At 56.1% G+C, this 69,613-nt stretch overlaps 2 protein-coding genes across 9 annotated transcripts; both read right to left on the bottom strand.

Moving 5' to 3' along the window:
• Positions 1-4,902: 4,902 nt before the first annotated feature.
• On the bottom strand, positions 4,903-15,820 carry LOC101041971 (phospholipid phosphatase 2). 4 transcript variants are annotated; one of them, XM_074384911.1, is made up of 6 exons: positions 15,658-15,818; positions 12,598-12,749; positions 11,766-12,043; positions 7,024-7,081; positions 6,611-6,787; positions 4,903-5,665 (listed from the first exon to the last, which is right to left on the bottom strand). In XM_074384911.1, the coding sequence occupies exons 1-6, from the start codon at positions 15,707-15,709 to the stop codon at positions 5,516-5,518; spliced, it is 867 nt and encodes a 288-aa protein (XP_074241012.1). In that variant the 5' UTR covers positions 15,710-15,818; the 3' UTR covers positions 4,903-5,515. The 4 variants fall into 4 exon arrangements, 3 of the variants coding, with proteins under 3 accessions (XP_074241012.1, XP_074241013.1, XP_074241014.1); XM_074384912.1 differs by having other exon boundaries at positions 15,699-15,817; XM_074384913.1 differs by lacking the exon at positions 15,658-15,818 and adding an exon at positions 13,074-15,646.
• Positions 15,821-24,201: 8,381 nt separating this feature from the next.
• Positions 24,202-63,864, bottom strand: MIER2 (MIER family member 2). 5 transcript variants are annotated; one of them, XM_074384906.1, is made up of 14 exons: positions 63,805-63,864; positions 54,795-54,885; positions 53,132-53,274; positions 47,881-48,006; positions 47,051-47,174; positions 46,407-46,498; positions 45,938-46,007; positions 34,766-34,917; positions 33,132-33,213; positions 32,961-33,055; positions 30,186-30,310; positions 29,969-30,057; positions 28,633-29,053; positions 24,202-27,789 (listed from the first exon to the last, which is right to left on the bottom strand). In XM_074384906.1, exons 1-14 carry the CDS (start codon positions 63,811-63,813, stop codon positions 27,768-27,770), a joined length of 1,641 nt encoding a protein of 546 aa, XP_074241007.1. In that variant the 5' UTR covers positions 63,814-63,864; the 3' UTR covers positions 24,202-27,767. The 5 variants fall into 5 exon arrangements, with proteins under 5 accessions (XP_074241007.1, XP_074241008.1, XP_074241006.1 ...); XM_074384907.1 differs by lacking the exon at positions 63,805-63,864 and adding an exon at positions 62,849-63,316 and having other exon boundaries at positions 30,207-30,310; XM_074384905.1 differs by lacking the exon at positions 63,805-63,864 and adding an exon at positions 62,849-63,308.
• Positions 63,865-69,613: the final 5,749 nt, after the last annotated feature.

Below are 69,613 nucleotides of genomic sequence, written 5' to 3'. Positions count from 1 at the left end.
TTAACTGCTCTTCTGCCTCACCCCAGCCGCCACTGTAACTGAACTTGTAGTCATGTACACTCTTTGCCCCTACCCCACCACTGTAACTGATCTTACTCTGTGACTTTCCACTGCCCGCCCCAAACCTGTAAAACCAACTCCCATCCCACTGCCCTTTGCTAACGCCCTTTGCGCACACAGCCGACCTGCACCCAGGTGAATGAACAGCCACGTTGCCCACACAAAGCCTGGGGGGGTCTCTTCATTCAAAGTGCGAATATTCAACACCCGGGAGGCGGAAGTTACATTGAGCCAAGATCCTTCCACTGCACTCCAGCCTGGGCAACAGAGCGAGATTCCATCTCAAAAACAAAAATAAAAGACAAAGATTATGAGGCTAGTGGAGGCTGTGACCAAGCACATGACCCAAGCTTGTTGGCAGTAGCTGATTTGGAACTAGGTTCTCACGTTCACAGGGTGCGATGACGGCCTCCTGATTACAAGATCCAAAGTGTGACTGGCACTTCCATTAACATGTGCATGTTTGTCTGCAATCTATGTATGAGCATTTTCATGCATCAAATTTTGCCAGGAGTCTCTCATATTATCTTTTATTATAGTCACAAAATTCTGTGCTCTTCAGTATAAATACTTGTCTTTTTATAGTTGAACGCTGGGGATGCAAGTGATTTTCCACACAGCCAGCAGCTAAAAGATTCCAAATGTGGCTTTCACTGTGCTTTGGGATTTACTCGGGGTGGCTGGCAAAATAGGAGGAAAACATTAGGGAAAGTTAGAAATGTATAGTCTCAAACCTTTGGGAAGGCTGAAAGGTTTTGTTTTGTTTTGTTTTGTTTTGAGATGGAGTTTCACTCTTGTTACCCAGGCTGGAGTGCAATGGCGCGATCTCGGCTCACCGCAACCTCCACTTCCTGGGTTCAGGCAATTCTCCTGCCTCAGTCTCCTGAGTAGCTGGGATAACAGGCACGTGCCACCATGCCCAGCTAATGTTTTGTATTTTTAGTAGAGACGGGGTTTCACCACGTTGACCAGGATGGTCTTGATCTCCTGACCTCGTGATCACCCACCTCGGCCTCCCAAAGTGCTGGGATTACAGGCTTGAGCCACCACGTCCGGCCTTTTTTTCTTTTTTTAGAGATGGAGTCTTGCTCTGTCACCCAGGCTGGAGTGCAGTGGCATGATCTCAGCTCAACGCTGCAACCTCCACCTCCTGGGCTCAAGCGATTCTCCTGCCTCAGCCTCCTGAGTAGCTGGGATTATAGGCACGTGCCACCATGCCCAGCTGATTTTTTGTATTTTTAGTAGAGACGGGGTTTCACCATGTTGACCAGGATGGTCTCGATCTCTTGACCTCGTGATCCACCCGCCTTGGCCTCCCAAAGTGCTGGGATTACAGGCGTGAGCCACCATGCCCAGCTGAGGTTGGGCATAGTGGCTCACACCTGTAATTCAAGTGATTCTCCTGCCTCAGCCTCCCAAGTAGCTGGGATCACAGGAATGTACCACCATGCCCAGCTAATTATATATATATATATATATATATATGTATATATATATATATATATATATATATATTTTTTTTTTTTTTTTTTTAGTAGAGATGGGGTTTCTCCACGTTGGTCAGGCTTGTCTCGAACTCCTGACCTCAGGTGCTCCACCCACCTGGGCCTCCCAAAGTGCTGGGATTACAGGTGTGAGTCACCGCACCCGGCCTCAGGTAAGTCTTCTTTACTCATTTATTCCACCTGCCATGCAATGCCCTCACCACACACCTTGCCTGGTCGGCTAATTCTTTCCAGGGATTTCCCATCCCTGTAATGCCATTAAAATGTCTAAACTAGGCTGCCTGCTTATAAACAGCAAGTCAGGGTAAAAACAAACTCGGCTTAGATCCAACGAATCACAACTGTCACAAAAGAGGCTCGGCAGGGTGCAGTGGCTCATACCTGTAATCCCAGCATTTTGGGAGGCTGATGCGGGTGGATCACTTGAGGTCAGGAGTTTGAAACCAGTCTTGCCAACATGGTGAAACCCTGTCCCTACTAAAAACACAAAAACCTTAGCTGGGCATGGTGGCAGGTGCCTGTGATCTCAGCTATTTGGGAGGCTGAGGCAAGAGAACTGCTTGAACCCGGAGGGCGGAGGTTGCAGTGAGCCGAGGTCGTGCCACTGCACTCCAGCCTGGGCAAGAAGAGTGAAACCCTATCTCAAAACAAACAAAGAACAACAAAACAGGCTAACAAAATGCTGCGGCAGGGTATGACTTGAGAAGTCATTTCTGAGACAGGGGGTGGGAGCTGGGAGCTGTCCAGCTCCTGAAAATATGCGGCAGGAGACAGAAGAACTAAGATTCTCTACACAGCAGGACAATGTGCCTCTCGCTGTTGAGGAGACTGGGGGTGGACAATCAGGCTTGGAGCTAAGAAGCCTCTGGGAAAAGGCTCCAACTGCACTGCTGAGCCAGCCCGGGGGCTCACCCCCCCCAAATTCCCACCCCCAATGCTGTCCAGAAGGCCGCAGGCCACACCACTGCCGGGTGAGGTTGAGGAAATGCTGCCTTCTCGAATCGGGTTCTATCAGCTAACGTAAAAAATGTAAATAATGTTATCAAAATTAGGATTTCATGTTGTTTCAATTCAAACAGAAATTCAGTTGAGGAATAAATAACCAGGTGTGGTGGCTCACACCTGTAATCCCAGCGCTTTGGGAGGCTGAGGCGGGTGGATCACCTGAGGTCAGGAGTTCGAAACCAGCCTGGCCAACATGGTGAAACGGCATCTCTACTAAAAATACAAAAATTAGCTGGGCATGGTGGAGGGCGCCTGTAATCCCAGTTACTTGGGAGGCTGAGGCAGGAGCATCGCTTGAGCCTGGGAGGTCGAGGCTGCAGTGAGCAGTAATTGCACCACTGCACTCCAGCCTGGGCGACAGAACGAGACCCTGTGTCTAAAAAACAAAGTATGTATGTTTTCCTACAAAACTAGAATGACATACGGTAGCTGACATGTTCAAAAAAATCCTGTATATCATCAAATACTCAGGAGTTTTCTTTTTTCCTTTTTTTTTTTTAGACCTAGTCTCGCTCTGTCGCCAGGCCGGAGAGCAGTGGCGCAATCTCAGCTCACTGCAACCTCTGCCTCCTGGGTTTGAGCGATTCTCCTGCCTCAGCCTCCCGAATAGCTGGGATTACAGGGGTCCACCACCATGTCCGGTTAAGTTTTGCATTTTTAGTAGAGATGGCGTTTCATCATGTTGACCAGGATGGTCTCGATCTCCTGACCTTGTGATCCACCCGCCTCGGCCTCCCAGTGTGCTGGGATTACAGGTGTGAGCCACTGTGCCCGGCCAGGAGGAGGTCTTCAGAAACCAATTAACCTCAGAAGGTGGGAGAAATGCCGGGCCACGAGGTCACAGCCATGGGAAATGATATTTACGAGGCTAAGAATCTGAGTTTCCTGTGAGAAACAACAGAAAAAAAATCCTCCTTGTACAACGAGAGAAAATACTATTTTTTTCCATGAAACCATAAGGGTGTGGGCAGTGTAAACCCAAAATTACGCATGAGAGCTTCCCCAGAGCTCCGTGTGGGTGGAGAGATGTGTCCTAACTGCCGCCCTGCCTGCCATCTTGGTACTGGGAACCTGTGAGAATTTCTGAGCCCGACACCCTGCATCCTGGCTTTTCCCAACTGATGCAGAGCAGTGCGTGCGTAGCCCAGCTGGGCAGCACCCAAACGGCGAGACAGGCCACCGGCTTGCAGAGCTGGGCTATCCTGGCTCCTGAGGACCTTCTGGGGATGGCTCTGGTCAGCACAGCCCTTTCTTTCTCCACTCTGATAGCCCTGGGGTGCACATGCTCTTTCAGAAGCACTGAGACTCCCCCAGCCAAGGCCAGCCACCAGACTCAGCCCCGTCCTTTCCCTCCCTCACTCCAAACTTCCTCTGCTCCTCAGTCTTCACCGCTCGTCCCAACATGGCCACCTGCCCCCAGCAGACCACACCGGAGTCCTGTGCACTGCAGCTGCTCCCACAGACTCGCCGACAACCCTCACTGTGGTCCTGGCTTTCAAGGCCATTGTGCCTGGGAGGAGACGGAGGTGTCGCTGCTGTCAGGGCACGTGGGTCATTCCCATTTGCTCCTGATGCAGTGACTCTCCCTGTGGGATCTGGCTGGGAACCTCTCTCCCACCCACTGCCAGAGACTCACATTCTGAGCCCAGACACAGCCTCCTCAGTCCTCGGGCGTCACTGCCTGCTGTGGCACCCTAGGAGACCTGGGAGGCTTCAGTGTGACTTTCCTGGCCAGGATCCCGTCTGACACCTGCATGGAGGTAAGTCCCTGACGTCCAGCTGGAGTTCTGCAGGGTCTGGGTCACCTTCCTTCCCGACCGCCAAGGGCAGGTCTTCATCGCAGCCCCTTGGGTGGGGCTCCCGGGCTGCACTTTTGCCCCCAGGGCTACACCACCCTTCCCGAAGGCTAAGGCCTGATAGGAACACCCTGCAGGGTGAGGGAATGAGAGAGGTTCCAGGGGCAAAGGAAACATCAGCAGACACTTAAGTTACTGCCCATACAAAAAACAAATGTACCCTTTACCCTCCTGTTGAAAAAATAAGCTCTGTGTGTTCTGCCATCACTTCAGGGAAACCAGCCCCTGAATTACCCATTTCAGAAGCGTGGCCCCCAGGTGCACGGGGTGGACATGAGCAGAGGGGAGGGGTGTGCTGACCCATCTGACCCTTGACCCCAGCACCCTGCAGGGAGAAACGCAAGGGGTGGGCTTGGCTGCTGCCCTCCACCGTCACAGCGGGTGAGTCAGCCTGACGCCTGAGCTCCGAGGAGCCCTCTGACGGGGGAACACCATCCCAGAACAGCCGTAAGGAACAGAGGCACTGAGACCACTCGTCAAACAAACCCCATTTTACTAAAAACCACATGTACATTACGTTTTACAAAACAGTCCCTTACTTAACCCCATAAAATAATGGGGATATGGGCCGGGCGCGGCGGCTCACGTCTATAATCCCAGCACTTTGGGAGGCCGAGGCGGGTGGATCACGAGGTCAAGAGATCGAGACCATCTTGGTCAGCAAGATGAAACCCCGTCTCTACTAAAAATACAAAAATTAGCCGGGCATGGTGGTGCACGCCTGTAGTCCCAGCTACTCGGGAGGCTGAGGCAGGAGAATTGCTTGAACCCAGGAGGTGGAGGTTGCAGTGAGCCGAGATTGTGCCATTGCACTCCAGCCTGGGTAACAAGAGCGAAACTCCGTCTCAAAAAAAAAAAAAGAATGGGGATATTTGGGGAGCTACAGAAACAGGTCCCCCTCCAAATGCTCAGGGCTACCTAGGCCTCCCCAGACCCCTGGTCCAGTGCAGGGCAGGGGGCAGCAGAGCCTACTCAGGGTTCCCGGAGCTTGTCTGGAGCCCTCAGTGCCTACCCAGGGCCAGAGGGACCACCTGGGGGGCTGGCCTCAGCTGGACTCATGGCCACCCCCTGCCTGGGCGGGGTCCAGTGTCAGGAGGAGGAGTGCGGGTACCCATAGTGGTTGTGGTCAGCCTCGCCCAGGGTCACTGTCAGTGACAGGCTGGGCTTCCGTTCCAGCTCCTCCTCCTTCGGGCAGTGCTGTGGGGGTCGGGCTTTGAAGAAGTCTGAGACGTATCGGACCTGGCAGAGTGGAGGAAGGTGAGACTGGGCAGGGGCTGGGCAGGCACCAGGGACATGGGCATGGGCAGGAGGGGGAGGAACAGGGTCCCAGGTGGGCAATGAGAGGAAGAGTGCCTGTGGGGGAAGAGAGCCCTCTTGGTGGAGGACCAGTGGAGAGCACTGGGGCGCTGACGGGCCCAGGGAAGGGCTGCGGTGTGCAGGCAGGAGACCCAGGGAAGGAACTGGGGGAAGAAGGCGTCCAGGGAAGGACTGGGTTTGGGGAGAGGGGTCCCAGGGGAGAAGTGGGAAGAAGGGAGGGGGCCCCCAGAAAGGATTGGGGTTGAGGGAAGGGGTCCCGGGGAGGAATCGGGGAAGGAGGGGTTCCAGGAATCGACTGGGCTTGGGACAAGGGGTCCCAGGGTAGGATGTGGGGAGGGGAAGGAGGGGTCCCAGGGATGGACTGGGGTTGGAGAAAAGGGTCCCGGGGAGGAATGGGGGGAAGGGAGGGGTCCAGGGAAGGACCGGGGTTGAGGGAAGGCGTCCTAGGGCAGGATGTGGGGGAGGAGGGAAGGGTCCTGGGATGGACTAGGGTTGGGGGGTCCCAGGGGAGAAATGGGGGGAAGAGGGGGTCCCAGGGAAGGACTGGGGTCGGGGGGAAGGGGTTCCAGAGGAGAATTGGGGGGAGGAGGTAACCCAGGTATGGACTGGGGTTGGGGGAAGGAGTCTCGGGAGGAATTGGGGCAAAGAGGGGTCCCAGGGAAGGAGGGGTCCAGGGATGGACTGGAGTTGGGGGTAGGGGTCCCAGGGGAGAAACAGGGGGAAGGAGGGGTCCCAGGGCAGGACCGGGATTGGAGGAAGGGCCCCAGGGGACGACTCCGTGGGGCAAGAGCGTGCAGGGCAGGACCAGGGTTGGGCAGGGAGCGGTCTCTGGACAGCACAGGGGGTGAGTCAGGGTCAGAAGCTCACAGTGAGGCCAGCCACCAGCGCCCCCTGCAGGAGGCCAGCGAGGACGTCGCTCCAGTGGTGTTTGTGATCAGACACGCGGGTGTAGCCCACATAGAGGGCAAAGGCCACCAGGAAGAACTGGACCGTGGGGCGCAGCAGCCGCGCCCACTTCCAGCAGAGACGCGCCTGCACGTAGAGCTGGGACAGGAAAGGGCGCCTCAGCCTGTGCCCTGCCAGGCCCTCCCACGCCCACCGCACAGATGGCGGCTCCGAGGCTGGGGGCACAAAACCGGCCAGCCCAGGGCCTCATGTCTTTACAAACAAGTCAGTGAGTGCGCCCATCACCACCACAACCCACCCATTCTACAGCTGGGAAAACCGAGGTCCAGGGAAGGGAGTGACTTGACGGGCGAGCCCCGGAAAAACGGACTCACTGCCAGGAACACCATGCAGTACATCCCAAAGGAGGCGTGTCCCGAGTAGAACGACAACCTGGAGAAGGAGAGGTAGCAGGTCAGAGGGCAGGCGGCTCAGTTGGCATCTTCCAACCTCCCCTCGCCCCCAACCCTCCCACAGAAGGGAGGGTTCAACACGGGAGCTGCCGACGTTACAGGCCACCAAATCCCAGGAGCAAAGGCTGCTCCCTCTGTCCTTTCCAGTTATCTGATGATGGATCAGAGTCTCCAGTTGGGGCTGTGGCATGAGATGCCTCCCCCGTGAAGACTCTGAGGCCTGAACCCAACACCCAGGGCGGATGGTAGTGTCCAGCAAGCAGGCAACACCGGTTTCGTTTTCACTGCGTCTCTTTTCAGGATTTTCTCCCATCTGTGGAACTGAGGGGAGATTTCTTTTTATATAAATTCGAGATTCCGTAAAGGACATGAATGAAACACAGCAAATAGGAAGCAAAAAACTGGCAAAAAAAAGTCACAATCAACTTTTTTTTTTTTTTTAAAGACAGGGTTTCGCCGGGCGCGGTGGCTCAAGCCTGTAATCCCAGCACTTTGGGAGGCCGAGGCGGGTGGATCACGAGGTCGAGAGATCGAGACCATCCTGGTCAACATGGTGAAACCCCGTCTCTACTAAAAATACAAAAAAAATTAGCTGGGCATGGTGGTGCGTGCCTATAATCCCAGCTACGCAGGAGGCTGAGGCAGGAGAATTGCCTGAACCCAGGAGGCAGAGGTTGCGGTGAGCCGAGATCGCGCCATTGCACTCCAGCCTGGGTAACAAGAGCGAAACTCCATCTCAAAAAAAAAAAAAAAAAAAAAAAAAAAGACAGGTGATCCGCCCACCTTGGCCTCCAAAGTGCTTGGATTACAGGCGTCAGCCACCACGCCCGGCCACAATCAACTTTTTTGGACCTAATCAAAAGCTTTCGGGAACCAGACGGAACACTTGATTAATATAATCCAGTTGAGGCCGGGCGCGGTGGCTCATGCCTGTAATCCCCGCACTTTCGGGGGGCCGAGGCCGGCAGATCGCAAGGTCAGGAGATCAAGACCAGCCTGACCAACATGGTGAAACCCCGTCTCTACTAAAAATACAAAAATTAGCCAGGCGTGGTGCCACATGCCGATAATCCCAGCTACTCAGGAGGCTGAGACAGGAGAATCACTTGAAAACCTGGGAGGTGGAGGTTGGGGTGAGCCAAGATCACGCCACTGCCTGGGCAACACAGCGAGACTCCATCAAAAAAAAAAAAAAAAAAAAAAAAAAAGATAATCCAGTTGGATCTCAGAACAAACAGCTTTGTGGCATTTTAACTCATCCTGGTCCCTCTTGCAGCGCCTAGACCGTGGTGGCCTGAGGGTAACAGACCACACGCCCAGCACAGGTTCAGAGAAGGGGCCTTATTTGCAACTGTGGACTAGGGTATGGCTCGAGGGCTGATCTTGATCTCCCCTGACCGGGCATTCTCCCAAACATTTACAACAAATTTGTTCGTCTCTGCTGCCTGGGGCCACGAGAGCAGAGAAGGCAAAAAACAGAGGTAGGGGCCGGGCGCGGTGGCTCAAGCCTGTAATCCCAGCACTTTGGGAGGCCTAGGCGGGTGGATCACGAGGTCAAGAGATCGAGACCATCCCGGTCAACATGGTGAAACCCCGTCTCTACTAAAAATACAAAAAAATTAGCTGGGCATGGTGGCACGTGCCTGTAATCCCAGCTACTCAGGAGGCTGAGGCAGGAGAACTGCCTGAACCCAGGAGGCGGAGGTTGCGGTGAGCCGAGATCGCGCCATTGCACTCCAGCCTGGGTAACGAGCGAAACTCCGTCTCAAAAAAAAAAAAAAAAAAAAAAAAGATATAGCAATTATAGGCCGGGCGCAGTGGCTCAAGCCTGTAATCCCAGCACTTTGGGAGGCCGAGGCGGGTGGATCACAAGGTCAAGAGATCGAGACCATCCCGGTCAACATGGTGAAACCCCGTCTCTACTAAAAATACAAAAAATTAGCTGGGTATGGTGGCGCGTGCCTGTAATCCCAGCTACTCAGGAGGCTGAGGCAGGGGAATTGCCTGAACCCAGGAGGCGGAGGTTGCGGTAAGCCGAGATCGCGCCATTGCACTCCAGCCTAGGTAACAAGAGCGAAACTCCATCTCAAAAAAAAAAAAGATATAGCAATTATAAAGGTAAATGTAGTAAACCACAGAACTCCAAACTACATAAAGCAAAAACGGACAGAACATTACAACATGAACTTCCAAAACACGAGAATGCACTAAACTGTGTTCAATCAGTAAAAACATACCAAAACAATTTTGTTTTTATTCTATTTACTTATCCTCTTTTTTCTTTTTATTTATCTTTTTCCTATAGTTTTGAGCAAAACAAAAACAATTTTTTTTCTTGAGACAGAGTCTCGTGTCTCCCGGGCTGGAGCACAGTCGGCTCACTGCAACCTCCACCTCCCGGGTTCCAGCAATTCTCCCGCCTCAGTCTCCTGAGTAGCTGGGATTACAGGCATCCGTCACCAAGACAGGCTAATTTCTGTATTTTTAGTAGAAATGGGATTTCTCCATGTTGATCAGGCTGGTCTCAAACTCCAGGCCTCAGGTGATCTGCCCACCTTGGCCTCCCAAAGTGCTGGGATTGCAAGTGTGAACCATCACATCTGGCCAAATTTTTTTTTTTTTTTTTTTTTTTTTTGAGATGGAGTTTCGCTCTTGTTACCCAGGCTGGAGTGCAATGGTGCAATTTCGGCTCACTGCGACCTCCGCCTCCTGGGTTCAGGCAATTCTCCTGCCTCAGCCTCCTGAGTAGCTGGGATTACAGGCACGTGCCACCCTGCCCAGCTAATGTTTTGTATTTTTAGTAGAGACGGGGTTTCACCATGTTCACCAGGATTGTCTCGATCTCTTGACCTCATGATCCACTCGCCTCGGCCTCCCAAAGTGCTGGGATTACAGGCTTGAGCCACCGCGCCTGGCCTTAATTTTTTTATTTTAAGTCAGAGTCTCACTCTCTCACTCAGACTTGAGTGCAATGGCACTGTCTTTGCTCACTGCAGTCTCTGCCTCCCAGATTCAACTGATTCTCTGCCTGGGCCTCCTGAGCATCTGGTATTATAGGCATGCACCACTACATCCAGCTAATTTTTGTATTTTAAGTAGAGATGGGTTTTCACCATGTTGGCTGGGCTGGTCTCGAACTCCTGACCTCAGGTGATCTGCCCACCTCAGCCTCCCAAAGTGCTGGGATTACAGGTGTGAGCCATCTTGCACAGCCCCCCAACATTTTTTTAATTAGAAAAAGAATCCGGGCACAGTCGCTCATGCCTGTAATCCCAGCACTTTGGGAGGCTAAGGTGGGCAGATCACCTGAGGTTAGTAGTTTGAGACCAGCCTGGCCAACATGGAGAAATCCCATCTCTAATAAAAAATACAAAATCAGCCAGGCGTGTTGATGGGTGCCTGTAGTCCCAGCTACTCAGGAGGCAGAGACAGGAGAATCGCTTGAACCCAGGAGGCGGAGGTTGCAGTAAGCCAAGATCACACCAGTGCACTCCAGTGTGGGCAACAAGAGCAAAACTGCATGTCAAAAAAAAAAAAAAAAAATTAGAAAAAGAGAAGGCAGATACCAAAGACCACATAGTGTATGATTCCATTTATATGAAACATTGGGAACACGCAAATCTACAGACAGAAAATAGGATAGTGGCGGCTGCCAGGGGCTGGGGAAGGAGTGACAGCTAATGGGTACAAAAGTTCTTTGTTTCCTTTCCTTTTTTTGAGACAGGGTCTCACTCTGTCACCCAGCCTGGGGTGGGCACAATCTTGGCTCACTGAAACCTCTACCTCCCGAGTTCAAGTGCCGCTCCCGCCTCAGCCTCCCCAGTAGCTGGGACTGCAGGTGCCCACCGCCAGGCCTGACTAATTTTTTTTTTTCTTTGAGATGGAGTTTCACTCTTGTTGCCCAGGCTGGACTGCAATGACACAATCTCAGCTCACCACAACCTCCGCCTCCCGGGTTCAAGCAATTCTCCTGCCTCAACCTCCCGAGTGGCTGGGATTACAAGCGTGTGCCACCATGCCTGGCTCATTTTGTATTTTTAGTAGAGACAGGATTTCTCCATGTTGGCCAGGCTGGTCTCGAACTCCCAACCTCAGGTCATCCGCCCACCTCATCCTCCCAAAGTGCGGGGATTATAGGCATGAGCCACCTCGCCCGGCCTAATTTTTTGATTTGTCGTAGAGACGGGGTTTTGCCATGTTACCCATGCTGCGGGGTTTCCTTCCGATGAGATGAAAATATTCTGGAATTAGGTAGAGGAGATGGCTGTACAGCAGTGTGAATGTACTAAAAATGAACTGTACACATTAAAATGGAAGAAATGGTGACTTATACAAATTTCATTTTGATTTTTTTTTTTTTGGTCTGACATGACCCTAGGCTTGTCAGTCAATATTTTGATTTTTTAAAAAGGACAACGATGAGTTGAAACGTTTAAGGACCTATCAGTAGAGATGGTAAGAAGACAGCGCAGAAGAGAGCAGGGCTGAGACTCGGGGAAGACAGAGCACCCTCCCCGCCGCCTCCTGCTGTCTGCGGGGCGCCTGGAGCCCTGAGGCCCCGCTCCCGCCTGACCCCCTGCCTGCCGGCTGCTAACCATCTGGCTTCTGCGGCTTCTTCAGCTCCCACTGCCCCCAGTCCACACCCACTGCTCGTCCACACCCACCTGGCCTCGGTGACGTCAGCAGCTTTTCCCCTGCACACGCTCTCCAGCTGTACGTAGACCGAGCAGTTGACCCGGCTCCACTCGGGGTCACAGACGGCCAGGAAGTTGGGGCGCAGGCGGCCGATTGTGTACTTGGCCAGGTCCGTCAGAGACTGGCTCACAGCCGCCCCGAAGAGGAAGGTCCCCAGCACCTTGTACACGGCAGCCACGTAGTTGTTGAAGTCGGAGCGGGAATAGAGCCGGTCCGTGTGCACCAGGTAGGCTTCTCCCGCCGAGACCTGCGTGTGGGGCAGCCGCAGCGACCAGCGGGGATCCTGGTCAGCCCATGGGCCCTTAGTGGGCCTCAGTCCTCCCCACGGGCCTCCCCAAGGCGGCTGCAGAGCTGGGGACTCTAAAGGTGCCCTAGCCGGGCTCGGTGGCTCACGCCTGCCAGCCCAGCACTGTGGGAGGCTGAGGCGGGAGGATCACCTGAGGTCGGGCGTTCAAGACCAGCCTGACCAACATGGTGAAACCTGTCTCTACTAAAAATACAAAAATTAGCATGCCTGTAGTCCCAGCTACTGGGGAGACTGAGGCAAGAGAATCACTTGAACCCAGGAGGCGGAGGTTACAGTGAGCGGAGATCCTGCCATTGCACTCCAGCCTGGGCAACAAGAGCAAAATTCCGTCTCAAAAAACAAAAGGGGGTTCCTATTACCCACAAGTACCACTCGGGGCAAGGCTGTGTCCCCAGCCCCCCACAGACCTCCAGGCCACCCCCATCAGGAACCCAGGGTTAGGCTGTACCCCATCCTGCCCCCCTCCCTGTCCCTCTGAACCCCTCCTGCCTTACAAGGATGACGGTGGTCGTGATGGTGACCCCAGCCATGAACCCATGGGTGATGGTGTCTGGACGGTAGGGGTACCGGATGGAGTCATCCCCGCAGTAAAATCCTCGCTTGTACGGGGCATTCACCAGTGACAGGACAGCGAAGGGCAGGGAGGCTGGAGGGGGAGAAGGGCCTGGGAGCTGTGAGGTTCTCAAACCAGCTGGGCCGTGGGGCCCCCACACATGCCCTGCCTCGAGGCCTCCCACCGACAGCAAGGAAGAGCTTTTCTCACAGCATGTGGGAGGCCCAAGGGACACCCCTCTCCCATCGTCCTCAGATGAGCACGAACTCCCCAGGCCCTCTCCCCCTCACACCCTCCCCTCTGCTCCTTGAACAAACCAGGCAAACGCTCACCTCAGGGCCTTTGCACAGGGACTTCTCTCTGCCCAAAATATCTTATTTTTATTTTTAAAAGTAGAGACAGGGGTCTGATGCTGACCTGGCCGGTCACAAACTCCCGGGCTGGAGCGACCCCCCAGCCTCAGCCTCCCAAAGTGCCGAGATTACAGGTGTGAGACAATGTGCCGGGCACCAAAGTGACTCTCACTTCCGCTCAGTTTCATCTCCCCTCCCGGCTGTCCACACCGGAGTCCCTCTCACAAAAGGAAAGTCTGCTTAGCCGGACGTGGAGGAGCGTGCCTGTAATCCAGCTACTCAGGAGGCTGAGGCAAGAAAATCGCTTGAAACCAGAAAATGGAAGTTGCAGTGAGCCAGGATCGTGCCACTGCACTCCAGCCTGGCAACAGGGTGAGACTCTGTCTCAATTTATAAAAAGAAAATAAATAAATAAAAATAAAAGGGAAGGTCTATTCTTTTTCCCTATTGCCCCATGTGGAATTATGCAGTCGCCTGTAGGACATTGGACTTAATCTCCCCACCTCCACCCGCCAGCACCAGGAGGGGCCTATTGTATTCAGGACAGAGACCCTGGAGGCTGCTCAGAGCCTGGCCAGGGCAGATGTTTAATAAACATCTGTTAAAACAGGCAGGACTTATGTCAACCTAAGAGCTGGCCAGAGAAGTCAGGAAAGTGCCAAAGCAGGGGCACAATGGAGGTGCCTTCATGCTCGCCCCTGCCCGTCACTGACCCTCATGCCAGGGCACATGCCAGCCACACTGTAACTCAGGGACGAAAGGCACATTCTTCTCAATTCCACACTTACAGAAGATGTCACAAGGCACTGGGGCTCCCGGGGCCCTGCTGAGCCGAGGGGCCAGGGAAGCCGGAGTCAGCTACAGAGGGCAGGGGCGGGGGCAGCTCCCTGTTCCACCCGGCAGGTGCACAGCGAAAGCATGGGGTGTCTACCCCAGAGAGAAAAGAAGACAGGGCGTCTTTGGCTCAGCAGGGCAAGGAAAAAAAGCATGGCTCTTCTGAATTCTGAGAGTCTGAGGAGGGACAGGGAGCCTCACACTCCTCCCTGCATGCCAGCTGCAAGGGTCCTAGGACACGGCACGCCTTCGATGCTGGCTGAGTCTGGGGAAATAAAGCAGTGAAGACAGCAGAGGTCTGCCTCACAGGGCAGAAAAGGCGGAGGGACTGCAGAACAGAACGGGCAGGGGTCCGGAGCCTAGACGGTGCCTGGAGAGCCGAGCGCTGGGGCAGAGCGGGATGCGCTGTAAGAGCCCGGCTTCTGCTGGGGCGCAGGGGCGGCTAGCGCCGCGGTTGAGGGCAGAGACCAGGGAGGAGGCTCCTGCAATTGCCCCGCGGTGGAAGGTCAGGGTCACAGGACTGCAGCCGCTCCCCGCAGCTCTCAGCAGGCGGAGGCTCACACCGGTTGGCCTCCGTTTCCGACCTCCCTGCCCCAGTAACTCCAGCTAGAGACTCAGACACCCCCATGACAACCGGCCTCGGGCTTCCCTCTGCCTGGAAAGCTCACCCTGGGGTCCCCGGAACAGGCACCTTCTCTTCCTTTGACCCCCGGGAGCCTTCCCGCCCTCACGCTGCCCCCACAACCCCGTCTGGAACCTGTGGACTGCACTGTGACGGGCCGCAGCTTCCAGATGGAGGTGACCTCGGCCTGGCCGCCACCCCTGGCATGCAGCAGCCACACCCAACCCCACCCCGGAGGCACCTCCCAGCTGTGCGGCCTCCAGCAGGCGACTCCCTCCGCGGCTGCCCCTCCCTCACAGGCCGTTTTCGGAACCGTTTCGGTTATCTGCATGCTGCTGAGCGCCTGGCTGCCAGAAAGTGCCACACACATGTTTAAGTAACTGACAGCACAGCTGCTCAGGACATGGCACCCAGGGCTGGCAGACACCCCACGGGGACCTCGTGCTGTCCCCTGGCCCCCCCTAACGAGGGTCTACTTCGGAGTTCAGAGGGCTTGGCCAGAGAACCAGGAAAGGCGCTGAGGAGGAGCGCACCCCCGCCCCCCGCGGGGACAGATCCGCGGGGCCATTGTCCCTTCAGCCACAGAGCAAACACTTGGCCTTTGTTCCCGGGACCCCGGGGGAGGGGGGGTGCTTCGGGCCGCTGCTTCCTCTACCTGGCCCGAAAACCCGCAGGACAGGTTTGTTTGGGTCTCCCGAGGCCCCGAAGCCTGGGACCCACCTTTTCTCTCCAAGTGTCTCCCCCGCCTGAGGCGCAGGGGTTCGAATCCCACCGACGCGCTGGGCGCCAGGGCCGGGTAGGCCCCTCCGCTAGCACCCAGAGCGCCCACCCGGGGGCGGAGGCGCGGACGTCCAGGGAGATCAGCGGCTGCTCCCACCCCCAGGGCCAGCGGCCCGCGTGAATCACCGCGAGGGAGGGAGCTGCGCGCGGCCCCTGCACCGCCACTTCCTGCTGCCGGGCGGGGAGGCAGCCCTGGAGTCCCGGGCGCTTCAAGACCCCCAATCCCCCCCGGGCCCAAGACGCAGGGACCCCGAGGCCTGGCAGGTGCGCGCGGCACGGTGCTGGAGGGAGGTGCGGCCTCCGGGGCCCGCGGAGGGACTAGGGCGCGCGGCCTCCCGGTCGCTGAACCTGCGTGGAGCGGGCCGTGTCCGTCCCGGGGGCGGTCCCCACACCCGGGCCCCGCAGCTCTTACCGACCAGCAAGCACAGCACGTCGAGCAGCACGAAGACCCACCTCCGCTGCATGCCCGCGGCCCCCCGACGCCGCTCCCTGCGCGTCCCAGCCTGGCCGCGCGTCACATGGCCGTGGAGCCCGCCCCGCGCGGAGGGAAAGGAGGGGGAGGAGAGGGGAGTGGAGGGGAGGGGAGGGGGGAACGGGAGGGGAGGGGAGGGACTGGAGGGAGAAGGAGGTGGGTGTAGAGGGAAGGGAAGGGGAGGGGAGGGGAGGGGACGGACGGGAAGGCGGAGGAGAGGGGAGGAGGGGGGAGTAGAGGGAAGAGGAGGGGAGCGGCCGGGCGGGTGCGGCGGGGCCGGGGAGGCGTGGACTCTGCCCCCGCCCGCGGCGCCGGGAGGAGCGGGTGGGGCGACCGTGCAGGCGCCGCGGGGACCGTCCGCCTGGAGTCCGGGGCCCTGACCCGAGCTGCGCTCGGTGGTGCCGGCTCGAGGGTCCCCACGTGGAGAAGGAAGGCGGCGAACGGCTGGGCCGCGGGGAGGTGCGCTCTGGCTCCGCGGGACGGGCCCCCCAACTTTCCTCCAGGGAAGCGGCCCCCGTGCTGCGCACCTTGACACCTCCGAAAGGCCCTGCGCGGCGGCTCACAGCTGCCGTCCCAGCACTTCGGGAGGCCGAGACGGGCCGGTCACGGGTGGTCAAGGGTTCCAGACCTGCCTGACCAACATGCTGAAACCCCGTCTGTGCTAAAAATACAAAAATTAGCTTGGCGGGGCGCGCCTGGGGTCCCAGCTACGCGGGAGGCTGAGGCAGGAGAATCGCTTGAGCCCGGGAGGCGGAGGTTGCGGTGAGCGGAGATCGTGCCATTGCCCTCCAGCCTGGGCAATGGAGCAAGACTGTCCCCCAAAAAATGATCAATTAAAAAAAAAAAAAAAAAAAAACCCTCTGAAAGCAGGAAGGGGCCCGTGGCTTCAATGACAGGGGCGTTTCTTTTCTCCTAATACTCAAAATTCTGGTGCAGCTTCGATCCCCAGCATGTCAGCAGCTCAGGTTCCTCAGCACCCACCCTGCGGATGGTGTTGGGTGTCCCGGGGGTACCCCATGCCCAGGCGCCGTTCCTGCCAGCACACTGGCGATCCCATTTCATGGAAGAGCACGGGGGTACGGGGAGGTGGGAACCCATGAAATGGCACCGGGGTCTGTGCCCCCACCAGGTCCTGGGGAGCGCTGAGCTGAGGGTGCCTGGGGGCTGAGGGCGTCCAAGCCAAGAAACGGAGCCCCAAAGGGCCCACACTGGGTCCTTTCAGCTGGGACCAGCCGGAGGCCTCAGGAGTGTCAGACCCAGCCCTCCCGAGTCCAGCCTTGACCTCTGCCACTCCCGGTCACTCAGTGGGGTGTGGCCAGGCTGAGCCCTGGGGTCCACCACCACCCTGAATCTTCAGCACCACCATCAGCCCCCTGCCCCAGCAACACCAACAACAGGGTGCGTCTCAGCAACTGGACTTGAGCTGGGAGCTCCTCAGCCCTGCTTCCTGGATGGTCAGACACCTGTACCTGGGGCACGGGGCTCCTGGGAGACAGCAGAGGCCACAGTGGTGCTGGGTGGGAGGAAACGGTGCAGGCTGCCCTGTGGCTTCGAGTTCCCCTGCTGCACTCACGGTGCGGCTGGGCTGGGCTGGGCTGGGCTGCGGCTCCCGCTCCCGTCGGGATTAGCGTGCTGGCCATAAATAAATGCCACATTAATGTCGCCTTCAGCGTCCCTGCTGCACTTTGCCCACTTCAGCCTGTCTGCAGAAGAGCGACCGCTGCTGTCCGTGTAGCCTTCACAGCCCATGCGCACTTTCTGCTACGATGGAGAGGGTGCAGCATCACCCTGGAGTCGAGGAAAGGCAGGGTTCTTTAGTGAGCACCTACTGTGTGCTGGGGGCAAGGGAGAGGTCACTTGGAGGGGCTTGCCACCGTGGGAGGGGGGAAGATGGTGGGGGCTGTGGGATTGGGCCAAGCCAGGAGGGAGACACCCAGGAGACGGGAGGAGGTAAACCTGAGGGGATAGAGGGTGGGGGTGAGGCTGGAAGCTGTTCCCCCTTCCATCCTTCCCCTTGCGTCAGGATTTGGGTCAGCCCTTAAAATCCCTGGGCAGGGCAAGGATTAAAATGTGGTTGGGGAAGCAAGAATTCGGATTAGGGTCAGGATTGGGGTCATCTCCTACATTTGCTGACTGCATCGACCACACTTCAGGGGACTTCTGTCAGAGCTTTCTCAGCTGCGTCTACAGCTGCCCCAGCCGCCTGATCCTCCCTTCAGGAAGAACGTGTGGCCAGGGCACCTCCCAGCAGAGACAGAGCTGGCCAGCCTCCTTCACCTGCACGTGGCAGAGCTGGAAGTGGGTGGCGGTACTTGGCCCCAAGCTGGGTCCTCTAGATGCAGGACCGCCCCTGGGGGCCCGGCTGCCACCCCCAGGCAAGCAAACTCCTCTCCACAGGCTCTGCCACCTCCGTGCCTCATTGCAACCTGGATGGCTCCAGGTCTGCTTCCAAATGGACACTTCGGAGACTGAAACACCTGGGAAGGGGACAGAAGGGGGCCTGGCACACAGTAGGTGCCACCTCAATGCAGCCAGCACGACATCTGCCCTCACTTTGTGCTTCTCTGTGACTTGACAGGTGAAGTACCTTGCCCAACGGTTTGTGGCGTGGGGCTCCTGGAGCCAAGCAGGTACCCATCGGTGGGTATGACGTGCAGGCGGTGGGCAGGGAAGGGGAGTGGGTGGATCCCTCAGTCTCTGTCTGCATAAAGGGGACAAGACAGTAGCTACCACCTGGGCTTGTGGAGAAGATTAAACAGTTGGTGAAATGCTTGACCCAGGGACAAACACTAGGAAACATCATTGAACAAAATATGGAGTGAGTGGGTATCACGTGTTTGCTGGGTCAAGATGTAAAAGGTACTTCTTCCCGGGGTGAAGACGAAAAAGCGTTGGAAACCACTGCCTTCAGGGTCAGAATCCAGGACCCCTGAATTCAGAAGCCCGCTAGGACTGTGCAGCCCCTGGTGGGGTGCCCCTTAATGCATCATCGGGTAACCTGACTGTCAGGGACAGGGCAGCCCTAGGGCTTCAGCACTGAGTCTGCTGTGCTCTGTCAGGAAGTTTGCACTGGGTCATACCAAAGAAAACCACACAGCAACAGCCCTGCATGCAGGGACACCCCCGACCGCACGGCCCCTCCCTGCCCCTCATCCGTAAGCGCTGCATGCCATCTCGGTGTGCCCAAGGGCTCACCGTCCCCGTCTCCGCGCCCGAGCCGGCACACAGTGGGTGCTCAGGGCATGCGTACTGGGATGACGTCACCCCCGGAGGATAGGAAAGCAGCAGGGAGCTCGCTGAGAAAGTTTTAAGTGGGTCACAGCAGGACACCCGAGCAACAGTGGAGGCAACGGTGTGTTCCCGAGGGGAGAGTGGGTTTCTGCCTGCTTTTTTTTTTTTTTTTTTTTTTTTTTGACGGAGTTTCATTCTTGTCACCCAAGATGGAGTGCAATGGCGCGATCTCAGCTCACCGCAACCTCCGCCTCCTGGGTTCAAGTGATTCTCCTGCCTCAGCCTCCTGAGTAGCTGGGATTACAGGCACGCGCCACCACGCCCAGCTAACTTTTGTATTTTAGTAGAGACGAGGGTTTCACCATGTTGACCAGGATGGTCTCGATCTCTTGACCTCGTGATCCACCCGCCTCGGCCTCCCAAAGTGCTGGGAATACAGGCGTGAGCCACCACGCCCGGCCTTCCACCTGCTTCTTGTACAGCACGAGGGTGGGGAGGCCGCAGGCGACCCCCTGTGAAACAATGAAATCCCCACTCAGAAGGCTTCCTGATGCAGGGCAGCCTCTACCCCTGCCCCCCAAACCAGGATCCGGTGAGGGCAAGCAGGGTCACCTGCAGACCTCGTATTGCCTGCAAAGCCGCTGGGCACCCACAGACCCAGAGGACTTACCATGCCTCTAGTGCCCACCGCAGCCCACCAGAGCCCACCACGGTCCACCAGCTCACTTCCCAGATGCTCAGCAGGGGCCCTGCTTTCGGCTCTCTCTTCAGAGACGGTGGGGCCTGGCTCCGGGTGAGGAAACATCCGCCCCCCAGCGACCACCACCCACCCCTCCCTGCGTGACCTCAAGCCAGAGGACTAGCGGGCGGGGCCGGGCTGCCTCCGGGAACATGGGCACCCTCTGCTGGGCACACGGAGGAGGCGCCCCATGCCAGGGTCTCCGCGCCCTCCTGAGAAAGCCCAGGAACGAGGCTGCCGGACAGACAGAGCAAAGAAACCTCAAGGACCCCCTGGCTGAGTCCTGATGCCTGTGACACAAACGGATGGGACACCCAGTTACATCTGATCCCAGAAGAGCAACAAGCCGGTTTTCAGTGTGTGTCCCAGATGCTGCCTGGGATATACTTACACGTTTGTGTTTTGTTTTCTGGGACGCAGTTTCCCTATTGTTACCCAGGCTGGAGTGCAATGGCACGATCTCGGCTCACCACAACTTTCGCCTCCCGGGTTCAGGCAATTCTCCTGCCTCAGCCTCCTGAGTAGCTGGGATTACAGGCACACACCACCATGCCTGGCTAATTTGTTGTATTTTTAGTAGGGACAGGGTTTCACCATGGTGGCCAGGATGGTCTTCATCTCCTGACCTCGTGATCCACCTGCCTCGGCCTCCCAAAGTGCTGGGATTACAGGCGTGAGCCACCATGCCCGGCCCACACATTTGTTTATCTGCAGTTTGAATCTAAGTGGACATCCTGTATTTTATCAGGCCACCCTACCCAGGAACCACAAGGCCCACCAGGGCGAGAGGAACAGCTGGGTCAGGTCAGTAGGGACCCAGACAGTCCCACTCCAGAGCCAGGGCATCCTCAGCACAGCCTGGGCCCGGGAGGCTGAGGCTCTGGGGACAGTAGCCAGGCCAGGACCATCAGCTCTGGGCAACTTTCTCCCACCAGTATTCCCCGCCACAGAAACTGTCTCAGGAGGTCCCATCTCCAGGGATGCCCTGGCTAAGGCCTGCTTCCTGGCATGGCCACTGACTCTGTCCAGAACAGATTTCCATATTTGATTAGCTGATAGGAGGTCACAAAAGACCTTCATTTGGGGGATTTTCCTGTAATCTTGGATTACAGGCACGTGCCACCACACCCGGCTAATTTTGGTATTCTTAGTAGAGACCGGGTTTCACCATGTTGGCCAGGCCGGTCTCAAACTCTTGAATACAAACTCTCGACCTTTCCGTAAAAGGAAAGCATTCAATAAACTAACACAAACAAGTAAGAACTTTTCCTTATGGCCACCGAAAAGCCGAGAACAATCCGTTTGTTCTAGAGAGGTACAAGCTCTCCTGAGGTTACCGAGACCAAGTCTGGTGGAGGCCCGATTAGTCCTAGGAACCTGGGGTGGGGCGAATGCAGAAGAGCCCCAGGGCAGAGTGGGTCCTTCAGATCCTCCTGCCTGGGTCTGGGCTGCGGGAAGGGCATGATTCCACCACTCCACGGCCAGCCTGGAGGCGAAGCGGCACTATGCAAGCGGTGACCAGGCCGACCCAGCTAGAGTCTCAACTGTCAACCCAACTGCTGACGGCCAGGGGCAGGGCCTTCCTGGGGCAAAACAGTATCCCCTCCACACCTTACCTGTCTTATGCACATCTAGGGCACCCGCAGAAACACAAGACACCACGAACAGGAACGTGCTCAGTCAACCAGCAATGTCCACGCAGGACACCACGAACAGGAACGTTCTTAACCAACGACATCCACACAAGACACCATGAACAGGAACGTGCTTAGTCAACTGACATCCACACAGGACGCCACAAACAGGAACGTTCTTAGTCAAGCAGCAACGTCCACGCAGGACGCCACGAACAGGAACGTGCTTAGTCAAGCAGCGACGTCCACACAAGACACCATGAACAGGAATGTGCTTAGTCGACCAGCGATATCCACATGGGACACCACGAACAGGAACATTCTTAGTCAACGCATGACATCCCCTAAGTGGCAATGGTCTCTCCCGGCTCCAACCTATCTTAGATATTCCAACAATCAAACCTCCCTGAAACATGTCTCTACTCCAGCTTAAAAAAAAAAAAACAAAAAAAAAAAACGCTAAGGCTCCCCACTGCCGCCCCTGGTTTCAGATTCCTCAGCCTAAGAGGGACAGCGTTCCAACACTGCCCTCCTGACCTCCGTGCTCACCCCACACAAACAGGACGCTCATGCCTCTGGGTGGCTGCGCCCAGCCAGCCACAGGGTCCTCCCTCTTGCTGTTCCTTCTCCATGAGGCCCGCCCTGCTACTGAATTGAACAAGGGACCCAGGCCCAGCCAACCAGAAAACCCCTTCTGTTCAGCAGCTCCTGATTCAGGTGCGGGCACAAGACCCAGAGACCAGGTTTACCCAGGAGTTTTATTGGAACCATTGGGCAAGACTCAGGCTTCCCACAGAAATCACGTGTGCCTGGGGTTTCTGGTGCCACCTCGGTCACCACAATGGGAACCACACCTGAGAATAAGGTCAGTTCAGGTAGCAGGGAAATAGAAGCATCAAAATATAATGTGGATCATGACGCCTGAATCCTGTTTCTAAAGGCCCAGGCATCCCTGAACTGGCTCTTAAGAGTTTAACTTCTGGGCTGGGCGTGGTGGCTCATGCCTGTAATCCCAGCACTTTGGGAGGCCCAGGCGGGCGGATCACGAGGTCAAGAGATCGAGACCATCCTGGCCAACATGGTAAAATCCCATTTCTACTAAGAATACAAAAATCATCTGAGTGTGGTGGCGTGTGCCTATAATCCCAGCTATTTGGGAGGCTGAGATAGGAAATTCATTTGAGCTCAGGAGGTGGAGGTTGCAGTGAGCCGAAACAGCGCCATTACACTCCAGCCGGGGCGACAGAAGAAGACTCTATCTCAGGTGAGCAGGGGGAAGAGTGTAACTCCCACCAGCACCTCAATTTCAGACTCAAACAGACAGTAACGGGAAAATAATCTGATGACCAGCAGCCAGTGAAGAGGCATGCTGAACAGTCCAGAACGTGTGTCTAACGCAAATTAACCCTGCCAAATGACTTGCTTAAAAAACAGAATGGACTGGGTGCGGCGGCTTATGCCTGCAATCCCAGCACTCTGGGAGACTGAGGTGGCTGGGTTACCTGAGCTCATGAGTTCAAGACCAGCCTGGCCAACATGAAGAAGCCCAGTCTCTACTAAAAATGCAAAAATTAGCCGGGCGTGGTGGTGGGTGCCTCTAATCCCAACTACTCAGGAGGCTGAGGCAGAATTGCTTGAACCCGGGAGACAGGGGCTGCACTGAGCCGAGATCACCTCATTGCACTCCAGCCCGGGCGACAGAGCAAGACTCCGTCTCAGAAAAATAAAGGACAGGGTGCGGTGGCTCACTCACGCCTGTAATCCCAGCACTTTGGGAGGCCAAGAGGGTGGATCATGAGGTCAGGAGTTCGAGACCATCCTGGCCAACATAGTGAAACCCCATCGCTACTAAAAATACAACAAAAATTAGCTGGGCATCGGAACAGGCGCCTGTAATCCCAGCTATTGGGGAGTCTGAGGCAGGAGAATCTCTTGAGCCCAGCAGGCGGAGGTTGCAGTAAGCTGAGATCGCACCACTGAACTCCAGCCTGGGTGACAAAGTGAGACTCCATCTCAAAAACAACAACAAAAAAGGAAATTATTCAAACAGTAGCACAGAGACAGAAAATAAGAGAACAAAGAGAGACGCGTGCGACAACCCCCAGGTCCGTCACACGTGACTGCAGAGACCTGTGGGACACCATGGCCATGATACAGGTGAACGCAGAGACCTGTGGGACACCATGGCCGTGATACAGATGACTGCAAAGACCTGTGGGTCACCATGGCCGTGATATAGGTGAACGCAGAGACCCGTGGGACACCACGGCCGTGATACAGGTGAACAGAGACCCGTGGGTCACCACGGCCGTGATACAGGTGAACAGAGACCCGTGGGTCACCACGGCCGTGATACAGGTGAACAGAGACCCATGGGTCACCACAGCCGTGATACAGGTGAACAGAGACCCGTGAGTCACCACGGCCGTGATACAGGTGAACGCAGAGACCCGTGGGACACCACGGCCATGATACAGGTGAACGCAGAGACCCGTGGGACACCACGGCCGTGATACAGGTGAACGCAGAGACCCGTGGGTCACCACGGCCGTGATACAGGTGAACGCAGAGACCCGTGGGTCACCACGGCCGTGATACAGGTGACTACAGAGACCTGTGGGATGATACCCCAGCACATGGCACATATACCAGAGACCCAAAAGGAAGACAGAGCAGAAAATCAGAAAAATTTGAGAAATATTCTCCCAGAAACTGAATTCTGAGGAAAAAAAAGAAAACAAACATTTTCAGAAATCACGGTCAAGACTTCAAAATCTGTTGAAATGCACCCATCCTCAGGCTGACGTCACTCAGTTCAGAAAACTAGACCCAGGTACACCACAAACTGTCAAAGTCCAAAAAATACAAGAAAATCATGTATATGGTCCAAAGAGATTCTGTATTTATAAGGTCCAGCCCTATAGGGTTCTGTGAGTCCCTCCCTGCAGGTGCAGAGATGAGAAACTGTAGAAATAAAAGACACAGACACAGAGAGAGAGAAAAGAGTTTGGCGGTCCACGGCCAGTGGAAGCGTAGAGACCTGCAGTGGCCCCGAGTGCCTGGACGCTCTGACCTAATTTACTGAGTACAAAGCAGTGGGCAGCGAAGGTCAGGGGCGGTCATGGTGGTCGGTGACAGGTCACATAAATCTCATGTCTTGGAGATGGTGGGGCCCAGGACTTTCACGTAGCCGAGGCCGGGAGAAAACCGAACGTGTCAGCGCAGTTCACGTATTTGTCAGAAATATGAAGGACATGAAGGTTATGTTACTATTATTGATTATCTTCTGAGAACAGAAACCAGGTACATAAGCAGAGCGTGAGAGCGGACGTGGACCGTAACCGCTGAAGCCGGCGTCTCTACTTAAAAGTACAAAAATTAGGCCGGGCGCGGTGGCTCAAGCCTGTAATCCCAGCACTTTGGGAGGCCAAGGCGGGTGGATCACGAGGTCGAGAGATCGAGACCATCCCGGTCAACATGGTGAAACCCCGTCTCTATCAAAAATACAAAAAATTAGCTGGGCATGGTGGCGCGTGCCTGTAATTCCAGCTACTCAGGAGACTGAGGCAGGAGAATTGCCTGAACCCAGGAGGCGGAGGTTGCAGTGAGCCGAGATCGCGCCATTGCACTCCAGCCTGGGTAACAAGAGCAAAACTCCGTCTCAAAAAAAAAAAAAAAAAAAAAAGTACAAAAATTAGCTGGGCATGGTGGCGCGCACCTGTAGTCCCAGCTACTCAGGAGGCTGAGGCAGGAGAATCGCTTGAACCCGGGAGGCAGATGTTGCGGTGAGCCGAGATCGCACCGCTGCACTCCAGCCTGGGCAACAGAGGAAGACTCCATCTCAAAAAAAGAAAAGAGGCCGGGCGCGGTGGCTCAAGCCTGTAATCCCAGCCCTTTGGGATGCTGAGGCGGGTGAATCACAAAGTCAAGAGATCGAGACCATCCTGGTCAACATGGTGAAACCCCGTCTCTACTAAAAATACAAAACATTAGCTGGGCATGGTGGCGCGTGCCTGTAATCCCAGCTACTCAGGAGGCTGAGGCAGGAGAATTGCCTGAATGCAGGAGGTGGAGGTTGCGGTGAGCCGAAATCGCGCCATTGCACTCCAGCCTGGGTAACGAGTGAAACTCCGTCTCAAAAAAAGAAAAAAAAAAAGAAAAGAAAAGAAAGAAAGAAATAGGCTGTTGAGCCACAAAAAGATAGGGAGGGGCCTGAAATGAATATGGAAGAGGCCGGCCTCAAAGGACACTGTCTGTGTCCACCACAGGACGTCCTGATCAAACTGCTCAAATTCAGGGGAGAGAAACCAGAGAGGTTTCCCTCGGGAGGCAGGGCGAGCCAGAAGACAGAACAGCTTCCCCGTCTGAAGGAAAACGAAAACCGGGCCGGGCGCGGTGGCTCACGCCTGTAGTCCCAGCACTTTGGGAGGCCGAGGTGGGTGGATCACAAGGTCGGGAGTTCCAGACCAGACTGGCCAACAGGATGAAACCCCGTTTCTACTAAAAAAAAAAATACGAAAACTAGCTGGGCATGGTGGCGCGTGCCTGTAATCCCAGCTGCTTGGGAGGCGGAGGAAGGAGAATCGCTGGAACCCGGGAGGCGGAGGTGGCGGTGAGCCGAGATCAGGCCACTGCACCCCAGCCTGTGCGACAGGGAGACTCCATCTCAAAAACCAAAACCCGCTCCACAGCCCATCCCCACACCCCCAGGCTGCCCGGCGGCTGGCACTGGGTCTCACGGCTCACGGCGCCAGCTCCCCAGAGAGCCCTGACTCTCCCAGGCCCATCACACAAGTGGTCCTGGCCCATCTCTCCTTTCCTACCCTCCCGACCCGGGGCTGGCCCCTCACAGGCTCACGCAGGCCTCCGCACACGCCGTCAGCATGCCCGCGTCTCCCTCACTGACGAGGGGAGGATGCCACCGACACGGTCCGATCAGCCCCTGCAGAGCTGCGAACGCAGACCTCGAGTAGCTGCCACCCCAAGAACAAAACCAGCCTCCTGACCCACGGCGCCCACCCCGCGCGCCCGCCCTCCGTGCCCGCAGCCTCTGGGAGCCCAGGCCTGCCGCCTCCGTGTCTGCCGTCGTAACTGCCAGGACTCTGCTGAATTTCGGCAACGCAGGCCCGTCCTCCTTCAGGCTCAGCTCAAATGTCACTTCCCGGGCGCTGCCCTGACCACCTCCAGGCAGACACAGGCCTCCTCACACACACCCTGGCGTCGTGCCTCCATTCCTCTTACCGAGCGGCCGCCACGTGGCCAACCACACCGTCCCCCCGCTGGACCCCCTGCCTGCATGGGTCACAACTCACCCCAGATCATTGAACAGAGGGAGAGGACAAGGACACCCGCCATCCTAGCCCCACCCAGCCCACCATGCGGCGCCCTGGGCTTCAAATCAAGTTTAATAAATAAAACAGCAAGGGGGGTTCAAGGCAGTTATCACTTCACAGTGTGGTCCTTGGTGGGGGGTGAGGGATGGTCGAGTCCACTCGGAAAGGTGCTCGGGCACAAGGGGCCGACAGCACCCGCCCACGGAGGACCCCACTCCAACGTGTAAACAGACAGACGAGGGCGGGGAGGACGGGACTCCGAGCCAGCGTGCGGGGCGCTCCCACAGAAGAAACGCCTGCAGGGCTGGGCAAGCGGGCTGGAGTCGGGCCCGCGTGGCGGCGAGGGCGGCTGGCTCCTCTGGGGACCCTGCCTTGGTACTGGGGGAGGGCAGCAAAGGGGGTGTAAGCCACCTGTCTCCTCAAACCCACGTCTGGGGTTGCTGAGGGGCCCCCACCCCAACCGCTCAGGATCGGGGAGCAGGGAGGGAGGGGAGGAGGCAGGTGGCGGTGTAAAGTGCGGCTTTTCCTGAAGTGGAGACGACGGGGTGGGTGGCGAGGCTGGGGTCGCCGGACAGCGAGGTATATGGCTCTGTGCCCCATGGGGTTGGCACTGAGAAGCAGCTGCCACGACCCCCTGGCTGGGGCAGCCCGCGGCCCTGCCAAGTGTGGAGACAGAGCCGAGCAGGGAGCTGAGGGCGCCCCGGCGGAGGCTGCTGGTGCGGGACGGGGCGTCCTGCCGTCTCCCCGCCGGGGCAGCGGCCCCTTCCCTCGCCTCTGCTAGCTGGAAGAGACCAGGTGTCCGGCTCTGCCCGGTGTCCCCAGCGCCGAGTCTTTCTGTCCCTGGCCGCCGGATGGACCCCACGTGCAGGCGGCAGCCTGGACCCGGGCGGCAGTGCTGGGCGCCGACGGTGCTGGCTGTGGCCCTGGGTCCAGTTTGTGTGGTCGGGGGCAGGGGCTCACGGCCCAGGCCCTCACCCCAGTCCCGACGAGTTCTGAAGCAGAGGAGGTGCTGCCCCGAGGCCTGAGAGGGGGTAGGGGTCAGAAGACCGACGGAGGCGGGCCAGCAGCAGCGCCAAGTCCACTCGGCCACACACGCCCGCCCACGGCCAGGAATCAACAGGTCATCACGTTACAGCTGCAGGGGAGACCAAAAGAGAAGCAGAGTCAGTGAGACCCACACGTCCACACGGCCTGGTGCCGCGGGCTGACTGAGCCTCCCAGCCTTGCCCCCACCCAGAACCTACACAGTGAGTGTCAGTGAGGCCAACACGTCCACACGGCCTAGTGCCGGGGGTTGACTGAGCCTTGCCTCCCAGAACCTACACGGGCGAGTGTCAGTGAGGCCCACACGTCCACACGGCCTGGTGCCGCGGGCTGACTCGAGCCTCCCAGCCCTGCCCCCACCCAGAACCTACACAGTGAGTGTCAGTGAGGCCCACACGTCCACATGGCCTGGTGCCGGGGGCTGACTGAGCCTCCCAGCCTTGCCCCTGCCCAGAACCTACATAGTGAGTGTCAGTGAGTCCCACACGTCCACACGGCCTGGTGCCGGGGGCTGACTCGAGCCTCCCAGCCCTGCCCCCACCCAGAACCTACACAATGTGTCAGTGAGGCCCACGCATCCACACGGCCTGGTGCCGGGGGCTGACTGAGCCTTGCCTTCCAGAACCCATGCTGGTGCGAGCAGCCTGAACAAGCCCCTACAGCAGCAGGGCCCCGTGCTCTGGGGGAGCTGGTGGCTGGGGCAGGGGTGGGAGAGCCCGGCACCTGCCCCGTCTGTGGAGAGCGTGGACCACGGGAATGTGTCCTCTAGTGGGAAATGCAGAAATCAAATCACAAGTGGAGAAGAAACCTAAAGAAACACCAAGGGCCTGCTCCTGCAGCCACACTGTCCACGGACCCTCGGGGCAGATCCTCCCCTTCCTCAGCTCTGCCCCAGGGCTGGGGGGACCTCAGCTGGGGGCTGGGCGGCACTCACTGTGACAGGGGCTCCGAGTGTAGCCCGGGGGCCGGGCACGTGGGGTGGGCAGCCAGGAAGGGGTTCACGTCCCCAATGCCGATGAGTCCAAACTCGGTGACCGACAAAGCCACCTGGGCAGGGGCCACTGTCTCCTCCGGGTCGGCGCCCAGGTCCACATGGCTGGGGATGAGGGGCAGCTCCTCGGGCAGGGCGAAGTCCATGGCCAGCCTTGGGCTGGCGTCCGGCTCCGGAGCACCGACGGCCGGCAGGTATGAGGCTGGGTCGGCCGGGGCTGGGGGCAGACGGGGCAGGGGCGCAGCGGGCGGCTCATCCAGCTGTTGTTGAAAGGAACAGGGCCCCGGCTCCGAGGACGGGGGTCCACCAGAGGCCACTCCAGGCTCACCGAGACCACCGGCTGTGCCATCCACGCTCAGGGGCTCTGTGAAAGAGAAGGCAGCAAAGAGTGGGGCCTGCCCACAGGCACTGGGCTGCAGCCACGCTGCACTGCTCAGTCACCTTGCACGGCAGGCTGGGGACCGGGCGGGTGCCCACCTAACCTTGCTGGGTGCAGCAAAGCCTGTGGACCTCAAAAAAGCCTCTGCACAAACACAAAACAAACCAATTACGCTGACATCTGTGAGATCCCAGGTTGAGGCCCCCAGCTTTAAAAGGTCATAAATCACTGAATGGGTCACAACCCACATCTTTAAAACCAGAGCAGAATACAACAGACTTGGGTATGAATGAAGCTTGGGGCGGTGAATTCGGGGCAGTGAACTAGGGAGCAGGGAGATGTGGGCACCCTTGGGCAAACGAGCCACGGAACAACTGGATTCTGGGAATGGGGCGACCCTCCCGAGACTCCACCATCTCAACGCAGGGCCAGGAAGCAAAGGGTCCCTGTCTGCACCCCACCCACCCCACAGGCCTCCACCCTCGGAGACGGTGAGAACCCCCCGAGGCCTCAGCGTGGTCCGTGGTGGCCTCACGTGCAAGATGCCGGCAACGGCTCCAACACCCTGTCCTTCCTGAGTGTCCCAGTAACTGAGGCGACGTCCCCAGCAAGGGGCAGGAAGGCCCTCCCAGGACACTGAGGCCTGGAGAGCACCCCCCTGACCATGTGGGGCTCCCCGGGGGTGGGCCAGAGACACCCCTTCAGCAAGCCCAGGTAGGCACCGCCCATGCCCCTCCCCTCTCCCGGCCAGGTGCGCAGAGCCATATCCACACCACGTGGCGGGCCCTCAACCACCCTGACGCCCACCAAACCCGGGTGCCGGGGACGAGGGGCTCCACCAGGCCTCGCAGCTCCAGATTGGCAGCCACCCCCAAGGCAGGAGACACCCCCACGCCTCACCTGTGTGCATCCCAGCCAGGGCGTCCTGCTCAGGGCGGGGGCGACCGGGGCCGTCAGGGTCACTGCCATCCAGGTCCTGGTCCGTGTCCCTGTGCGAAGAGGGCGCCATGAAGGGCCGGGGCAGCTGAGAGAAGGGACGCCCCTGCCCAGGAGCCCAGGTGCCCACCCCCGGTGGGGCGGCCTCCCACGGTTACTGCTGGGGAGGAGCTGCACGCACGTGGTTCCAGACGGGACGTACTTCCTCCGGCCCAGCCGCGTCTGCTGGGCAAAGTAGTCGTAGCGCTCGGACTTCTTCCACAGGTAATAGTACTCCACACACTCGCCCACGGACCGCGTGCGCACCTGCGGGGAGGGGCCAGGTGTCACCTCTGTCCCCAGCCGCCAGCACCTGCACCCCCAACCCAGGACGTCTCCTGGGACGGCACCCACCACTCTCAGAGCACAGCATCCACTGAGCTCAGATAATGCAAGACCCCCATGACCCTACTCAGGCCCACGGGCTATGCCCACCATGAGCGAATGCGGGCTTGCAGCATGTGGTACTGACTCCTGTTCCAAGCCCCTGGAGAGCCCCCCGGCTCCTGGCTTGAGACCCCTCTTTCCTTTCTGTAGCATCAGCCACACACACGGGCCCTGCAGGGTCCACAGACTCCTGAACAGGGCCCCCGCCCGGGAGGAGGACGCACAAGCCCACAGGGCCTGCTTTCCCACCAAACACATCCCTCCAGCGCCGAGTGCTTCCCAAGTAACACCAGACACCATGGAAGGACATACGGGTTCCGTGAACCTGATTCAAAATTCACAACGCAGCACACAAAGGCCCAAACACACACGTAAGGCGGTCAGGGAGAAGAGAAGGGACACGGGACAAGCGTGTTCCGTGCAGCACCTGGCACGGAGCTGGATGCACACCTGCCGACATCTCCTGCCTCTCCACCCAGGAGGCCGGTCCCACAGTGAGCTTGAGGCTGAGGCCCCCACTGAGGAGGCGGAAAAGACCCCTCACCTGTACACACCCTGGTTAACTAACCCACCACCACCAGAACCAGGACACCCAGTGCTCCCCCGGCAAGCACAGCATGGGGTCCTGCCTGGGAGTGAGACCCAGACGACCTCTCCAGAGGGCAACCCTTACGTGCCCGCCATGAGGGAGCCGCCCGGGAAAAGGCCAGGCTGAGATGAATACCGGCTCCCAGTCCCATTCCAGACACAGCAAACCATCGTGTGCTGGCTACACACAGCCCCCGCCCGGAGCTACAGAAACACAGCCAGCAACCCTGCTGCCCTGCGGCCACACCCATCCCAGCTGCCTCCAATCCAAGCACCAAGTGGCGCTGAACTCCACGAGGACAGTCCACGGCCGCCCCGCAGTCACAGGAACGCCCTGTGCTGCACAATCAGCCGCGGCGGGCGCCTCCTCCCTTCAGGGGAAGGCATCAGGCCCCGGGACACAAGACCCGCCGGTCCTGAAGGGACTGAGTGCCCAAGAGGGGTGTGGACAGAGAAGGAGAAGCCACAGGCCAGCCACAGGCAGGTTTTCAGCCAGAGATGTCTGACTCTGGCAAGAGGCTGTGTAATAACCTGCCCTGGGCCGGCATCACTGACCCCATCTCAGCTGTAAACTCCGAGCTCCCCGCTCCTGACCCCAGCCCCTCCGGGAGCGTAACTGGGCCACGCTGACTCTGCTCATCCCACCATGTGACAATGTCACTGCATCCTGCCTGACAAGCGCACCTGCTGCTGTGTGCAACTCTCTTTGAAGCCGTGTTGGTGATTGTCCAGAAATACCCTTAGCGACTAACAATCCTGGAACCTCCTCCCGCTGGTTACCAGCTCACTCGCCCGCTCTGCTTCTGTAAAATCCACTTCAGCTAGGCTCCCCTCCCCTACCTAAATCAAGCCCCTTCCTCGGGGCCGGGAAACTTTGAGCATGAGCTGACTCTTGGTCGCCGGCTAATTAATAAAGGACTCTGAATTTGGAATCTGGAACTTCTAAGTCGCTCTGTTATCACAGCTGGACCTCATCACTCCAGGAGCCACAGGACAGATGGCATTCCTGCAGGACGTGCAGAGACGCACAGAGGACAAGGCCAAGAGAGAGGGAGGGGCAGAGGAAGACCCACCTGTCGTGAGGGTCTTCCCTGGGTGGCAGAAGGACCCGGGTCCCTGGAGGGAACCCTGAGACCCCTGGTCCCCAGGTGTCAGGTGTCAGGGTCCCGCTGTGGGGTCAGTGAGGGGCACAAAGCCAGCAGGCTCCCGTCTGAGGACACGGGCATGGAAATGAGGCGCCCATGGTGCTAGGCGGAATGTGAGACGGAAACGCCTACCGGAACCCACTTCTGGCACATTCCTTCCCAAAACCAGAGCCTTGTTCTTTTGGGGACTGGAAAGGGGCCCAGAGCAGTCAGTAGAGGAAACTACAGAAGACGGCAATGAGCACGTAGTGAGGAGGCAGACACAGGGCTCAGGCCTGCAGTCAGCCGTGTGCTGTGGGCCTGCTGACCCTCAGCCCCTACCCAGACCGAGGAGCCCCTCCCCTGACCGAGGAGCCTCCAGAGACCGAGGAGCCCCTCCCCTGACTGAGGAGCCCCTCCCGAGACCGAGGAATCCCTCCCCTGACCAAGGAGCCCCTCCCCTGACCGAGGAACCCCTCCCCTGACCGAGGAACCCCTCCCCTGACCAAGGAGCCCCTCCCCAGACCGAGGAGCCCCTCCCCTGACTTGAGGAGCCCCTCCCCAGACTTAGGAGCCCTTCACCAGAGAGAAACCCCCCCAGATCAAGAAGCCACTGCCAAGACTGAGAAGCCCCTCCCCAGATGGAGAAGCCCCTTCCAGATGAAGAACCCACCCACCAGATCAAGCCCCTTCCAAGATGCAGAATCCCCTCCCCAGATGGAGAACACCGCCCAGATCAGGAAGCCCGCCCCCCACCAGACGGAGGGCCCCACCCACCCACACGGAGCCTGGCAGGAGGAGGACAGCGGCATCCGCACCTTGTTGGCCTGGATCAGGTGAAAGTTCTTCCCGTGCACACGGAAGCCGTGCTCAAAGTTCCTGCACTCCTCCTCGCTCCAAGCACAGAGTCCATCTGCAAAAACGGCCGGGGGACAGGTCAGCTGCGTCCGGGGCGGGGCGGCGGAGGAACGCGCCCGGACGCCGCTCACCTCGGATCACCTTCACGTTGAACCGCAGCCTCCGCAGGGCCTCCTCCACGTTGAAGTTGCATTTTACCAACTCGTACAGCGCCTGGGGAGAAGATGTGCAGACTCTTCCCATGGGCTCACCCCAGGAGCTGACAGCAAGAACCGTCTATACCCACCAGGAGTGGTATCCAGGGCGGCCCACACCACTCATCGCCAGTGATGTCAGGGCCGTCTACACCTCCATCCAGGGAGAGACATCAGGGGTGACGTCAGGGCCGTCTACACCTCTATCCAGGAAGTGAGATCGGGGTGACATCAGGGCCGTCTACACCTCCATCCAGGGAGAGACATCAGGGGTGATGTCGGGCCATCTACACCTCCATCCAGGGAGAGATCTCAGGGGTGACATCAGGGCCATCTACACCTCTATCCAGGGAGAGATCTCAGGGGTGACGTCAGAGCCGTCTACACCTCCATCAAGGGAGAGACATCAGGGATGACAATGGGCCGTCTACACCTCTATCCAGGGAAAGATATCAGGGGTGACATGGGGGCTGCCTACACCTCCATCCAGGGAGAGATCTCAGGGGTGACGTCAGGCCATCCACACCTCCATCCAGGGAGACACATCAGGGGTGACGTCGGGGGCTGTCTACACCTCTATCCACGGAGAGAACTCAGGGGTTATGTCGGGGGCTGTCTATACCTCTATTCAGGGAGTGATACTGGGGTGACGTCAGGGGCCGTCTACACCTCTATCCAGGGAGAGATAGGGGTGACGTCGGGCCATCTACACCTTCATCCAGGGAGAGATGTCAGCGGTGATGTCAGGGCCGTCTACACCTCTATCCAGGGAGAGATCCCAGGGGTAACGTCAGGGCTGTCTACATCTCTATCCAGGGAGAGATATCAGGGGTGACGTCGGGCCGTCTACACCTTCATCCAGGGAGAGATCTCAGGGGTGATGTCGGGACCGTCTACACCTCTATCCAGGGAGTGATATCAGGGGTGATGTTGGGGGCCATCTACACCTCTATCCAGGGAGAGATATCAGGTGATGTCGGACCGTCTACACCTCCATCCAAGGAGAGATACCAGGGGTGACGTCAGGGCCGTCTACACCTCTATCCAGGGAGTGGTATCAGGGGTGATGTCGGGGGCCATCTACACCTCTATCCAGGGAGTGATATCAGGGGTGATGTTGGGGGCCATCTACACCTCTATCCAGGGAGAGATATCGGGTGATGTCGGGCCGTCTACACCTCCATCCAAGGAGAGATATCAGGGGTGACGTCAGGGCCGTCTACACCTCTATCCAGGGAGTGATATCAGGGGTGATGTCGGGGGCCGTCTACGCCTCTATCCAGGGAGAGATCTCAGGGTGATGTCAGGGCCGTCTACGCCTCCATCCAGGGAGAGACATCGGGGTGATGTCGGGCTGTCTACACCTCCATCCAGGGAGAGATCTCAGGGTATCTACATCCCCCTGCAGAGGTATCGGGAAGCGTCTGCGCCTCCTCTGATACGTGGTTTTAACTGGCCCCCTCCCAATCTGAGTGGCTGTTCTGACACCCAGGCCCCCACACGCCTGACCCGTGGCTTCCTTTCTGCCCTCCCTGCCCCTCAGCCCCTGTCCCGAGCACGGGAGCGCCCACCTGCTCACTGTCTTTCACGGTCTCTCCCTCCGGGAGCTGAGACCCCGCCGTCTCGTGCCACTGTCTCTTCACGGCCCTGTACAGGAACTCCTCCACGTCCCTCTCGGGGAGGACACTGGGATCCCAGAGCAGTTGGTCTTCGTTCTCGTAGACTGCACAACCAGAGGGCAAGGGTCACGCTGCAGGAACCCGCTCTGCACCCACACATGCTGGGACACACCACCCCCTTCCCTGGGGGCACTGTCACTGGCTCCTCCTGGGCTTGGTGAGGCTGGGTCCAGAGCAGGCTCCAGGAGCCAGACACAGGCCTGTATCCTCATGACCAAACGCAGGCAGCCATGAGCAGTCAGCAGGGGCGCCTGATCCAGCCAAGGGGTCAGAGGAAGCTGCAGGCAGCCTAGATCTGGGGCAGGGGAGTTCCCAGCGAGGGCTCTGCAAAGGGGGATGTAAGGAGTGACCCCAGTGAGGCGAGGCTGGCTTCAGGCTGCACAGGTATAAGATGTGGGGGCCTGACAGAGCAGGAAGGAGACCCCAGACTCTGGATGAAGGCAGCTGGAGCCTGCGGACCCCAGACAGCGGATGAAGGCAGCTGGGGCCTGCGGACCCCAGACAGCGGATGAAGGCAGCTGGGGCCTGCGGACCCCAGACAGCGGATGAAGGCAGCTGGGGCCTGCGGACCCCAGACAGCGGATGAAGGCAGCTGGGGCCTGCGGACCCCAGATAGCGGATGAAGGCAGCTGAGGCGTGCGGACCCCAGACAGCGGATGAAGGCAGCTGGGGCCTGGGTCCCGTGGACAAGCGGGAACCCCCACAGGCACCATCGCACTCTAACCGCGGGATCAGAAGAGCCATGGCCAGAATGTGCATCAGCGCTGGGGAGACGTCCTGCCCCCGGCAGCTGGTGCAGGGGGTGGATGGGCTAACAGGGGAGGAAAGGGCCACAACTTCAGATGCAGTCAGCTTTCAGCAAAGGGAGGGACGTGGCCGGGGACAAGGCAGCGGAGAGCTCAGGGCCAAGTCTGGGACAAGTGCCGGCCCCTCTCGATTATCCAGGAAAGAGGCACAGGAACCCAAACAACGCAAACCAACGAATAACGAACGCCATCAGTGCAAGGGGAAGACGGCGAGAAACGCACACGGGAAAACCGCTCCCACGGGAAACTCTACCACCGGGGGCTGACACACAACCAGCTCCCGGGCTGGTGCTGTGCCCACAAGGCGGGGCCTCTCCTGGTCCCTGAGGGCAGACCCCACAGCCACCTCTCTCCATCTCCACAGGCACCGCCTGAGCCCTGCCTGGACCAAGGTGGTCTCCAAGAAAAGAGGCCATCTCTGGAGAAAAGCCTAGCACGTGAAGGGTGGGGAAACGCGAGGGAAAAAAGCTCACTCCAGCAGCCCCAGCACTCGGGGAGGCTGAGGTGGGAGGACTGGCTGAGGCCAGAGCTTGAGACCAGCACACTCCACCTCTACAGAAAATTTCCAAAGTGGCCAGGCCTGGTGGTACCTGCCTGTAGTCCCAGCCACGTAGGAGGCTAAGGTGGGAGAAGCACTTGAGCCCAGGAGGTCGCCACGAATGCGCCACTGCACTCCAGCCCAGGCAGCAGAGCAAGACCGTGTGTCCAAATAAAACCAGAAAACATGTCTACACACAGCCAACACGAGGCGTCCACAGACGAAGACATCGATCTGGGATCAGCTGGAGAGTCTCCGCAGAGACTTGAAGTTACGGAAGAATCTCAAGGACCTTCCAGGACTGGAAAATGCACGGGCCAGGGGAGTGGTTTACCAGCAGCCTGAGCACAGCACGAGACCCAACGAGTGGAGTCAGAAAGAAGCCGACAGCCTACAAAGACAGAGCGGCGTTTGGGGCAGGCGTTATGACAGCTAGGCAACCTTGGAGACGCGCAGACGAGTCACAGAAGAGACCAAGAAAGGCGGCAGCACAAAGTCTGAAGAGATGAGAGCCAAGAATTCTTCACGACTGAAGACGGACGCCAACCTCCAGAGCCGGGGCACTCGGGCAAACGCAAGGACACACAGAGGCACATGTGCACACACACATCACAGTAAAACCGGTTTAAAAAAAAAAAAGGAAAAAAATCTTAGGAGAGACGACAGCACAATGATTTCAAAGCAAACAGTAAGACAGGCTCTGAGTGTTTTTGTTTTTAAATAGAGGCAAGGTTTCGCCATGTTGGTTGGGCTGGTCTCGAACTCCTGACCTCGATCCACCCACCTCGGCCTCCCAAAGCGCTGGGATTACAGGAGTGAGCCACCGCACCCGGCCTAGGCTCTGATTTTTAACAGAGACAGCGGCAGCCAAGAATGCTGGAAGGGAACTGTTAAGTGCTGAAAGGAAAAACCCTGCAAACCTTGAAAAATATGACCATGAAAATATTCTTCAGGGAATGAAAGCAAAATCCAGGCTTTTCAGACAAAATAATGCTGAAAGGAAGCATAAGGCCAAGTGAAAAGAAGTTCTTCAGGCTGAAGGACGTGCTCCCAACTGGAGGTTGAGGGATACACGTGGGTCAATACAGAGAATGTTCACTGTTTAAAACAGCAACGTTATCGCCTTGTGATACGTAGTTCTGTGTTTTTGGGGGTTTTTTTTGAGACAGAGTCTCGCTCTGTCGCCAGGCTGGAGTGCAGCGGCACCGTGTCAGCTCACCACAACCTCCGCCTCCAGGGTTCAAGTGATTCTGCTACCAAGCAGCTGGGATCACAGGCACCCGCCACCACCATACCTGGCTAATTTTTTATTTTTAGTAGAGACGGGGTTTCACCATGTCGGCCACGAATTTTGACTCTGGTGACCTCAGGCTCCCAAAGTGCTGGGATTACAGGTGTGAGCCGCCGCACACAGCCTCACAGTCCACTTCAAATGAGTACATTCTACTTAAAGGAGACTGTGATAAGGACTCCTGTTGTAACCTCTAAGGTAAGCACTAAACTAAAACTGTAAGCTGAAACGGAGGACGAGACAAAGCTCCTTAATTAATCCAAAAGGAAACACAAAAAAATTAAAAAGAAAAACAGGCTGGGCGTGGTGGCTCACGCCTATCATCCCAGCACTCAGGGAGGCCAAGGCAGGCAGGTCACCTGACGTCAGGAGTTTGAGACCAGCCTGACCAACATGGTGAAACCGCCTCCCTACTACATATACAAAATTAGCTGGGCGTGGTGGCGCACGCCTGTAATCCCAGCTACTCGGGAGGCTTAGGCAGGAGAGCTGCGTGGACCCAGGGGGTAGAGGTTGCGGTGAGCTGAGATCGCGCCACTGCACTCCAGCCTGGGCAACAAGAGTGAAACTGTCTAAAAAAAAAAACAAGAACAAAGAGCAGACGTACCACACAGAAAAGCAAAGGGCAAGACAGTGGCATCATACACTTGTTTCCACAATTACATGACATACAAGTGACCTAAAAAATGCAAATGAGGCCTGGCGTGGTGGCTCACACCTGTAATCCCAGCACTTTGGGAGGCAGAGGTGGGTGGATCACCTGAGGTCAGGAGTTCAAGACCAGACTGGCCATCATGGAGAAACCCCATCTTTAAAAAAAAAAAAAAAAAAACGCAAATGAACTAAAAACTCCATTAAAAGACAATGACCATCAGACTGAATTAAAAACAAAATCTAGTTGGGCACAGTGCCTCGCGCATACATTGAGGGGCCGAGGTGGGCAGGTCACTTGGAGTCTAGATTTTGGAGACCCGCCTGGTCAGCATGGTGAAACCCCATCTGTACTAAAAACTCAGCTGGACGTGGTGGCGTGCACCAGTAATCACAGCTACTCTGGAGGCTCACGTGGGAGAATTGCTAGAAACCGGGAGGCAGAGGTTACAGTGAGTGGAGACTGCACAACTAGACTCCAAAGACTCCATCTCAAAAAAATAATAGAAGACCTAAACGTGCCATTTACAGACAATACAGCTCAAATAAAAAATACAGAATGGTAAAAAGAACGGGAAAAGGCATGCAAACACTGAACAAACCTAGAAAACGCTGCCGAGTCACATGTATGGCAGGTCCAGTACTTATGTACGGTAAGAACAGGATTACCACAGAAAGACGTTTCGCAATGACAGAAGAAACAATTCAACAGGAAGACAAAGCCATCTTAAGGTCTGTGCACCCAATAACATGGCTGCAATGTGAAGAAGAAACGGACGGAAACAAAGGGGAAACAGACGATCCCTACAAATCTCTCGGTAAAGATGAAATGCGGCCGAACACCCGAGTGAGGATACAGACGACGTGAATGACAGCTACCCAACTCACTGAGAGGAACGCACGGAGAGCTCCACCCACCAACCGCACAACACACATTCTTTCCAAGCACACAGAACACTGACCAAAACAGATTAAATATTGGTCACAACGCGAGGCGCAACTAACTTCAAAGAACTGAAATTAGAGTCTGTTTTCTGACTCCAGAGTAATTCAATTAAACACCGGTTAGAGGGCCGGGCGCGGTGGCTCAGGCCTGTCATCCCAGCACTTTGGAAGGCAGAGGCGGGTGGATCGCCTGAGGTCGGGAGTCCGACACCAGCCTGGTCAACATGGGGAAACCCCGTTTCCACTAAAAACACAAAAATTAGCCGGGCATGGTGGTGCACGCCTGAAATCGCAGCTACTCGGGAGGCTGAGACAGGAGAATCATTTGAACCCAGGAGGCGAAGGTTGCAGTGAGTCAAGATCACACCACTGCACTCCAGCCTGGGCAACAGAGCAAGACTCTGTCACAAAAAAGAAAAAAAGAAAAGAAAAAAAAAAGTAAAACATGTAAGGCCTCTTAGGGACCCACAGGGTAACCTCTGTGACCCACACGTGCACCCCAGACGAGTTCTGGAAAACCACAAGAAGGAGAGCGATCAGCCCCTGGGGGGCCTCATTAACCCGAGACGTTTCTACGGTTCCTTATTCCCGCCTCAGCTGATGAGGCAACTGGCCTCTGTAGCTGACCAAGACCAAGCTCGTGACTCCAGACCCTTCGGCCCCCTCCCAGCTTGCAAAAGCTGCCCTCAACGGTAACTTCTGCAACCTTCTACTGTCCACCCCAAAGCTACAAGACCAACTCCCGTCCCGCTGCCCTGCGCTGCCTCTTGGGACTAGCACGCCCACACCCAGGTGAATGAGCAGCCATGTTGCTCACACAAAGCCTGTCTGGGGGTCTCTTCATTCAGAGCACACATTTAATGAAAAACAGAAATCCAACAACAGAGAGACACGAACAAGGCTACGGTGAGTTTTCCGTAAAGAGAAACACGTCTGATAAAACTCCTCAGAAGGCGGATCCGGGGGACAAGAAAAAGGAGGAAATGCCAATCACCACTATCAGGAATCAAAAAGGGGACGCCCCACAGATCCTGGGAAGGGTGCCCAAGGGTCTGATGACAGCCCGATGCCAACAGGGCCAACGACGCACTGCACAGTAAGCTCCGCATACACACAACCCATCGAAACGAAAACCACGTACGTTCAATCAAAGGAACTTGGCCGGTGGCTCGCGCCTGTAATCCCAGCACTTTGGGAGGCCGAAGCAGGAGCATCACCTGAGGTCAAGAGTTTGAGACCAGTCTGGCCAATACGGTGAAACCGTGTCTCTACCTAAAATGCAACAATCAGCCTGGTGTGGTGGCGGGCGCCTGCAATCCCAGCCTCTCAGGAGGCTGAGGCAGGAGAAGCGCTTGAACCCGGGAGGCGGAGGTTGCCGTGAGCAGAGACTGCTGCGCCACTGCACCCGTGACAGAGGCCAGACTCTGTCTCTAAATAAATAAACTGAACTTATAATTCAAAACCTTCCACAGAAACAAAACTAAATCCCAGGCCCAGATGACTCCACTGAAGAACCGCAGAAGGAAATGACCTTACACAAATTCCTCCAGAGGTTGGAAAAAGGCACTTCCAAACACATCTAGGAAAGCGGCACAACCCTAGGACCGAGACCAGACTCAAATACAGACAGAAGGGCAGCTCAGTCCCTCCACGAACATACATGCAAAAATCATGCAAAAATCATCAACCGGAGCTAATCAAACTGAGGAAGGGAGGGATCGAACACGTCTGTGCTAATTTCCATGAACTCAGGTGCTCACGGGGAGCATGAATCACTGCCCCAGGGAAATACAGCATTTTCCTCAACCACTAAAGACACCTTGCTGCAAGCTGGGCACTGTGGCTCGCGCCTGTAATCCCAGCACTTCGGGAGGCTGAGGGGGCTGAATCATGCTAGAGGCCAGGAGTTCAAGACCAGCCTGGGCAACAAGGTGAAACCTGGTCTCTACAAAACATACACGCAAAAATAGTTAGCCGGTGTATGGTGGTGCACACCTGTAGTCCCAGCCACTTGGGAGACTGTAGCATGGGAATCGCTTGAGCCTGGGAGGCGGAGGCTGCAGTGAGCCGAGATCTCGCCACGGCACTCCAGCCTGGGCCACAGAGCAAGACTTTGTCTCCAAAAAAAAAAAAAACTTAAGTTTAATTTTTTTTTTTTGAGACAGTCTTGCTCTGTGACCCAGGCTGGAGTGCCGTGGCGAGATCTGTGCTCACTGCAGCCTCCGCCTCCCGGGTTCAAGCGACTTTCCTGCCTCAGCCTCATGAGCAGCTGGGATTACAGGCATGTGCCACCATGCAGAAATAACTTTTGTATTTTTAGCAGACACAGGGTTTCACCATGTTGGCCAGGATGCTCTCGAACTCCTGTCCTAGTGATCTGCCCACCTTGGCCTCCCAAAGTGCTGGGATTACAGGCGCGAGCCACCGTACTTGGCCAAATTTAAGCTTTTTTTGTTTTGTTTCTTGTTTTTTTTTTTTTTTTTTTGAGACGGAGTTTCGCTCTTGTTGCCCAGGCTGGAGTGCAATGGCGCGATCTCGGCTCACTGCAACCTCCGCCTCCTGGGTTCAGGCGATTCTCCTGCCTCAGCCTCCTGAGTAGCTGGGATTACAGGCACACGCCACCATGCCCAGCTAATTTTTTGTATTTTTAGTAGAGACGGGGTTTTTCCATGTTGACCAGGATGGTCTCGATCTCTTGACCTCGTGATCCACCCGCCTCGGGTGGATCAAAGTGCTGGGATTACAGGCTTGAGCCACCACACCCGGCTAGGGGCCATTTTAAACAGTCAAGTCGCCAACACAAAGCACAAAGATGCGAAACGGCATGAAGGACACCGTGGAAAGGCGTACCCAGCGAGAGCTGAGACAGGCAGAGGGGTGTCGCCCACCCCGCTGGGAGCTGACGTCAGGCCGTTCACCTTCCCCACCGCTCCACACACCCGCCGGCGACTGACCACAATGGTGTTGCCAGCACTGATCTGGGGTTACAGATAAATTCTAGCAAGTAGGCAATTCACCAATACAAGACCCAGCGATAATGAGGACTGACTGCACGTGACAAACAACAGAGAGAATACCTCCTGACCAGGCAGCGTTTATTCCACAACGCCCAGTTAATTTAACGTCTGAAAATCAACTTATGGGCCAGGCACAGTGGCTCATGCCTGTAATCCCAGCACTTTGGGAGGCCGAGGTGGGAGGATCATCTGAGGTTGGGAGTTCGAGACCAGCTTGGCCAACATGGAGAAACCTCATCTCTAGTAAAAAATACAGAATTAGCCGGGCCTGGTGGCGGATGCCTGTAATCCCAGCTACTCAGAAGGCTGAGGCAGGAGGATCCCTTGAACCCAGGAGGCGGAGGTTGCAGTGAGCTGGGATCGCACCATTGCACTCTAGCCTGGGCAACAAGAGCAAAACTCTGTCTCAAAAAAATAAATAAATAAAATTAAGAAAGTTAATTTATGTAATGAACTGCATTAGCACAATAAAAGAGAAAAAGACTATCTCAATCCATGCAGAAAGGGCATTTGAAACAATTCAACACACGCTCATGAAAAAAATCTGCCTGCTACCAGGAACAGAGCAGGGAGCTTTCATCTGATACAGCATCCATGAAAATCTCACAGCCAACATCACATGCAACAGGGGAAACGCCACTTTTTCCAAGTCTGAGACCAAGACAGGATGTCCTCCATCAGCACATCTTCTCACACCTGCACTGGACTAGCCAGCACAATTTTAGAAAATGAAGAAGCAGGCCGGGCACGGTGGCTCACGCCTGTAATCCTGACACTTGGGGAGGCCAAGCCAGGTCAATCACCTGAGGTCAGGAGTTGGAGACCAGCCTGGCCAACATGGTGAAACCCTGTCTCTACTAAAAATACAAAAAATAGCTGGGTGTGGTGGCGCACACCTGTCATCCCAGCTACTCCAGAGGCTGAGGCAGGAGAACTGCTTGAACCTGTGGGGCGGAGGTTGCAGTGAGCTGGGATCGTGCCACTGCACTCGAGCCTGAGTGATGAAGGGAGACTCCATTTCAAAAAAAAAGATGCTATACTGAAAACCGTAACATTGCTCAGATTGAAGGTTTTACCAGAGAGGTAAAAACCCACAGAGTGGAGTATCAATTCTCCCCACATTAAAGATTCAATGCAAGCCTAATCAAAACCCTAGCAAATATTTTTGAGATGACCGACAAGTTGTGTATCTACCTAAGATTAAAACTCGTCAGGGCTGGACGCGGTGGCTCACACCTGTAATCCCAGCACTTTGGGAGGCCGAGGCAGGAGGATCACTTGAGATCAGAAGTTCGAGACCAGCCTAGCTAACATGGTGAAACACCAACTCTGCTAAAATATAAAAAAAATTAGCTGGGCGTGGTGGCGCATACCTGTAATCCCAGCTACTTGGGAGGCTGAGGCAGGAGAAGCACTTGAACCCGGGAGGTGCAGGTCGCGGTGAGCTGAGATTGCACCATTGCATTCCAGCCTGGGCAACAAGAGCGAAACTCTGTCTCTAAAATAAATAAGTAATAATAAAACCTGTCCGTTGCCAAAAAAATAATTTTACTCTTAAACTTATATACATACAATGAAAACTTACAAAGCTGGAAGACTTGCACCACCTCGGACTTACGTGTAACGTGGAACAATTGTGACAGTGTGGCATGACTCAGGGTGAGAGAAGGCAAACACTTTACAGACACCTGACTTATCACAAAGGCATCGCTGCAACTCAGTGGGTGAGGGAGAGAATGGACTATTTTTTCCTTTTGGAGACAGAGCCACCACGCCTGGCCACGGTCTTTTCAATGTGTGGTGCTGGAGCAACTGCATATCCGTATGGGAAAACAGTTCCCTAACCCACACTTCCTACCATCTAACCACACACCAAAATTTATCAATTTTTTTTTTTCTGAGACGGAGTCTCACTCTGTGGCCCAGGCTGGAGTGCAGGGGTGCAATCTCAGCTCACTGCAACCTCTGCCTTGTGGTTCAATCGATTCTCCTGCCTCAGCCTTCCATGTTATCTGGGACTACAGGCGAGCGCCATCACGCCTGGTTAATTTTTTTTATTTGTAGTAGAGATAGGGTTTCACCATGTTGGACAGGCTGGTCGCAAACTCCCGACCTCAAGTGATCCACCCGCCTCGGCCTCCCAAAGTGCTGGGATTACAGGGTGAGCGACAGCCCTGGCCACCATACACCAAAATTTAAATTAAGTTGGATCACAGCCTTAAATGTGAAAGGAAAACAATAAAGCTTCTAGAATGAAATGTGGAAGAATACCTTCAAGAGCCTGAAGGTAAGCAAAGACTCCTAAATAGGACACAAACACATTACTTTTAAAATGAAGATCGGTAAGCTGGACTTTACGGAAGACACCACCAAGAGAGTCAACAGGCAAGCCACGAACTGGAGCAGACAGCAGCAGTGCGCAAAGCCCACAGAGGACTCGCTTCCAGAACGCATGAGTCACTCCACAAATCAGAGAGAAAGACCACCCAAGTCAGAAAGGGGGAAAGCTTTGGGCACGCACAAAGAGAATATCCAAATGGCGAGCCCACTCTCCAGGGAAATGCCAGTGAAAGACACGACGCGACAAGAGTCCATCTCAACTCAGGCAAGTTCACCCTCGGGGTCAAACGCCGAGAATGTGAGCGACTCCCACAAACCATGAGTGAGAAACGCGGGCAGCACGCGTGACCCCTGCACACGCCCACAAACCATGAGTGAGAAACGCAGGCAGCACGCGTGACCCCGGCTCATGCCTACCGTGCGACTCCCTGCTATCCATCGAGAACTGAGCGCTCTATCCACGAACCAGGCACAAGGGCATTCACGGCCCACACACGGACCCAACCGTGACAGCAGCCCACGGCAGGAGGGGTGGGCAAACGTGGCACCCAAACCAAGCACCACAGCGCTATACGCGAGACACAAGCACGCAGACGACTCCAACAGCACAGACGTCACACAGGGTGGGAGTGGCCGGCGGCGTCCCGTGGCTGCTGAGGACAGGGCACCCTCATGGGGTGAGTCAGGGTTGGGAAAGGGCCCTGACGACAGGCTCCGAGGCCAGGGCTCCACCCAGAGTGTGACTGCAGGTGCCTTTTCTAGGTGTGGGTCCCGTGTCCCCTCTGACCCCGCCTTCTGGATGTCCCAGCTTGGCTGCACCTGCCTGCCTCCGTTCCCCTCTCACATGGGTCCATCCCAGCCCTGGAATCACCTTGGAGAAGGCTCCTGAGCTAGGAGCACCGGCCCAGGGCTTCCGAGGGCTCCGGGGAAAGACAAGACCCAAGTCAGTGGGCACGTGAGTCCAGGCCTGGAAGGGGCCAGAGCGGCTTGGCTCTGAACTCTAGTGGGAAAGAGACGAAGATCAGGTCCAGGACAGGATGTGCCCTGCAGAGGCGGGGAGCCAGGCAGGGGAAGCCGCATGACACCCAGCAGGTCTCTCCGGAGAACCCATCTGACCCGGGGCTCCTGAGGAGGGGCCTCGGGGCAGAGAGCCGGAGAAGGCAGTGCCCCACCTGGGGGGAGGTGGCTGGAGTCAAGGGCGGGACAGGATGGACTGCCAAGGGTCTGGCTGCACAGGTTGACAGAGGCAGACCCCAAGAGACGGACAGAGCTGGGCAGAGTGGGCAGGACCAGGCATCGACAGGCCCACCGCAGTCAAGAAAGTCTCCACTTCCTGCAGCCACAGGCTTGGCTGTCCAGCAAGCCACAAAGGGCGGGCACCTGACCAGGCTGGGGCCCTCAGACTGCCCAAAGTTCTGCCGTCCAACCGGGCCCCTCCCCTGCAGAAGTGAGTTCCCCGCCCCGGGCCCCACTTACTCTTCTCACAGGGCCGGTTCGAGTGCAGGCTGCTGAGGTCAGCTTGGAACTGAGGTCCCACCATGATCTCCTGCAAACAAGGGCCTGGGAATCAGGACTCTGAGGAAGCATCCAGCACAGGAGGGAGGCTGGCTGTGGCCGGCTTGGGCGGAGGGGCCGCCATTCAGACCCCAGACCCGTGTGTGCAACTGACCTGCTGATGCCAGTTCTGGGGTCTGAGGACGGGAGGCAGAGGCCTGGGTGTGTGAGGGGAGGCTGTGCCCTGACACTGGCCTGGCAGGCCCAGACAGGATGTCGGAGAGACACTCTGGGTCAGCAGCAGGAGCCGGGGCTCCGGTCCCGGCCCAACCCGGGGTTGAGCAGCTCGTCCCTCCTCTGAGAAAGGGCACACGCCCAGGGAGAGGGCTCAGCAGGACCCCACTGCAGTGACTGTGGTTGATACGAGGTTGGGAGAAGCAGAGCCACGTACCTTCTTACATTTGTTGGCAGGAAGGGAGTCCTCCTCAGTGTCGGAGGAGGCAGAAGAGCCAGTCTCTTTGACTTCATCAGCCAGGAAACGAGCTTTGGGAAAACGGAGGCAGGTCCCCCAGGGTCCCAACTGCCGGCAGCCTGCAAGGCCCGTTCTCCGGGCAAAGACCCTCCACTCCCACTCTCCATCCACCTGATTCCCAGGCTGTGACCCCCTCCCTGGCCAGACACCGGGACGTGGATGGGCACAGAACCCAGGACCCGGGGTGCACTTTGAAGAAAGAGGCCTTCCCTTCCCTTCCCTTCCAGGTGGCTGCCGCACCGCTGGGTCCCAGCCCTCAGCTCCCAGGAAAGCCAGTGCACAGGCCTGTGGGGGAGGATGGCTATGGGGATGCTGTCTCTAGATCTGCTATGGGAAACAACACATTCCCCGCTTGTTTAAACTGAATCCCTCCAAGAGTCCCTGCTCACTGGCCAGGGTGGGGGAGAACAAGGCATCCCCTGGGCTACCAACGCTTCCCACCAGGCTGACCCCTCATCCGTGATGAGTTCTTGGCCCGCACCAGCCCCAGGACCCTTCATCAGCATCACCCCTGCCTGGCCTGGGGCCTGGGCACGGAAGAGGATTGGAACAGAGCCACCTACATCCACTCCGGTTTGGGAAGAGGTCGGAGGCCTCGTGGGAGGTTACGGACGGAGTGAGGTCGTCAGCAGATGACTGCGTCTCTTCCTCTTCTTCCCCTGAAAGCAAATCCTTCGCTATTTGTTCCTTTTAACAAAAAAGTAAAGAACGTTTTACAGTTAAGCAGTCTCGGGATAACACTAAAGACAACAACAGTGAAGACGCTGGGGGCTCCCTGAGGCTCACGTGGGGCCTATGCCCATTCTGCAGAAAAGGAAACGGAGGTGGCCGAGGGTGCACAGTGTTGCGGGGGGGAGCAGGGATGGAAATGGACCTGTGGGGTGCTATTCCCATTACACAGGTAAGGAGCTGGAGGTACCCAAGGGTGCACAGCACGGGGGAGCCCACACCCAGCCACCAGAGCTGGCAACAGTCAGAGCTGCCACTGGGCACCACCCAGAGCAGGTGGCTCTTTCTCGGCTGCACATGTGGTGTTAACCTTCTGCAATGCAGCCTTCAAACGCCCAGCCCTCGAGCGGTGACCTCTGGGTACCTAATGTCAGAGAGCCCAGTCCTGGGGAGGCGGCTAGGCCATGGTTCCTCTGCCTTCCCAGGTGCACTTCTCCAGGACGGGCCCCAGCTGCCCCTCCACCTGCCCACGCCAGAAGGACACGTGGCCCAGGGTTAAGGCCAGGGTCCAGCCTCATGCCCACGGCCATTCCAACCTTGGCAGAGTGGTACAGGGGGCCACATTCAACTTGTTCTGGGGGCCTTTGTGCTCCTCTCACTGAACGCCCCCTGCTGAGAGGCAGCCCCGGTCCCCACACCAGTTCCAGGAAGGGCCCTCACTCACCTTGTCCAGGGTCATGTCCGGGAGGCTGGGAGCCACATCGCCACCCTCGCTCTCCCGCTCTGAGATGGGGTCTGAGGCCTCGTAGCCATAGAGTGCAAGGAGCTCGTCGAAGGGCATGTCGCTGCTCTGAGTTAGGGAGGGGAACAGGGCCCCGTCAGGAAGGACTACTCAGAGGGCTCCTGTCCCCTCTGCCTTACCTGAGCCTTGCTGGCCACAACCAGGCTACTCTGACACACCCACAGCAGCTCCCCACACGCAGCACTCCCCAGCCAGACCTCAGGCCCAGCCCCTCATCCGAGAGCTCCTTCACAATCCCTCCGAGAGGCACTGGCACACAGGCGTCACCGGCCGGGGAAGAGGGCACCACCCTGCCCACAGTGCCTCCTCGCACAGGGTGAATGACCGGAATACAAGGATGGTGTGACACCTGGCAATCTAGTATTTTAACTCAACATCAGTTGATCAAAGGGGAAAAAAGTAACCTGAAAACTATTTGGTAAAATCTGACATTTATTCCTGACTGGAAAAAAAAAACTCTCAGGAAACTACATAAACAGGCCAGACACAGGGGCTCACACCTGTAATCCCAGCATTTTGGAAGGCCAAGGAGGGAAGATCACTTGAGGCCAGGAGTTCAAGACCAGCCTGGGCAACATGGCAAAACGCTGTCTCCACTAGAAACAAGCTGCATGCCTCCTATTGTCCCAGCCACTCGGGAGGATGAGGCAGGAGAATCACCTGAACCCAGGAGGCAGAGGTTGCAGTGAGCTGAGACCGCGCCACTGCAGTCCAGCCTGGGAGACACAGCGAGACTCTGTCTCAAAATAAAACATTAACAAAGAAGATGAAAAGTACACAAACAGATGGAGGCTTCGTAAACATAATGGAGAAGCTGTCGATTCACACTGGGTCAAAAATGAGTAACCAGAGAAATCGCCATCACGAATGCGAACAAGAGTGCCATGATGAACACACAGCTTGATGCTGAGCCCGTGCAGCCTGCCAGGAAGTGGAAACAGGGCACGTAACTCCCCGGAAGGAAGAGATGTCACCCTCTCCGGCGCTGCTTTCAAATCCCCACGCCCGCCTCATGGGAGCCTCTTCACCACTGAGGTACAGCTTGCCTGCTCAGACTCCACCCGGCCCCGGGGGTCATTCTCGGCATCCACCTTCCTGAACCCTCCCCCTCATTCTCTCAGGATGTCAGCACTGGCCTGTCCTCCACCCCAGCTCCTGCCCAGACTCCTCCTGGGGCTTCAAGTCCACAAAGAACCTCCCGGCCCATTCCCAGACCTTCCCCAGGTGGAACGTCCATACCGAGTTTCCCTTTAGTTCTCAAGGACCCGGCGGACAGAAGAGATTGTGTACGCCCATGACCACCAGGAGTATGCGGGTGGGAGGGCTGACACAGTGGTCCCCAGGCCCCTGGGTGCCCCAGGTGAAGCCCTGTCCGAAGAGCACTAAGCCGTGGTTTCTGTGCTGAGCCTCACTGACACTCACACTGATGGTGCCACACTGACACTGGCAGCCGGCAACAGCCCAGCGCCCGTGGAAGCCACAGCCAGGGCACCACTGTCCATCCCTCACAGACCAAAAGCAAACTCCCCATCTTCACTTCAGAAGACGGTGGGCACGTTCTGTGAAGTCGCATCCTGAGCAGACACCTCCATGTTCTGTGTGAGGGCATGGGAAGCAGAGCGGCTGCTGCCTACCAGGGTGAGGGGCTCCTTCAGGGAAGCACGTGTGGAATGGGTGGTGAGGCGAGGGGGCCCTTCCCGAGGCAGCTTCTTCAGGGAAGCACGTGTGGAATGGGTGTGAGGCGAGGGGGCCCTTCCCGAGATGGCTCCTTCAGGGAAGCACGCGTGGAATGCGTGGTGAGGTGAGGGGGCCCTTCCTGTCCCTTCACCTCAAGAGTGCTGGCCGACTACAGCCGCTCAGACAGGAGCCTCGCAGGCAGGCAAGGAGGGCTGCTACTGCAGAGGAAACAGCCGACCATAACTGCTGCAACCGTAGAACTCAACATGAACTTTCCAAATTTCCAACATTTACAAAACCTGTGATGAGGCCGGCGGTGACATTAACTGTCGCAGTCAACCCTAACCCCCAACGCGACTGTATCTGGAGACAGGCGTTTCCAGAAGTGACTACGGTCCAGTGAGGCCATGAGGGTGGGGCCCTGATCCAGCAGGATTAGTAACCTTTTACGAAAAACACCAGAGGGCTCCCTCGGGTTCTCTGTCCACCACGTGAGGACGCGGGAGCCAGGAAGAGAGCCAGCACCGAAAGCTGCTCTGCGGGGTCCCGCTCTGTCTCTGCAACCGTGAGGTTCACTGATAACGGTCTCAGACTCCACTCCACAAAAGTACCACTTGCTGAGTTTTGCTGTGGCATCAAAGAACACCCACCATTATCTGAAAAACTGTTAAATACTCCTTCCTTTTCCAACAACAGATCTGTATGAGGCTGTATTTGTACTTCAACCATAAGACCTTATCACAACAGACTAACATCTCCCTTAAAAGACAGAAGCAGGTAGAGTGTGGCTCACCCTGTAATTCAAGCATAAGAGGCCGAGGTGGGAGGATCACTTTGAGGTCAGGAGTTTAAGACCAGCCTGGCCAACATGGTGAAACTCCATCTCTACTAAAAACACAAAAATTAGCAGGCACGGTGGTGGGCGCCTGTAGTCCCAGCTACTCGGGAGGCTGAGGCAGGACAATCACTTGAACCCGGGAGGTGGAGGTTGCAGTGAGCCGATAATGCACCACTGCACTCCAGCCTGGGCAAAAGGGCCCCACTCTGTCTCAAAACAAAAAAGAAAGAAAGAACTTGAGTCATGCAGGGTGCCTCACACCTATACTCCCAGCACTTCGGGAGGCCCAGGCAGAAAAATTGCTCAAGGTCAAGAGTTTGAGACCAGACCTAGCAAAATAGCAAGACTTCTACAAACGAAAATAAAATCAAAAGGTGAGGCCGGGCGCAGTGGCTCACGACTGTAATCCCAGCACTCTGGGAGGCTGAGGCGGGTGGATCATGAGGTCAGGAGATCAAGACCATCCTGGCCACATGGTGAAACCCTGTCTCTACTAAAAATACAAAAAAATATCAGCCAGGTGTGGTGGCATACACTTGTAATCCCAGCTACTTAGGAGGCTAAGGCAGGAGAACCGCTTGAATCCAGGAGGCGGAGGTTGCAGTGATCCAAGGTCACGCCATTGCACTCCAGCCTGGGCGACAGAGCAAGACTCTGTCACACACACACACAAGACAGAAGCTGGACTTTCATATATGCTTCTACATTCAAAGAGATTTGGAAAACTAAAAATTCATTCTTCTCACTAATTGTTGTTTCTTTCGGAACACAGAGGTTTTCTTTCATTTTCAAAAAAATATTTATATTAACATGTAACTGACTTGTTCAAGCTATTTTATTTTTTCTTAATTTAATTTTTTTTCTTTTCTTTCTTTTTTTTTGAGACGGAGTTTCGCTCTTGTTACCCAGGCTGGAGTGCAATGGCGTGATCTCGGCTCACTGCAACCTCCGCCTCCTGGGTTCAGGCAATTCTCCTGCCTCAGCCTCCTGAGTAGCTGGGATTACAGGCACGCGCCACCATGCCCAGCTGTAATTTTTTTTTTGAGACAAAGTCTCACTCTGTCGCCAGGTGCCAAGCTGGAGTGCAGTGGCACGATCTCGGCTCACCGCAACCTCCACCTCCCAGGTTCAAGCAATTCTCCTGCCTCAGCCTCCCAAGTAGCTGGGACTACAGGCACGCACCACCACACCCGGCTAATTTTTGTATTTTTAGTAGAGACAGGGTTTCATCATGTTGGCCAGGATGGTCTCGATCTCTTGACCTTGTGATCCGCCCGCCTCGGCCTCCCAAAGTGCTGGGATTATAGGCTTGAGCCACCGCGCCCGGCCTGATTTTTATTTTCTGAGATGGAGTCTCCCTCTGTTACCCGGGCTGGAGTGCAATGGCACAATCTCGGCTCACTGCAACCTCCGCCTCCCAGGTTCAAACAATTCTCCTGCCTCAGCCTCCCAAGGAGCTGGGATTTCAGGCACGCGCCACCATGCTTCGCCAATTTTTTTTGGCATTTTTAGTAGAGAAGGAGTTTCGCCGTGTTGGTCACACTGGTCTTGGAACTCCTGACCTCATGATCCTCCCGCCTTGGCCTCCCAAAGTACTGGAATTACAGACATGAGCCACCACACCCAGCCTATTCATGTCATTTTAAAATGAGTTAGCAGATAAATATTCCTACATGTCAATTTTAGCTTTTAATGTAGTCAAAAGCAATAGATAAAACACATTAACAAAACTCCTTAAAACTCTCGTAATTTTTTTTTCTGAGACAGGGTCTCACTCTGTCAACCCAGGCTGCAGTGCAATGGTGCCATCTCAGCTCACTGCAACCTCCGCCTGCCAGGTTCAAGTGATTCTCCTGCCTCAGCCCACTGAATAGCTGGAACTATCGGCGTGTGCCACACGCCCAGCTAATTTTTGCATTTTTAGTAGCAGTGGGGTTTTATCATGTTCGCCAGGCTGGTCTCGAATTCCTGACCTTAGGTGATCTGCCCACCTCAGCCTCCCAAAGTGCTGGGATCACAGGTGTGAGCCACCGCGCCCGGCCAAAACTCTCAATAATTTTTTTCCCCAGTCTACACTGCCTCGGAACGCTCAATAATTTTTAAGAGTACAAATTGGGCCGGGTGCGTTCGCTCAAGCCTGTAATCCCAGCACTTTGGGAGGCCGAGGTGGGTGGATCACGAGGTCAAGAGATCAAGACCATCCTGGTCAACATGGTGAAACCCCGTCTCTACTAAAATACAAAAAAAAATTAGCTGGGCATGGTGGCGCGTGCCTGTAATCCCAGCTACTCAGGAGGCTGAGGCAGGAGAATTGCCTGAACCCAGGAGGCGGAGGTTGCGGTGAGCCGAGATCGCGCCATTGCACTCCAGCCTGGGTAACAAAAGCGAAACTCCGTCTCAAAAAAAAAGAATACAAATTGGGTTCTGAGACCAGAGGGTTTGAGAGCAGCTGGCTTAATACCCGGCCACCGTGCTGCTCAGAGAGCCCCATGAAAGACCCGGTCACCACTGAATTCAGCCCCTAGGATGGTGCCTGGCACTTTGCAGAGAGATGCACAGTTTAGCACTTGCCAACATGAATCCGAAGGCACAGAAACTGTGAGGCTGACCCCAGACGGCTCCACCCAACAAGGGGACGGGATCACCTCAGCCAAGTACCTGGGAGATGAAGTCCTTCTCTAGCTCCTCCTTGGGCTTGTCTGAGCACCTCGAAGGCTCCTCGCACTCCCCCTCAACACTGTAGTTCTGTGACAGGATCTCCGCGAGGTTGAACTGATGGTCTCCAGAGCCCATGGACACCGCTGGGGAGAAGACGGCAGAGCAGGTGAGCGCATTGCCCGCCTGTCCCAAGCACCCTGCAGAGACTGGGGATGCCTGGGGCAGGTGAAACCCTATGGGTGAGGCCCTCTGCAACGCAGGGCCAGCCTCCCATGTGGGTCCCCGCTGGGACACCCCACAACTCAAGCACCCCACAAGAGCTTGTGAGCTGCACACGCTAATTCCAAGGGTTTTTTTTTTTTAAGGGGGTGGTGTCTTCCTGAACAGGGAAGTCTGTGAGGATTTGGAGAGCGCGGACTAGAAGGAGACAGACACCCATCTCGTTAGGGTGGGCAGAGCAGCAGGACTCATCGGAGCTGAGTGCACGCCGGGCTCCACGGCTCCTGAAACGGGTGATGTTGAACCCTCACCTGCGTGGGTCAGCACAGCATCAAGGACCCCGCAGGGGCAGTGCGGTGGGACCTGGACAACGCCAGCCCCTCACGCTCCGCCTGCAAGGCCACCTGAAGCCGCCGTGCGACACACACGGCCCAACAGACCGCGGCTGTCATCAGACCCAGGGTTTCCCTGAAAGAACTGGGGTGTGTCATCATTTCTCTCCACGTTTAGTCTCCAATTAGTCAAACTTTAAAACAAACAAAAGGAAATAGCCAGGGTTCAATCAATCCAGACAGGGAGCAGTATAGCCCAAGCCTGGGGGGCCCAAGGGCCGGGGGTCCAGGGCAGGAAGCCTCTAGGAGGGCAGCCACAGAGCCTTCGTGGCTGGACACACAGGGGCGCACCACGCACAGAACAGGCAGCTGTGGGATGTGGAAGACCCCTGGTGGCAGGCGCCTCACTAGAGTGAGGGAATGACCCGGAGCTGCCTGGGTGCACCTGGACCCTCAGTGACCACTGGACCCTCAGTGACCACGGCATCCCTGGAGGAGCCACGTAGGGAAAACAGGGACAGCAATGCCTTCTTTGGAGACTGGGATGTGGACGAGTTTTAAGTGAAGACATGCAGCCCTACACCTGGCCCACAGGAGCGCAGTAAGGGGAAGAAGGAGGAGTCACCGAGACACTTGCCCACCCACACTCTGCCCTGTGGGCCCAGCACAGGTGGCCAGCAGGCGGCCTGGGACCTCGAAGCCCCTCGGACAAGCAGCATTGGCGCAGGGAGGTGCAGGGAACCAGGGTCTGCCTGCCTCCCCTGCTCCACTGTCTCCAGCCTGCATCCCTCAGCAAGCCCCCACCCCAGCACCCCGGCAAGATGAGGTGGCCCTCAGCTGGGTGCAGGCCTGTGCCGGGGTCCTCTGCTGGGGGTCCGGGTTCTGAGGACGGTTTCAGGTGGCTTGGGCTCCCTGCCTCTGCTAGACAACAGGAAGACGGGAGTCCTGATCATGCTCCCCACAGCTCCATCTGGGCGGGTGGGAGCTGGAACACCCTGGACTCTGGAAGCCAGTGTGCTGGTCACGGCTCAGCCAGGCCCGGCGGGCATTCTGTCTCTCACAGCCACAAAGGCCTTGGCAGACCCAGGTGCGGGGAGGAGGGAGGAAGGTACCTGCGGTTGTCTGCAAGCCAGGCTCCCCGGGGCACAGGCTGTGTGCAAGGCAGGAGACCACACGAGGGCTCTGCCTCCCCAGCGAGGAGGCCTGCGGAGGAAGAGAAGCAGGGTTAGCTTGGCCAGTCCAAGTCCTGCTGCTGGACATCACAGGGTGGCAGCCAAGAGCAAGCACTGGTCAGAGCCCGTTCGGCGAGCAGCAAAGGGCTTTGTCTCCGCCTATGAGGGCTGAAGGGCACTGGGCGCAGCACATGTGTGGGCCACCACTGGTGCCGCCTCCCACCTCCCACCCAGGATCGCTTGCAGGGTGAAGGCTGCCTCGCCCCAGGCAGGACATGCATTGTGTGACACTGAAAACCGCCCACAAACAGGCCTCTGTCCTGACCCATGCTGCAACCGGACGAAGCTCAAGAACAGCATGCACTGGGGAGGGAAGCCAGACACCAACGGCCACGGCGGAGGGTCCACTGACACAGAACGTTCAGAAATCAATCCACAGACAGAAAGGGGCTCGTGGGGGCCAGGAGCCAGGGAAAGGGATGGTGGGAGAGTGACTGCTAAGGGGGATGACAGAATGTTTTCAATTAGAGTCAAAAGCTGCGTGACCGTGGATACACTAAAAGTCAATGAATTATAAACTTTAAAGTAGGTGTATTTTATGTTTTATAAATTACCTCAATTTTTTTTTTTTTATAAAAAGGCCAACAAAACCATAAGTTACCATTATTACAATGTTCAATCTCTCTCTCTTTCTTTTTGAGACAGAGCCTTGCTCTGTCACCTGGGCTGGAGTGCAGTGGCACAATCTCGGCTCACTGCAACCTCTGCCTCCCAGGTTCAAGTGATTCTCCTGCCTCAGCCTCCCGAGTAGCTGGGACTACAGGTGTGCACCACCATGCCTGGGTAATTTCTGTATTTTCAGTAGACACAGGGTTTTACCAAGTTGTCCCAGGCTGGTCTCGAACTGTTGACCTCAAGTGATCGGCCCACCTCGGCCTCCCAAAGTGTTGCGTGAACCGCCGCAGGAACCCGCAACATCGCTCATGGACGTAAACACAAAAACCCTCAACAAAATACTGTCAAACTGAATCCAGCAACGTATAAAGACGATCGTACGCCACAAACAAGTAAGATTTATTGCAGGGATGCAAGGTTGATTCAACACCAAAACTCAGTTACTATAATAAACCACATCAATAAAATAAAAAAACCAAAACATAGGATCATCTCAACACGTCCAATTCAACAAAATCCCTTTCATAATGAAAAACATCCAATCAACTCAGAGCAGAAGGGAACGTCTCAACCTGACAAAGAGCATCTACGGAAAACCATACTCAGCACTGCCCTCAACGGTGAAAGGCTGGATGCACTCTCTAAGCCACCACGCACACAACAACGTTTACTCTCGCCTCTCACGTGCCGCAGAGAGCTGCAGGATGCAGTCAGTGCAAGAACATGAAATAAAAAGAACCGGGCCGGGTGCGGTGGCTCAAGCCTGTAATCCCAGCACTTTGGGAGGCCGAGGTGGGTGGATCACGAGGTCAAGAGATCGAGACCATCCTGGTCAACATGGTGAAACCCCGTCTCTACTAAAATACAAAAAAAAATTAGCTGGGCATGGTGGCGCGTGCCTGTAATCCCAGCTACTCAGGAGGTTGAGGCAGGAGAACTGCCAGAACCCAGGAGGCAGAGGTTGCGGTGAGCCGAGATCACGCCATTGCACTCCAGCCTGGGTAACAAGAGTGAAACTTTGTCTCAAAAAAAAAAAAAAAAAAAAAAAAAGAAAAAGAACTGAGATTGATAAGGAAGCCGGGCACGGCAGCTCAGGCCTGTAATCCCAACACTTTGGGAGGCCGAGGCAGGTGGATCATCTGAGGTCAGGAGTTCAAGACCAGCCTGACCCATATGGTGAAACCCTGTCTCTATTAAAAATACCAAAAAATTAGCTGGGCATTGTGGCATGTGCCTGGTAATCCCAGGTATTCAGGAGGCTGAGGCAGGAGAACTGCTTGAACCAGGGAGACAGAGGTTGTAATAAGCCAAGTCTGTGCCACTGCACTCCAGCCTGGGCAACAGAGCAAGACTCCATTTCAGAAAAAAAATAGGCCAGACACAGTGGCTCATGCCTGCAATCCTAGCACCCTGGGAGACCAAGGCGGGCAGATCATGAGGTCAAGAGATCAAGACCATCCTGACCAACATGGTGAAATCCCATCTCTACTAAAAATACAAAAATCAGCAGGGCACGGTGGCATGCGCCTGTAGTCCCAGCTACTCGGGAGGCTGAGGCAGGAGAAAAGCTTGAATCCAGGAGGCAAAGGTTGGAGTGAGCCAAGATCGCGCCACTGTACTCCAGCCTGGCGAAAGAGCAAGAATCTGACTTAAAAAAAAAAAAAAAAAAAAGACAGACTGGTAAGGAAGAAGTAAAACTATCTCTGTGCTGGTGCTGGTGACTATTCAAACTGAAGTGAATTCAGCAAGGTTGCAGGATACAAAATCAATACATAAAAATCGATTTTATTTCTACGTAAAAGCAACAAACGATACAAAAAGAAAATTAAAAGAACAATTTCGTTTACAATAGCATCGAGAGAAGTATGAAAGATTTACAGTCCTCTGAGTGGACCAAGCTGAAGGAAAGATCTCGGTGAATGAAAAGACATCCCATGTGCATGGCTGAGAAGGCAACATCAAGATGGCGTCACACCCGATGGATTCACAGGCTCAGTGCAAACCCCATCAGAGCCCTAGCTGGCTTGGTTGCAGAAACCCACGAGCCGATTCCAAAAAGCATATGGAAGCTCAAGATACCCAAAACAGCCCAAACAACCTTGAAACAGAATACCTCCTGATTTCAAAACTCACCGCAAAGCCACGGCAATCAAAACAGTGCGGCGCTGCCGTCGGGATAGCACAAAGATCAATGAAATACAACTGAGAACCCAGAAATGAATTCACAGTCAACAGGTGTCAAAGCAGTTCTACAGGGGAATGAACAGTCTTTAACAAACGGTGCCGGGCCAGCTGAATATCCACATGCAACAGAATGAAGCGGAACCCCTATCTCACACCATATGTGAAAATTACCTCAAAATGGATCTTAGGTAGAGGAGCTAAAACCATACAACTTTCAGGAGAAAACACAGGAATAAATATCTGTAAGCTTTTGATTGAATCTGCAGATGTGGGGGAAAAGAAATTGTGACCATGGATTTGAACGGTTTCCTACACAAGACACCAAAACGAAAACTGACAAAAAAACAAAAAAACAAATGGACAAACAACTTCACCAAAATTAAAAACTTCTGTACTTAAGGCCACTATCAAGAAAGTAAAAGGACAACTCAGAACATCAGAGAACACATCTGAAAAATCATCTACGTGGTAAGGAACTTGTTATGAGAACATATAAAGAACTTTTACAACTTGATAAGGAAAAGACAATCCAACCAAGACATGGGCAAAGGATGTGAACAGACATTTCTCCCAAGAGGACGCACAAATGGGCAATGGCACAGGAAGAGATGCTCAGTGCAGCATCAGGGACCCCACTTCCTCCTCAGAGAGCAGCGATGCTCAGACAGACAGACAACCACAAGTGCTGACAGGAACGTGGACACGTCGGAATTCTCCTGCCCCACTGGTGGGAGCGTTAAAATGCTGCAGCCACTCTGGAAAGCGGTCCAGCAATTCCTCCAAAAGGTAAATGGTATTTAACGACACGACCCAGGTTAGGATCCTAATTTCCATCAGCTGACAAACACCAAACAAGGGACTCACGATTGGACAAAAGAAGGAAGCGCTGACATTACAACGTGGATGGACCTTGAAGGCGCCGCGCTCCCGAAAGCAGCCAGACACGAAAGGCCATGTATCATATGACTCGTTTTATTTCTAATGTCCAGGGTAGGCAAATCGTAGAGACAGAAAGTAGATTCCTGGTCGAAAGGGGTTGGTGGGTAGATGTGGGGTTGGGGAGTGACCACTAAGGGGTGTGGGGTTCCTTTAGGGGTGATGAAAATGTTCTAGAATTGACTGATGGTGGCCACACAACTCAGTGGATGCATGAATAACCACTGAACTGCATGGCAAATGAATTATACCTCAGTAAAGCTGCTGCCAAAAAGCGTCGATTAAAATATTTAATGAAGTTTAAACACCTGTTTAGTAAGATTTTCAACACGGATTTCTTCACAGGTCCTCAAGTAAAACCTCAGAGGTGGCATGCTCATTCCCTCCCTAAGAAAAACCAGGCAAGACGCTCATGGAGACAGTGAGCCACCCTAGCTCACATGGCAAGGGCACCACCAGGCTCAGGCCGTCGGCCCGCAGACCCTTCCAGCCCGCCACTCCTGGGGGCACAAGGGTGGCACAGCTGACCCTGGAACAACGCACGGGCTGTGGGTGCCAGCCCGAGACACAGGTAAAAACCCATGCGTCAACTTCCGCCTCCCCAAAACCCCACTGACAGCCTCCTGCTGATCCGAAGCTTTACCGGTAACACACACAGTTGACACACATGTATTTCCTATGTTGCATGATGTACTGTTTTCTTACAAGAAAGGCAACTACAGTAAAGGTGAAGGCAACTGTAAGGAAGAGAAAATACATTTACTACTCAGTGAGTGGAAATGGATCATCCTAAAGGTCTTCATCCTGGTCATCTTCAGGCTGAGGAGGCTGAGGTGGGGGGGAGGGGTTGGCCTTGATGTCTCGGGGTGGCACAGGTGGAAGGAAATCCACGTGTAAGTGACCCACGCAGTTCAAACCCGGACAGTGACATGCCCCATCCAGCTTCAGAAAGTCTAGCTCTGCAGTGGCAAAGGGCAACTAGAAGACGCAGGGAAGGAAGAGCCACAGCGGGCCCCGGCGGGAAGGGGCATGGGGATGGGAGCAGACAGGCGGGCAGAGTGCCTGGCGGCTGCAGGAACACCTCACACCTCCTGCCCTAGGGTCGGTCGGGTCTGGCAGAGACGGCCTCACACCTTTCCAGGAGGCGGCAGGGGGCTACCAACCCATGACCACTCTGCACAGCCACACGCGGCGTGACGCCACAGGGAGAGCACTCTAAGCAACCTCCGAAGTCACCCTCGGCCCTCCCTGCGACCTTCTGGGTAGGGGTCAAGGGGGGCTCTCTGGGCAATGGTTCCCGCCTCAGTCAGGGGTCAGCTTTCCACTCCTGCAAGCAGGAGCCTAGCAAGGGGAGGACAGGCAACGACATCAGATGAGGCCCCAGTCTGGACGGTGAGCCGACACCGGCCCCGCAGGCTGGAGGTCCACACAGAGTGAAATCACATCTAGCCCCAGGAGAGGTGGTCTGTGAGGTCTGAGGAGGATCAACGTGTCATTTAACAGGGGAGCGGAGGCAGAGCAGGGCAAAGAGGGAAGCAGCTGGGGGCAGCAGAAAGAGCTACCAACAGGGAGGCCATGAGCAGCCTGGGAGTCCCAAGTTCACTTCCGCGTGACTCCGAGTTCCTTGAACTTACCATGGAATACAGACTTCACGGACCTTCTTCCCTCCCGCTGCCCTGCCCGGTGTCCAGGACCACGTCTACTCTACCAGCAGATTCCCAGGGGCTGCACTTCCCTCACCAGGAACACTCTGGAGGCTTCCCTCTGAGTTCACTCCCAGGAAAGCCAAAGGCCTCTGTTTTGTCAAAGTGGACGCAGAAAAAGATGGGGAGCAGGCCAAGGGTATTCCAGGCAACAAAAAAGAGAAGGGAGCACAAGCAACACCCTAGAAACAAGGTCCCGAGGACAGCAGGCCACAGACCAGGGCGGCCACCAGGGTCCTCCGGGAACAGAGGCAGCCGCCCGCTCCTTGGCATAAAGACTGCGCCAGAGGCCTGGGTGCAGAGCACAAGACAGCCCTTCCGCGAGGGCAGCTTCCGATTCCTCAGCAGCCCCTAAAGCTGCAGAGTGTGCCAGAAAACAGAAGGGTGTGCCACCCTTCAACACTTAACCCAAAAGCACACGGCGGCAAGTTTCGTCAAGATGGCTGCACCCACACCTCCCATCCCACAAACTCTCCTCCAGGGCGACTGGGACAACCTCCTTCCAAGAGCCATCCTTGACCTTCTCCGCACCCACACCAACTACAGAGCCAGGCCCTTGCTGGACCGCCCTGCACCCACTCCTCCATCTGACCAACGCTCCCAGAGCGCCCACTCGGCTAACCCGAGAAACAAGTTCCACCTGCCTCCACCCACACGGAGCTCCCAGTTTTGGACACATAAACAAGTGGACGCCTATGGGACCGAGAGGAGAAAACAGGGCGCAGAGGCTTCACAAGTGGGGGTCAGGGAAGGACAAGAGGCCTGAGGAGAAGTGGGACCACTCGCTGGCACCCCCCTCCCGAGGGGCAGAGTGCTCCAGCAAACGAAGGAGCCCAGGGCCCTAGAGTGGGGGCGGCTCGGCGGAGACCACCCCACAGGGCTGGGGGTCTCAACAAGAGGAGCACTTTGTCCTGGTGACCACGGAAAATCACAGAGGACTTTAGGCAGGAGCAAGAGACTCTTAGGTTTCTACAAGATTAATCTAGCGTCTCTGAGAACAGCATGCGGCGTTCCCGCCTGCCACTGTGGTGCTTACGATTATTCCCAGATAAAGATACCAGAATAAAGCAGCTAATACTGTCACATGCTATTGAGTTACAAACTGCCATTCTTACGGGTTAAAAACAGTGGAGTGCTGTCAACTCCACAAGGCTCAACTTCCATGCACAAGCCACCATGGCAGGACCTCATCAGACCTCCATGGGCTTCCCATTTCAGAGATGAGGAACAGAAAGTTCTGAGCCGTCCGGCAACCCGCCCAGGCCCACGCAGAACAAGCCTGGTGGTCCAAGGGGCCACATGGCTCCCCACACTCAGCACCCTCATCCTGCTGGTCCCAACCCATCCACGTCTCTGACCAGACACTGCATCCCTGTAGGACAGGCTCTGTCTGCTCCATTCACTCCCGGATCCTCAGGGCTGAGGACAGAGCGAAACTGCCTGAGAAAATCAAATGAAGCTGGCGTGGTAGCTCACGCTGGTAATGGCAGCACTTTGGGAAACCGAGGCAGGTGGCTCACGGGCTCCGGAGTTCAAGACCAGCCTGGCCAACATGGTGAAAGCCCGTCTCTACTAAATATACAAAAATTAGCCAGGTGTGGTGGTGGGCACCTGTAATCCTGGCTACTTAGGAGGCTGAGGCAGAGAATTGCTTGAAGCCAGGAGGCGGAGGTTGCAGTGAGAGGAGATCAAGCCACTGTACTCCAGCCTGGGTGACAAAGCAAGACTCCATCTCAAAAAATAAATAAGATCAAATTCCCTCAACAGGGCACCACCCCAAACTGTAAAACAGTGTTCCCAGGAGCACCCAGACAACGAACCGCTGTGTGCACTTGAGGAGCTCGGCCCAAGGCTGGGCAGACCTGACCGCCACACGCAGCTCTGGGGGAGGCTGGCTTGGGAGTCTGACTTGCGCAGTCCCAGACACACAGCTACCTGTGAGGCCATGTGCTGCCCAAACGCCACCTCACTCCCAGGAGAGATGCCAGGAGCACACACTCATTTGGCCACCACGTCCCTGAAGGGCCACAAGGAGATGTGGAGTTTCTGCCTCTGACCCTGGAGGCCAGCCACCACCCAAGCGGGGACTCAGCCTTCGTAAATATCTCAGGGAGAACTCGCTCTCTGTGAAGGAACTGGCTGGTGAGGCCTGGCCTGGCTGCGACACACCTCCACTGTCTCTGGCACAATCACAGGGCCTGTGGCTGCCCCTTGAGGAGGTCACTAGAGGCAGAGAACGGCCAGTCCTGCTTTCCACAACGCCCACTCGTGTGCTGCCAAGACATAAACACGCAACGCGGCCCCACGGCCAGGCCGCATTTCCCATCCCGGCTTCCCACGAAGGCGGCTGTGCCTGGCTGGGTTGGCACCTCGTCCTCTGAGCCCTGCGGCCCAGAGATAAGGACCAGTTCCTAAATCTGCCTGCCCGTCTCACTTCCGGGCACAGAGAAGTCATGGATTGAGCCCCACTGACTGAGGACCTGGCAGCCGCCGTACCTTCGCCCACATTATCTCACTCCGTGTTCACCGCGACCCTGTCAGGTGAAGGCAAGCCCACACAGGCTCATCCACCGCTCCAGAATCAAAAAAACGCTCCGAAGGCGAAAGTGTCATCATTCTGGTCAGACCGGACCCGAAGCTCTTATCCTAGACGGTCCTGGGTGGGTTTGATCCGACATCACAGTGCAGAACCCCACAGATCCGCAAATCGCAAACATCCCGGACTCCAGAACACGCCGGCCCCGGAGATCTCGGGCGCAGAGTCCGGGGCTCGTGTCCTGGACGAGGGAGGCGGCTCCAGAAGTAACTTCGCTCCGGGGCGAGGCGGGTCCAACTCTGCCGAGATCAGCCCCGAAGCTCCCTAGGCCCCGGAAGACCCACCCACCCCCTGCGCCCAGTCTGCGCCAGGCGGGTCCGCGTCGGGAGTTCAAATCCCGCCCGGGGTCTGAGCTGGCCCCACCGGGGGGACTCGCGGCGGCGGAAGCGCGGGGGGTCCGCCGGGATCCCGACGGGGAGCGCGGGGCGCCCGGCGGCCCCGGCACTCGGCAAAGTTGGCAGACGCGCAAGAAACGGAGGCCTGCGCGCCGCCGCGGGGCCGGGCCGGGAACCGGAGCGGAGTGGGGCCGCGCGCCCACGGGACCCCCGCCCCCGACCCCGCCCCGCGCCCTGCCCTCCCCTCCCCCACCCCTGCCCCCCGCCCGCCCCGCGCCGCCGCGCATGCGCACCGCAGCCCGCGATGTGGCAGCCGGGAGGGGGGGCCGGGCCGGGCCGGGGGCGGCCGCCGACGGAGCCCCGCGCCCCTCAGGCCCCGGACGGGCCAGGCGCCCCGGCCGGCCACGGAGCTCCAGAGCGGTGCTGTCCACCGCCGGGGCCCACGGAGAGGCCCGACCAGGGCGGCGGGGAACGCGGGCGCGCGGGGGCGGGGGGCCGGCTCCCCCGGCCCGCTCACTCACCTCCGCCATGGCCGTGTGTGCGCGGGAGGCGGCGGCCGCTCCGGGATCCCCGGATGCGGGTCCGCGCGCTCATTGGCTACGGCGCCGGGAGGGCGGGGTTGGGGCGGAGCCTGGAGGGGGCGGGGCCTGGAGGGGCGGAGAGCGGGCCGGGCGCGTAGTAGGGGCTCTGGCGCGGGCGCGCAGCCGAGCGTGTCCTCCCGCCGGACGCTGGGCTCGGCCTTGACCGTGACGGAGAACGACGGATTCCACAAAAACGCGAGTTCCTGACGCCACACCTGTGCGGGGGTCACCTGGTTCCATGTGACCTCGCCGATCCCACGGCTGCCCGCTGTTAACACCCCGCGTGGCAGACGGGGAAACTGAGGCCCAGGGCGACGGACCACCCAGAGCGTCAGGGACACAGCCGGAACTGGAGCCCGGGCGGCGTGGTTATGGAACTTTCTGCACTTTTGCATCCGGGATGAGCAAAGGAGCCCCTCGAGGAACGAGTTGGGGAGCTGGCGAGGCGGAGAGCTTCCAGAACCTGCAGCCCGGGCCGGGCCGTCGTCCCAGCGCTTGGGGAGGCCGAGGCGGGGGGTCACCTGAGGTCAGGAGTCCCAGACCAGTCTGACCAATGTGGTCAAACCCCGTCTCTATTTTTTTTAATTTTCAGCCGGAGTTTCGCTCTTGTTACCCAGGCTGGAGTGCAATGGCGCCATCTCGGCTCACCGCAACCTCCGCCTCCTGGGTTCAGCAATTCTCCTGCCTCAGCCTCCTGAGTAGCTGGGATTACAGGCACGCGCCACCAAGCCCAGCTAATTTTTTGTATTTTTAGTAGAGACGGGGTTTCACCATGTTGACCAGGATGGTCTCTATCTCTTGACCTCGTGATCCACCCGCCTCGGCCTCCCAAAGTGCTGGGATTACAGGCGTGAGCCACCGCGCCCGGCCCTCGTCTCTATTTAAAAAAAAAAAAAGTAAAAAGAAACTTCAGTCTGTCGTTGTTCACCGATTCAACATTTCTGGAACACGTGCACGTTCTGATCCTGTGCCAGGCTCCCCAGGGGAGGGTCTGAGGGAGACAGAACTAATGCCTGTCTTCAGGGCGCTTAGAGTGGAGGATGGGAAGGCAAGGACTCACCACACTTTAAATTTGAGACAGATTGAGTGTCTTGAATCTTCAGGGCACACAAAGCCCAGAGAGGGGAGGAAGCAGGGGGGCTGCAATGAGGCAGAGGCCAGGTGGGAGATGTGGGGCCTGGACCAGCATGCAGAGAGACTTGGGAACTGGACAGCACAGGACCCAGTGATGGAGGGAAGCTGGGGAAAGGGGGAAGCATGACCTCCAGATATGTGGCCCGCGCAGAGGAGTGGAGGGCCGTTCCACCTGGGACCCAGAGTGGGGACACGGGGAGAGACTCAATCGCGTTTCCCGGTGATCAGCCAATGAACAGTGAGGACTTGACAGGCACCACACTGGATGCCTGATAACAAAAGCCTCAGTCAGTCCTCTGAGAGTTCACCAACTCGAGACCGAAGAACCACTCTGGAGGGGTCTACCCTCACTCCGTTTTTGGGGGTTGATGTCTTTCAGGCGGAGAGTTCTGGCCCTCGTGTTCAGAGTCCTCATCGATTTGTGCAACAGCTGGTTCATTCATCTACTACTCATTTACTATTATTCATTCAGTCCTTCGGTGGACTAAACACACACCTTATGCAGTCCTCACCTGGGTGCTGGGTAGCCAGAGGTCCAGTGAAGCAGGAAGATGCATGGACAGATGTAAGAGTGGGTGCTGTGCTGTCACAGGTGGAGGGCTGGAAGACAGGACTTCAGTCCGCCTGGAGCAACCAGAGAAGATTCCTAAGAGACAGCTTGGCCAGAGTCATCACACAGATGTTAAATGAGGGCCTGGGTGAACAGAAGGGTATTGTGGCCTGGTACGGTGGCTCACACCTGTAATCCTAACACTTTGGGAGGCAGAGCTGGGAGGATCACTTGAGTTCAAGAGTTCAAGACCAGCCTGGGCAACATAGTGAAACCCAGTCTCTACTAAAAATACAAAAATTAGGGGCCGGGCATGATGGCTGGAGCCAGACACGGTAGCTCATGCCTATAATCCCAGCATTTTGGGAGGCCGAGGCAGGCAGATCATAAGATCAGATCAAGACCATCCTGGCTAACACAAAACCCCGTCTCTACTAAAAATGAAAACAATTAGCTGGATGTGGTGGTGTGTGCCTCTAATCCCAGCTACTCAGGAGGCTGACACAGGAGAATCTCTCAAACCGGGGAAATGGAGGTTGCAGTGAGCTGAGATCACGACACTGCACTCTAGCCCAGGCGACAGAATAAGATTCTGTCTCAAAGAAAAAAAAATTAGACAGATGTGGTGGTGGGCACCCATAACCCCAGCTACTTGGGAGACAGAACTAACGCCTGAGGGAGGCTGAGGCAGGAGAATTGCTTGAACCCGGAAGGCGGAGGTTACAGTGAGCTGAGATCACGACACTGCACTGCAGCCTGAACAAAAGAGTGAAACTCCATCTCAAAAAAAACACACAGAAAACTGATGAAGTGAACAAGGCAGTGAGTGTTAGCAGCTGGGTTTGGACATGGGTATGGAGGTTGTTTTTTTTTTTTTTTTTCCTTTTTCGAGAGGGAGTGTTCCTCTGTTGCCCAGGCTGGTGTGCACTGGCGTGATCTTGGTTCACCAAAACCTCTGTCTCCTGGGTTCAAGCAATTCTGCATCAGCCTCCCTAGTAGCTGGGATTACAGGTGTGCGCCACCATGCCTGGATGACTTTTGTATTTTTAGTGGAGACAGGGTTTCACCGTGTTGGCCAGGATGGTCTCAATCTCTTGGCCTCAAGTGATCCACCCACTTCAGCCTCCCAAAGTGCTGGGATTACAGGCATGAGCCACCGCGCCCTGCCAGTATGGAGGGTTTCTACTATACTGATTCCTGCAGTTATTCTATCAGCATAACATGAAGTAAAACTCAGAAAATAAACAGCAGTAGGCCAGGCGCAGTGGCTCATGCCTGTCATCCCAGCACCTTGGGAGGCCAAGGTGGGCGGATCACGAGGTCAAGAGATTGAGACCATCCTGGCCAACATGGTGAAACCCCATCTCTACTAAAAAATACAAAAATTAGCCAGACATGGTGATGCACACTTGCAGTCCCAGCTATTTGGGAGGCTGAGGCAGGAGGATTGCTTGAACTCAGGAGGTGGAGGTTGCAGTGAGCCGAGATGGCGCCTCTGCACTCTAGCCTGGTACCTGGTGACAGAACAGGACTCTGTCTCAAAAAAAAAAAAAAAGAGAGAAAAGGAAAGAAAGAAGAAGGAAGAAAGGAAAAGAGAAAGAAAGAAAATAAAGAGCAGTGAACCTCGAGCAGAGACCTTAGGAGGAGAGGCTGGGGGGGGCGGTGCCCCGGCACTGGCACAGCAGTTTGACCCGACGCATCGTTGGAGGAGATGCCCCATGTGAGCCTCCACTCTAGGATCCCTGCTCCTTCTCTACCTGGTTTTCATGGTCGGCGGGCAGCTTTCACATTTGACAGAGGCGTGGTATCCCCAGGACGAGGATCCAGATGGAGGCGTGGCAGCCCTGGAACGAGGGTCCAGGTCGCCACCTCGCTACGCCTCTTGGGGCAGATGGTGAATGTGGTGGAGCTGGGGGTGATAAATCCATGGCAGCCATGAGGCAGCAGGGGGGCTGCGGCTCAACCAAGCAATGTTTTCCTTGCAAAATTTCCCCAGAAAAAGAGGCCTAACAGGGTCCCGGAGGAGCTGTTAGCAGTGCACGGGGCGGCCTGTAGTGGGTGCAGGGTGCGTCATGAACGCCTCCCCGACACCAGCACTCATTTCCCCCTCTGCTCAGGGCCAAGTATCCCTCTGAGGGGCTGCCCACATCAGCGATGGGCTGGTTTGGATCTACAAGGACCCAGGCACCTGTGACCACCTGGGGCCAACCCTGAGGCTGCAGAGGTCCTGTGGGATTGGAGGGGGCTCTGTCATCCCAGCTCGCTCCTCCCTCCCTCCAGCCCTGCTTCCTTCACTCTCCGACAGGCGTTGACCCCAAGGGGGTCACCACAATATTCCTGCACATAATCTGTGTCTCAAAGTCTGTTTCCTGGAGACCTAACCTATGCCACAGAACATTAGTCACATTTTTTTATTTTTTGAGATGGATTCTCTCTCTGTAGCCCAGGCTGGAGTGCTGTGGCACCATCTCGGCTCACTGCAACCTCTGCCTCTCGGTCCCAGTTCAAGCAATTCTCCTACCTCAGCCTTCCTAGTAGCTGGGATTACAGGCACGAGCCACCATGCCCAGGTAATTTTTGTATTTTTTAGTAGACACAGGATTGAGTCACATTTTAAAAGGTTTAATAAAACGAAAGAAGCATCTCGGTCTATCTGTGCTGCTATAATGAAGCACCGCGGATGAGGGCGTTTATAAAGAAACAAAATTATTTCTCACAGTTCTGGAGTCTGGACAGCCTTGATCAAGGTGCCGACAGCTTTGGTGTCCAGGGAGAGACTGGTCTCTGCTCCCAAGATGGGGCCTCCAAAGGGAGGAACGCCGAATCCTCACGTGGCAAAAGGAATGGAAAGGCAGAGTGGTCCCTTTGACCTTGTTATAAGGGTGCTTATTCCTGGGGGCAGAGCCCTCATGACTTAACCTCCTGCCAGAGGTTCCACCTTTTCATCCAGTTGCATTGCAGATTAAGTTTCAACATGAATTTTGGAGGGACACCATCATTCAAATCATAACAAAAAGCAATACTAATTGAAAGTCTAAGATAATGAGAGAGAAGATGGCCATAAAAGAAAATGAATAGAAAAAAAAAAAAAAAGCAGGGCCGGTGTGGTGGCTCACACCTGTAATCCCAGCACGTTGGGAGACCGAGGCGGGAGTATCGCTTGACCCTAGGAGTTCAAGACCAGCCTGGGCAACATAGGGAGACCCAGTCTCTACTGAAAAATGACAGTAAGTACAACAAATACATACATACACACACACACACACGTACGCATATATATAATATTAAATATATATATATATAAAGCAATAAAAAGATTAAAAAAAGAAAAAATAGAAAGTGTAGCAAACATGATGAAAAACAAAGATGAAGCATTTATTCTCTCAAAAGACATAAATAAGCTAAGCTCAGAATGGATCACAGGACAAATCTCAGCCATGTGAGCAAAGCGAGGAGTAAACCTCAGACACAGTGAGTCACATGGCCTTCCCCTCCACTTGGCACGGGGCCTCCCTGCCAGCATGCGGGGTTGGGGGTGATCTGGCCCCCAAATCCAGCTTTAGAATCTGCTTTCTCAGACTCCTTTTGCAGGTCAGAGTCTCCAGGAAGTGAATGCTGAGATAGAGGTTGGCGAGATAAGAGGTTTGTGAGTTAGAATGCTGAGACAGAGGAGGGTTCTCGGGATGGACACCTGTGGTGAAGGGAGAAGGGTCTGCAGCACAGACACAGCACAGGCTTCCGCTCTGGAGCCAGGCTGGCCCTTCGGAGCTGTCTCTTACAGGGACAAAGGATTGGAACCCATGCATTGACCATGGGGTGCCATGGGAAGCAGTTGTCTTCAGGCAAGGATAAGTCCCAGAGGTACTGCCTTCCAGAAGCTGGAGGACGGGTGCTGAGTTCTGGAGGGGGCCTTCTGGCTGGTGTGCCACAACACCACTCCATCACCTTCTGAGAATTTAAATGGCTTGCATTTTCATTCTAGTGATTACCTTTGCAATTACCATTTCATATAATCTGCTTAATTCCATTCCTTCAGACCAACACTGTCTCACAGGAAAGCAATAC

The sequence above is a fragment of the Saimiri boliviensis genome, chromosome 14 (genome assembly GCF_048565385.1).
Source record: "Saimiri boliviensis isolate mSaiBol1 chromosome 14, mSaiBol1.pri, whole genome shotgun sequence".
Taxonomy (NCBI): Eukaryota; Metazoa; Chordata; class Mammalia; order Primates; family Cebidae; genus Saimiri; species Saimiri boliviensis.
This window is presented reverse-complemented; position numbering and strand designations above follow the sequence as displayed.

Bases quoted from the DNA above. Each gene is read 5' to 3' on its own strand.
- LOC101041971 (XM_074384911.1), bottom strand. From the start codon at position 15,709: ATGCAGCGGAGGTGGGTCTTCGTGCTGCTCGACGTGCTGTGCTTGCTG. The intron at 7,082-11,765 runs GTGGGTGTGGAC...CTCCTTCTCCAG, and splicing joins GCTGACGTCACCGAGGCCAG to GTTGTCGTTCTACTCGGGAC. The intron at 6,788-7,023 runs GTGAGTCCGTTT...TTCCTGTCCCAG, and splicing joins ACTGCATGGTGTTCCTGGCA to CTCTACGTGCAGGCGCGTCT.
- MIER2 (XM_074384905.1), bottom strand. The intron at 53,275-54,794 runs GTACCTTCCTCC...TCTTCTCCCCAG, and splicing joins TGGCTTGCAGACAACCGCAG to CGGTGTCCATGGGCTCTGGA. The intron at 30,058-30,185 runs GTGCGTGCAGCT...CTCTTCGCACAG, and splicing joins TACGTCCCGTCTGGAACCAC to GGACACGGACCAGGACCTGG.